This window comes from Thamnophis sirtalis, unplaced genomic scaffold, assembly GCF_051295495.1.
Source record: "Thamnophis sirtalis isolate CommonGarterSnake01/CBP01778 unplaced genomic scaffold, rThaSir2_p1.2 scaffold_6, whole genome shotgun sequence".
NCBI lineage: Eukaryota > Metazoa > Chordata > Lepidosauria > Squamata > Natricidae > Thamnophis > Thamnophis sirtalis.
The window spans coordinates 102286149-102357833 of NW_028261386.1; the positions used below are offsets into that span (position 1 = coordinate 102286149).

At 42.3% G+C, this 71685-nt stretch overlaps 4 protein-coding genes across 4 annotated transcripts in view; all 4 read left to right on the forward strand.

Moving 5' to 3' along the window:
* The first annotated feature begins 7586 nt into the window (after positions 1 to 7586).
* On the forward strand, positions 7587 to 16090 carry LOC106540393 (amine sulfotransferase-like). The gene is made up of 6 exons (XM_087718597.1): positions 7587 to 7826; positions 8347 to 8555; positions 11453 to 11579; positions 13510 to 13604; positions 14305 to 14485; positions 15793 to 16090. The coding sequence occupies exons 1-6, from the start codon at positions 7697 to 7699 to the stop codon at positions 15951 to 15953; spliced, it is 903 nt and encodes a 300-aa protein (XP_087574723.1). The 5' UTR covers positions 7587 to 7696; the 3' UTR covers positions 15954 to 16090.
* A 7162-nt stretch (positions 16091 to 23252) lies between these two features.
* On the forward strand, positions 23253 to 32356 carry LOC148045138 (amine sulfotransferase-like). The gene is made up of 6 exons (XM_087718605.1): positions 23253 to 23412; positions 23937 to 24145; positions 25095 to 25221; positions 29434 to 29528; positions 30281 to 30461; positions 32067 to 32356. The coding sequence occupies exons 1-6, from the start codon at positions 23271 to 23273 to the stop codon at positions 32225 to 32227; spliced, it is 915 nt and encodes a 304-aa protein (XP_087574731.1). The 5' UTR covers positions 23253 to 23270; the 3' UTR covers positions 32228 to 32356.
* Positions 32357 to 51218: 18862 nt separating this feature from the next.
* LOC148045139 (amine sulfotransferase-like) lies at positions 51219 to 57589 on the forward strand. Its single transcript, XM_087717699.1, has 4 exons — positions 51219 to 51240; positions 51398 to 51492; positions 55810 to 55990; positions 57339 to 57589. Exons 1-4 carry the CDS (start codon positions 51219 to 51221, stop codon positions 57497 to 57499), a joined length of 459 nt encoding a protein of 152 aa, XP_087573825.1. The 3' UTR covers positions 57500 to 57589.
* Positions 57590 to 70505: 12916 nt separating this feature from the next.
* Positions 70506 to 71685, forward strand: part of LOC148045140 (amine sulfotransferase-like) — a 7875-nt gene continuing 6695 nt past the window's right edge. The window contains exons 1-2 of the mRNA XM_087718604.1: positions 70506 to 70687; positions 71227 to 71435. Of these exons, the coding sequence (XP_087574730.1) occupies positions 70546 to 70687; positions 71227 to 71435 (351 nt within the window). The 5' untranslated portion in view covers positions 70506 to 70545. The remainder of the gene's footprint in view (positions 70688 to 71226; positions 71436 to 71685) is intronic.

Genomic DNA, 71685 nt, shown 5'->3' on the forward strand with positions numbered 1-71685 from the left:
GGCCAGGAGAATGGCCTGCCGTGCCAGAGGGACAGTGTCACAGCAGAGCTTCTTGGAAAGTAGCCAAAAATTACCAGTAGCTGGAGGCTTCCCACAAAAGGTGGCCAAGCCTTGCCATGCTCCCACCACCACCATGGTGACCAGAATTTAAGGTAGGTGAGAGAGGTGGAGGGAGAGCAGCCAGTGAGTGGATGGCCACTCTGCGGCAAGGCCAGAGCCGGGGAATGGCGTATAATCCGACCCAGCCAATGGCAATGTGCATAGCTGGGACACGTGGTGAAGCAAAGGCAATATATATAGGGCTTGGGTGGGTGAGGCAAGCATCGGGCAGTTGGGGGTGGCGAGCGAGCCTTGGGCAGGTGGGCGGGGCTAGCAAGCGGCAAGCAGGTACACGGGGTGAGCAAGTGGCAGGGAGAGCAAACAGCGACCAGGTGACCGTTTCAGGGGCATGACCCACCAGCAGCCGCTACTAGTTCTTGTCATATTTCCAGTACCAGTTCAAATGAACCGGTGCGAACCAGCTGAATACCATCTCTGTACCTGACTTTGGGTATTATACATGAAATAAAGACCCACAAAAACAACATAGCAAATAAAAAAGATGACAAAAAACCCCCAAAACCTGTAAAACATATTCACAACAGCTAGACCCATTTATTATATTTTCTGCTTCCCTGAAGATATATATTGTTAAATATTAGTTAATATTCAAGATGCCAGTAACACACTCTGGGCTCTCTGATTGGCTGAGAGCCTCAGAGGGTGTTGCCGGCCGAACGTTACTGTTGATTGGCCGAGGGACTGTTGTCAGCGGTTGCTGTCCCGTCCCCGGCCGGTGATTGGTTTAAATTTAGTATAAGTACCTTGGCGCGAGTTTTGTTGTTTGAATCGCTGTCATCCAGAATAAACCGAGTTGTTAGTTGAAACCTGGCTGCGCGTCGTCCCTCCGTCAAAACATAAAACTGGCGACGAAGGTGGGATCTGGCGATTCCACGCAAGCCTAGGTTAGAGAGAGAGAGGTTCTATCAGCTAGCTGCCACAAGTCGCTACTCGCGCCGGCACCGCACGCTGAGGAAAAAATTTTCCTGTCACGACCTCCTCCCCTCAGCTCCTCACTCATCAGCCTGCCGAACTCTTAATCAACATGAATTCCTTACCGCCATTCGCTCCTTTTGGCTCCGCCGGCGAATCCTGGGAAGGATTCATGGAGCGGTTTGAAACTTATCTAATTGCTACCAAAAATCAGGCTCAAACAGATGAGGAGAAGTGCAGCTTCTTTTTATCATGCTGCGAACCCTCTATGTTCGCCTCAGCCAGAGCTATGGCTGCCCCCAGACCGGCATATAAGTTAGGCTGGGACAACTTAATGGCGAAATTGAAGGGGCACTATGCCCCGACGCCCTCCAAAATTGCCCGCAGTTTCGCGTTCCGGAGAAGAGTTCAAAAGCCGGGAGAGTCGATTAGTCAGTTTTTAGAAGCCCTGCGCACTGTGGCATCCCAGTGCGATTTCTCAAACCTCGAAGAAAATTTAGTCGAGCAGTTTGTGTGCGGAGTGCGGGATGTACATTTAAGAAGCCGCATGTTCCGTCATCACGATATAACACTACTTCAGGCAGTGGAGATAGCCAGAGCAGCCGAGCTCTCTGAGCAATCCACCGCAGATTTGGAGCGGCTGCAATTGTCATCCCAAAATCCAGGGCACGTTCCGTTCACTCCACCGGCCTCACAAGTACATGACATTGACTATGATGACCTTACACCATCTGAGGACCTGGAGCCCGACAACGTCGGCCAAGTCCGTGCCCAGCCTCGGCGAAGACAACCGGCTCCTGCAGCGGCCGCACCGCAAAACCCCAAGGCGCCTTGCCTTAGTTGCGGAGGCCGCCACGACCGCCAGACCTGTCAATTCAAAAACGCAATCTGCCGCCGTTGTCAGAGGCAGGGGCACATTGCCCAAGTCTGCCGTGCATCGTTGCCGGCCCCTGCCTTCTTCCAAGCAAATGAGAGACCCAGGTCGCAGCCGCGCCGCCAGCCACCGAGACCAACTCGCAGAGGAGACGACTGCCACAATGTGTCTGAACCGCAGGAAGTGGAGAGTTCCATTAACCAGGCCTCTTCAGGATCCCGCAAAGTTACAGCCAATGTCCACCTGGCAGGTCAGCCATGCCAAATGGAGGTGGACTCTGGCTCCTCCCGTTCGTTGTTGTCCTGGGACATGTTCTCCCGCCTCTGCCCTGCGGTTTCCCAAACAAAGTTAGCCCCATCCCGCGTGCTTCTAAGGGACTACCAGGGAAAGTTAATTCCTGTCCTGGGGTCTTTTCCTATTCCTGTCAAGTATGGCAAGTTTACTGGGGAGCTGCCAATAATCATTGTGAAGAATGCCCTGCCGGCCCTTCTTGGCCTTGACTGGTTTCCAGCACTGGGGTTGTCCATTGGGGGGGTGCACCGGGTAAATTCCCCTTCTATTGAGGACGTCCTACAGGAGTTCTCTGATGTGTTTGATGGTCAGCTCGGGTGCTATAAGGGAACCCCCATCTCCCTTAGCTTGGATCCTCAGATTGCTCCCATTAGGCTGAAAGCCCGCAGGGTGCCTTTTGCCTTGAGGGCCAAGGTTGACGCCGAACTTGACAAACTGTTGGCGCAGGGTGTCATCGAGCCAGTTGATCATGCTCCATGGGAGACACCCATAGTCCTCCCAGTCAAGCCGGATGGCTCGGTGAGAATCTGCGCCGACTACAAGTCGACGATCAACTTGGCCCTTCAGGCAAACCCCTATCCAGTCCCTGTTGTGCAACACCTGCTCCACTCCTTGGGGCAGGGTTGCATATTTGCCAAACTGGATATGGCGCAGGCCTATCAACAGCTCCCGGTGGATGACGATGCGGCGGCTGCCCAGACCATCGTCACCCATCGTGGGGCTTTCCGTTGTCGCCGCCTACAATTCGGTGTGTCCGTGGCCCCGGGGATCTTCCAGAGCCTCATGGAGCGTCTGCTCCATGGGCTACCGGGGGTGGTTCCATATTTCGATGATGTTCTGATCGCTGCCACAAGCCGCTCAGAACTCATCGAAATATTACGGAAGGTCCTCTGTCGTTTCAGGGGCGCGGGATTGAAATTGAAAAGCAGCAAATGCTCATTTGCTGTCCCTAGGGTAGAATTCTTGGGCTTCTTAATAGACGCCCAAGGCATTCACCCTACACCATCTAAAATTGCAGCCATTAAGAACGCCCCTGCTCCCGCCTCCAGGGCAGAGTTACAGGCGTTCCTAGGGCTGCTCAATTTCTACGCCCCCTTTATTCCTCACAAGGCGTCACTAGCCGAGCCGCTGCATCGGTTGCTCGACCGATCCGCGGCCTGGCGCTGGGGGAGCCGCGAAGCGCATGCGTTCGCGGCTGTCAAAGAGACACTGACGTCATCGGCAGTCCTCATTCAGTATCATGATGGGATGCCTTTGACGTTGGCGTGTGACGCCTCCCCGTTTGGTGTAGGGGCGGTCCTGAGCCATGTCCTCCCGAATGGCTCAGAAGCCCCTGTGGCCTTTTATTCCCGGACACTCTCCTCGGCGGAGCGCAACTACAGTCAGATCGACAAGGAGGCTCTGGCTGCAGTGTCCGGGATTAAGAGGTTCCACGATTACCTCTACGGTCGGCACTTTACTCTTGTCACCGACCATAAGCCACTCCTTGGGCTTTTGGCGGGTGACAAGCCGACCCCCGCCATCCTGTCCCCCCGCATGACTCGCTGGACGGAGTTCCTCGCAGCGTATTCTTATACGTTGCTCTACCGTCCGGGCAAACAGCTGGGGCATGCCGATGCCCTCAGCCGTTGCCCCCTACCGGAGACGGACACCGCCCCCGTCCCAGCCCTCTCTGTCCTCTCCATTGCCGCCTCCGGTTTTCCACTCTCCGCCGCAGACGTGGCGGCCCACACTAAGGCCGATCCGATCCTCTCCCAGGTCTCTTCCTGGGTTCTGAGGGGATGGCCAACAGACAAAGTGGCAGAGGGCTTCCAGCCCTTTAAAAATCGCCAGGCAGAGATCTCTCTCCACGGGGGTTGTCTCATCTGGGGGGATCGGGTGCTGATCCCCACCGCGCTTCGGCCACTAGTTCTGGATCTGCTCCACAAGGACCACCCGGGCATAGCACGGATGAAGGCATTGGCCCGTAGCTATGTCTGGTGGCCCTTGCTGGACACAGAGATAGCGGCCCATGTAGGCCGCTGCACCACTTGTCAATTATCCAGGCCCAACCCCCCTGCCGGGCCTGCTCGTGAGTGGGAGGCTCCGAGAGGCCTATGGTCGCGCCTCCACATCGATTTCGCTGGTCCTTTCCACGGCCAGAACTTCCTGGTTGTGGTGGATGCCTACTCCCGGTGGGTGGAGCTAGTCCTCATGGGCTCTACCACAGCCGAGAGTACGGTTAGGGCTTTACGGAAACTGTTCGCAACCCATGGGTTGCCGGACATAATGGTATCGGACAATGGGCCCCAGTTCACATCCACCATTTTCCAGGAGTTCTTGGCCGAGCAAGGGATCCGGCATGCGCCCATAGCCCCGTACCACCCGGCCAGCAATGGCCGGGCAGAACGGGCGGTCCGCTCAGCGAAGGAGGTGCTGGGCCGCATGGACCGGGGCGACTGGCAGGCGAGGGTGGCGGCTTACCTGCTAAGCCAACATTCCACCCCCTGCCCAACTACCAACAAAAGCCCCGCGGAGTTCTTGATGGGCCGGCGCCTGCGGACTCCCCTGGATAGGCTTCACCCGCTCTATTCAGGGGATCAGCCGAGCAATCTGGGGGTTCTTCCTCCCCGTTCCTTTAAGTTAGGGGATTCCGTGTGGGCCCGGTCCTTTGCGGGGGAGCCTAGATGGGTGCCAGGTTCTATCATTGACCTGACCGGCCCATGTTCTTTTAGGATCCAATTGGCTGATGGATCCCAATGGAGACGCCACCTGGATCAGCTAAGGAGGCGTCTCCCGTCGCAGGCTGGTGGCCGCGAACCCCCGAGTGACAACACCGCAGTACCGGGGTTGCAATGTGAAGCCTTCGCCACACCAGGCCTCAACCTGCGCCAACCACAAAGTTCTCAAGCCGAGAGACCGCAAACAAGGGCCTTCGCCACACCAGGCCCCCACCTGTGCCAATCACAAGGTTCCCAAGCCGAGATACCGCAAACAAGGGCCTTCGCCACACCAGGCCCTGCCTACCCAAGCGCCAACTACAAGGGCGCTGCACTTACAGCTCAATCCGAGGACACGATCCAGAGGGTCCCTCCTACGGTCAGTGACGCGCCCCCACGGCCAAACCTACCTTTGCAGTTGAGCCCGCCTTCTGGGCCTTCCCAAAATGGCGTGCCTCGGAGCTGCACTCCCTTCGGGGAGGAGCTACCACGAGGAGGTCCTCCTCCGCCGACGACTTCCCCTGCAATAAGAAGATCTGGGCGGGTCCGGCGCCGCCCAGCATACCTTAAGGACTACGCATGCTCCGTTTCGGGCATGCGCAGAACTGGGGGAAAGGGGTGTTAAATATTAGTTAATATTCAAGATGCCAGTAACACACTCTGGGCTCTCTGATTGGCTGAGAGCCTCAGAGGGTGTTGCCGGCCGAACGTTACTGTTGATTGGCCGAGGGACTGTTGTCAGCGGTTGCTGTCCCGTCCCCGGCCGGTGATTGGTTTAAATTTAGTATAAGTACCTTGGCGCGAGTTTTGTTGTTTGAATCGCTGTCATCCAGAATAAACCGAGTTGTTAGTTGAAACCTGGCTGCGCGTCGTCCCTCCGTCAAAACATAAAATATATTGCTTGATGTATCATCTTAGCCCAACTCCTAATGGGAAAATCAAGTTTGTAACTGGTTTTTTTTTTTATGAAGGCTGACGTACTCAGGTTACTACAAATATTGGCACCCAATGGATGGGGTGGAGAAGAGATTGAAAAAAGGCATATAACCTACATCTCATCTGATTATATTATTTATTATTTAAACACCTTTATATGGCCACCATTAATGTCTTCCAACATTAAAACTGTGTAAAACCCATATTTCCTCCACCCACCCCAGTGATAATTTAACTGTTGACAGTTCGCAGAATTAGCTTGCAATACCACATTCTAACCACTGAACCATCCTGAATCTTAATGCTTGGAAAAGCATAATAAGACAACCAGTGGATTTTATGAGAGCTTATGATCAAACCTCTGATACTGAAAACACATAGACCAAACCACTCAAACCACCTCCACATTCACAATGATGTAGACCAGGCATGAAATACTCTTACCTTCACTACCACTTTGGAACCGGGATTGCATGCACGCTTGTCTGCCCCTGATGACATCTGGTGGGTGGAGCCTCCTGCTGCCGGTATCGGTTCATCTAAACCCGGGCGAAAGGGCGAAATACCACCTCTGGTGTAGATCCAATCAAGTTTCTCCATGAAAATATCCAGGAAGCTGACAATAATATAGAAATTATTTATCATGGCCTTCTGATCCCTTATTGATTATGTTGGCCAGAATGTTTCTGCAACCATTGTATCTGAACTGATAAAGTTTAAAGTGCCAGCTAAAAGTTGGCACTATTGGAATAAATGAGAAGCTACACAAAATTAGGATAGACAACATCATTACAACTATTAACAATTAAATGTATTGAACTTGGCTGCATTTGCTGAAAACAAGCTGTCATCAGTGTCCACACAAATCAAGGTCATGTAGTTCAATTAAAGATTGCAAGATTGTTGCATAAACCCCAAATCCTATAAAACATATTCACAACAGCTAGACCCATTTATTATATTTTCTGCTTTCCTGAAGATATATATTACTTGATATATTATCTTAGCTCAATTCCTAATGGGAAAATCAAGTTTGTAAAGGTTTTTTTTGGAAAGGCAATAAAATAATTCCTTACATAGCCTGAAACATATTTCATGCAGGGATTTTCCCCATAAAGAGGTACTTTTCCCTTTAGAGACAATAATATAACAACTCTTATGTAAATTTATATATGGAAACTGGGATTCAGGTATGAAAATAACAATGCAATAACATCGTTGTGGCTGCATCTCCTATTGGTAAATCCATAATTCTTCATATAATGATACATTACAAATAATTGGCATGTAAATAAGAAGTGCTTTTGTATTTTTAAAACATACTGATTTTTACAGCAACACTTTTCCAAATTAGGTTATTACTCAATGATGTTTGATGTCCCCTCTTGCTCATTTTTGAAATACAGAAGTTCTGCTGACACAATGATTGACTAAAGATCAGCCTTCTTAAATATTTGCGCACTCTACTGGAGTATAAGAACATTGACAAACCATTGCAAATAAGCTGGCTTAAGGACATGACATGAGTGGCTGTCAGAGTCTATATAGATAAGGTAAGGTAAGAAAAGAATTGCAACTAGTATGTTTTTAACATTGTAATTAAAACTTTCTCTTCTACACAGAATTTTTAGATTCCAATAAGAACAGCAAATTTACTCTTTGCAATGGAAACATTTATCAATGAAAATTGAGTTCATTGAACTAATGAATTAATTAAGGAAACTAATCTAATAACACACAAACATATAATTTTCCTTTATGTTAGCAGGATTCATGGTTTTTAAAGAACTGAATTAATACAATATTGACCATAAATGTAGGAAGTATTGATAATTGCTCTATTATTACAACAACAGTTGAAGCAATGGACTTTCTATATAAATACAAAGGACTCTATTTCATAACTGGCATGTCCTCACCTGAAGATTTAGATTCACTGGACAGTTTTGAAATCCGAGATGATGATATATTCGTAATCACATATCCTAAATCTGGTAAGTTCAAAGATGTCTTCCAAGAAAGAGTTAAACTTGTGTCCAATATCGTTATTCAGTTCCTCAGTGTTTTGGTTGCTGTGACGCTGTTGCTCTATAACCAGATTTTAACATTTAGCATTTTATAAGAAGCTGGAAATGTAGGGAAAATAAGTTGCTAAACCTTGACATCATCCTTTATATTTTACTCCACATTGCTGGATGGGTAGTCACTCTCCCTCAGCCCAATCTACCTCACAGGGCTGTTGTGAGGAAAATAGGAGGAGGAAGAAGTACTAGGTATGTTTGCCATCTTGAGTTAGTTCTAAAACTAAAAAAGGCAGGATAGAAATAACTGTTTAAATTAATAGCTATTCTTTGAACATCCATCCATCAATCAGCTTAATCTATCATATTTAGTAGAGTTAATTGTCTTTAGGTATCATTTGTTATTCTCCCTTATTGGAAGGTTGGCTTTGCATAAGTTCAACTTTCTCCAAATAATAATGGGCAAATTAATTTAATTATTCTTTATTTGCAGGCACTGTGTGGACTCAGAATATTGTCAGCTTGATTACTTATGAAGGTCACCGAGATGGAACTGAAAATATTACCCTAATTGACCGAGCACCATGGCTAGAGTATAATATATTCCATGTAGATTTACCTAATCGCCCATCACCTCGTGTCATTTGTTCCCATCTGCCCTACTATTTGGTACCCAAAGGATTACGAAAAAGAAGAGCAAAAGTAGGACATGTTTTGTTAACTTGTGAGCTAGCGTGTGGAGCTGCCTGCATTCATTTTGTTTAGCTTTGCATCTGAATGTTTTATTAGCAAATAGGCAAGGGTACACAAACAAATATTATATTGTTCCAATATTTTGGAATAGCAAATTCTGAAGTGTGAGGGGGGGGGAATACAAACAAAACAGTGTTAATATCACAAGGTCATGCCCAGCAGAAACAGCTAACAACCAAACTGAATATCAAACCCCTTAAACTTCTTTTTCCCAAGGTGACACACCCAGGTAGATCGTAACACTTGGTGTTGTATGTCAAGTTGCGATCTTAACATATCTGGAGGATGTCAAGTTGAGGGATACTATTTTTATCCCTCAAATCCCTTTGCACAATTTCTACTCTCAGTCACTCATGTCCTAATGAGTGGAAGCTTCACTGGTGCAAAATGCAGATACAATGTGCATTGGTCTATTCTCTAGAACTGCATTCATTACACCTCTGCTTTGGAAACTGCATTGCTAACCAGTCTGCTTCTACATTCAATTCATGGTGATGGTTTTGATGTTTAAATTGTTCAGGATAACCCGTTCCCTCCTAAATAGGAGGGATACGAGCAATCCTTTGCAGGGCAGAGCTGAGGACTACGTCCAATTCCTCGCAGATAAAGTTGCTCGGTTTCGGGCGGACCTGGACTCCAAACCCGCAGAACCAGCTGAGGCACCAAGGGATAATCTGGTAGGACATCACTGGATTGATTTTCAAGCTGTTACCCCTGATGACGTGGACAAGGCCATGAGAGCTGTAAGTGCCTCCACATGTGTACTGGACCCGTGCCCCTCCTGGCTGGTTGTTAACAGCAGGGAGGTGACATGGGGCTGGATCCAGGCGGTTGTTGCCACCTCCCTTCGGGAGGGGGTCTTTCCCCCCGCATTAAAGGCGGCGGTGGTGAGACCCCTCCTGAAGAAACCATCTTTGGATCCAACCGTCCTAAACAACTATCATCCAGTCTCCAACCTCCCCTTTGTGGGGAAGGTTGTTGAGAAGGTGGTGGCCTTTCAGCTCCAGCGGTCCTTGGAGGAAACCAGTTATCTAGATCCCTTCCAGTCGGGTTTCAGGCCTGGCTACAGCACGGAAACCGCTTTGGCCGCATTGATCGATGATCTCTGGAGAGCCAGGGATGGAGGTCATGCCTCCATCCTAGTACTCCTTGACCTCTCTGCGGCTTTCGATACCATCAACCATGGTATCCTTCTGCGACGACTGCGGGAGGTGGGGGTGGGTGGCACTGTCTTACGGTGGTTCTCCTCTTACCTCTCGGACAGGTCGCAGTCGGTGTTAGTCGGAGGGAAGAGATCGACCCCTAGGCCCCTAACGTATGGGGTGCCGCAGGGTTCGGTCCTGTCCCCCCTACTCTTTAATATCTACATGAAACCGCTGGGTGAGATCATTCGACGGCACGGGATAAAATACCACCAGTATGTGGACGATACACAGCTGTATCTGTCCGCCCCGTGCCAACTCAATGAAGCGATGGACGTGATGAGCCAGGGCCTCGAGGCTGTTAGGGACTGGATGGGGGTTAACAAGCTTGTACTCAATCCAGATAAGACCGAGTGGCTGCTGTGCTTCCCTCCTACTAATTGGCCAAGTGTTCCACCTCTCAGGCTGGGGGGTCAAATAGTACGCCCCTCAGATAGGGTCCGCAACTTGGGAGTCCTCCTTGATCCACAGCTGACATTTGACCACCATTTGTCAGCTGTGACCAGGGGGGCATTTGCCCAGGTTTGCCTGGTGCACCAGTTGCATCCCTACCTGAACTGGGAGGCTCTCACAACAGTCACTCGTGCCCTTGTGACCTCTAGACTGGAGTACTGCAACGTGCTCTACATGGGGCTGCCCTTGAAGAGTATTCAGCGACTTCAGCTTGTCCAGAATGCAGCCGCGCGAGCAATCGTGGGTGCGCCTCGATTCACCCACGTAACACCTATCCTCCGCGAGCTGCACTTGCTGCCTGTTGATCTCCGGGTACGATTCAAGGTGCTAGTTGTCACCTACAAAGCCCTTTATGGTATTGGGTCTGGGTACTTGAGAGACCGCCTACTGCCAATTACCTCCACTAGGCCAATAAGATCCCACAGACTAGGCCTCCTCCGAATTCCATCAGCCGGCCAGTGTCGACTGGCAACCACGCGGAGGAGAGCCTTCTCTGTGGCTGCTCTGACCCTCTGGAACGAACTCCCCGTGGAGATTCGTACCCTCACCATCCTCCAGGCCTTCCGCATAGCCCTTAAAACATGGCTGTTCCGACAGGCCTGGGGCTAAAGACTCCTAGCCCCACTTCGAACGGTATGATTGTTGTGCTTTTTAACTGTGTATGGTCTTATGTTTTTGTAACTTTGTCTGTTTTTCCCCTCCCTTTGAGTTGTGAGCCGCCCTGAGTCCCTTCAGGGAAAAGGGCAGCATACAAATAAATTAAAATGAAAAAAATGAAAATGAAATGAATAAATTCCTTCATCAGTTGGGAACATATTATTTGAAGACTCTTCTCTCCCCAGTTGCAGCTATGCATTGCATCAAGTCCAGCAGGAAAAGCATGTCGGGGTCCCATCAGCTAGGGAGATTTGTCAGGCAGGATCCATGAGGAAAACCTTTTCTTTTGTGTTGTCTGCCATATGGAAAATCATTCCTCCAAGTCAAGGTTGGCCCCAATCCTGGTGGTCTGCTGGAAGGCTCTCAAACATGGTTTTGCTAATGAGCTTTGAGATCCCCTGATAGAATGGAACCTGTTAGATGAATGTATGAGAGTTACTTGATGAACTCTCTGTACGCTTTGCTGTCAATCTGTCTTTTTTCTCCTTTTTCTCTTGTTTTTTTTGACTAGGTATTATCATCTCTCTCTTACAGATTATTTATGTGTTTAGAAATCCAAAGGATGTCTTGGTTTCTAGCTACCATTTTCACAAAATATCAGACAAAATGGAAACCCCAAAAGACTTTGATACATTTTTTGAGAAGTTTTTGGCTGGCAAAGGTAAGAAGAATTTGATCGTGACAATGTTTTGTCCATTTTTGTTTTGGATAAAAGGTTATAAATATATGTCAATCAAGAGCAAACAATTCACTCTCTCTCCTTACATAACGAATGATTCTCTATACTCGTCCAGTAATTTGTCCAAACTCTACACAAATATTTTATAGTAGGAAGTGTGCAGTCTTGGGATTCAAAATGTTTTTAACTGCCAGTACTGTGGGATTGGCTTGGTGGGCGTCGCATGGTGTGGTAGGCATGGCAGATGAAGTATACTGTAAAATCTCCATTCCCTCACCACTCCAGGGGAAGGTTATGGCAAAATCCCTGTTAGGAATATAATTCTAATGGTTGAGTTGGCAATATATAAATCATGTAGCAATGCTGTAACTGTATCTTTAAAGCATTCTGTAAAATGTGATTGGGTGCTGTTTTCATCAATTGGCCATAAGAGGGAGCCAGAATGTCTGTTAGCTCTCCTTCTCTCTCTGTTTGTTAGATGCTGGGCTGATTTAGAAAGTGCCGTGAGCGATTGTAAGTTTTGCAACTGTTAGCAAACTTTGTGTACCGGACTGATTGTATGATACTAGACTATGTTATTTGGATTATCCCTTAACTGAAAGACATTGATAACTGACTGTATTATCCGTGTATGACTTGGAGTGTTTGATGGACTCTGATACCTCTATTTCCATGAAAGTAAAAGCTTATTTAAACTGCAGTGTCTCTGTAATGCTGGTTTGTGTGTTCTCCAACACAACTCTAACAATGCTTCTCTGAACATACGTGCTCTCCCAATGGGGAGCTTACTTAACAATCCCCATTCCCTCTCGATCAGCTGGGACTCAGGAGGTGGAGAATAGATGGGGCAGAGCCAGTTAGAGGTGGTATTTTTACTGATTCTCCCAACTACCGTAATTTTCAGAGTATAAGACACACCTTTTTCCCTCAAAAAAGAGGCTGAAAATCTGGGTGTGTCTTATATACTGAATATAGCATTTTTTCCCTCCTGCAAACCTGCCCCCTTCACCAAAGTGGACGTGTATCGACTTTAGGAGGCGTACAGAGTGCTGCTGGGGGCTGAGGAGGGAAGAAATAAGCAAAAACCAGGCGATATTTTGCTCAATTTTTCCCTTCGCAGTCCCCAGGAGCACTCTGTAAGCCTCCTAAAGGGTAAGAGAAAAGAGATAACCAGAGTTAGTTCTTTGAATATTTAAAGAAGTATAAAAAAATTAAACCAGATTGCCCCAAAGTTCCAAATAAGAAAAAGCAAAGAAATGAAACAATATAGCAGCATCTTGACAAAAATCCCCCCATAACAAGTTGGAGTATGCAACCACATTAATTACAACTCTCATTTTTTTCTCTGTCCTCTCCACATTCAGTGATGTTAGGGAAGCCCCTCAGTTGTGCTCTCATGCTTTGATTTTTAGGCCCACCAGGATCACAATGGAGGAAACTCAAGCATGAATAATGTAGAAAGAGCTGAGGAGGCACAGTGGTTACAATGCAGTACTGCAGGTTACTTCTGTATACAGTTTGGCAGATTGAATTTCACCAGGTTGAAGGTTGACCCAGCCTTCCATCTTTCCGAGGTGGATTAAATGAGGACCCAGATTGTTGGGGGGCAATATGCTGACTGTGTGAACTGCTTATAGAGGACTGTAAAAGCACTATGAAGCTGTACATAAGTCTAAGTGCTATTGTTATTATTATCCCTGACACAGATAGTCAGCTGGATCATTGCATGACCGAGATGAACCTATCAGTGTTTTACATTCCGTGTTTTGTATTTTGTGACTAGACTATGTAAATATTAGTGTAGCCTCTTCTTAAACTATCATGCTTTGATCTTTAGACCCACCAGGATCATAAAGTTGTGGGGGAAATTCAAGCAATAATCTTTATATGTAACTCATTTCTCTCCTATCAGTGGTTTGTAGTTCATGGCTAGACCATGTAGAAGGCTGGTATGCTCATAAGGGTGATTTCAATATTCTCTTCCTGTCTTATGAAGAAATGAAAAAGGTAAGATGTGTTTGTGTTGTGTATTGCAATATGAACAATCATTATGCACAGAAAGCTTTGGAAATGATGGGATGTGAAAATAACTTTTTCCAATAGGGAGTAGCAGAGGCGACCACAGAGCCAATCTTGATTATTTCTGTGATCTTCTAGAGAACTGCTTAACAAGTTCAGCAAAAAAAAGCTGATCTGATTTTTGATAGACTTACTTAATATATAAGGAAAATCCAATTAGCACAATTTACCTGCAATCAGAAAAATCTTAGCCTATTATATTTTATTGCATTGTATTGCATTATAAGTATAAATGTAAATATATATGAATATGAATATATTTTCCATAATATTTGGATCAGAAGAGATTGACTCAACTCAATGGCATTTTTAAGAGAGGCATTTTTTAAAACTTGCTTGGGAACTGGCCACCCTCTGATACAGCCAAGAAAACATGAAAACGTTCACCAGAAGTCCCAAAGCAGCATTTCTTTTTTTAACTTATTGATATTGCTTCTATGTACAGTTTTCATTTTAAAAATTACTTTATCTCAAGGTAATTTTTTCAGTAGGAAAATAATTAAAGTTTAATATGCAAGATACTGTATAACAAAGAAATTATCTTGAGAATTTCCCAAAGATATAAAAAAAAATTCCATTTTTTTCTTCATTGTTATAGATGAACTAAAATAAAGCTCTCAAATTACAGGATTTGAGAAGTTCTGTACTGAAAATATGCAACTTCCTAGGAAGAGAAATAACTGAAAAGGAGGTGGATGAGGTGGTGTATCAAGCGACATTTGATAACATGAAGGTGGATTCTAGAGTAAACTACACGTTAATGCCTCCTGAGATTGTAGATTTCAGCAAAGGAAGCTTTCTTCGCAAAGGTAGATTAGTAATAATTCATACTCTGGGGCTTTTGGAATGTTCCAGGCTTCATCTGAAACCAGGGTTGTCATCTTCACTTCAAAGGTGCTTTCTAAAGTGGTATGGATATGTCCCAACAGCCTCTCTTTCTGCTGTCTCTCCATGATGTTGTGTTTGCCTCATCAGCAGCCTACATTTGAGGCAGCCATAAGCTTTTCTTACTTGTGCCAATGTTGGTGTTCTCCTGTTCACCCAAGCAAATTTCTGGTGTAGATATAATCTGACCTGTTTCAATGATCATTCTGTTGGTTGCACAATCTAATGATTCTTCAGGAATAGCATGGCATAGTTTTACCTCATACTGACCACTTTAAGATGGTGGAGACACAACCTCTTCACTCTCTACCTTTGGTACTCTCCCCCACCAGGAGTGTGGTGGGTCACATGGTTAGGACATTGGGTTGAAAGTTAGCAAGCCCATGTTTGAAATCCAAGTGCTGCTGCATGGTGGGGTAAGCTCCTGTCATTCACTCTAGCACCTTGTTGGGAACTTGAAAGGAGCACCTCTCCCGGGGCATCTCCCTGGAAACAGTGATGTCACTGACTAATCTTTTCAACCTGGAAAGGATAATCTACTTATCAACCTGAAAACAAAAAACCCTAACTTTGCAATCACTGAGTTGACCATCAACTCCACTAAATACCAAAGTATTCCAGAGTCACATGTGAAGCCAGCGGTCTGACAGTTAAAGATTGGCCATCATTGGGTCATGCAACAGGACAATGACCCTAAGCACACCAGCAAAAATACCACAGAATGGCTGAAAAGGAAAAAAATTAAGGTATTGTAATGGCCCAGTCAAAGTCCTATCCTCAACCTGATTGAAATGCTACAGTGAAACCTCAAGTCAAACAAGTAAATAAAAATGCTCACAAACTTCATTTAACGGAAGCCATGTTGTAAAGAATAGTGGGCCAAAATTCTTCCAAAATTATGGAATCTTAGGTTTTACATACACAGCTTCTCCATTTTGGTTTCCTTTTTTAAAAACAAATCATGACATGGTATAATGTCATGATGTTCATCTGAGGTTGTATTTACTTACTTTTAAGAACTGCTAAGGAGCAGATTTTTTTATGTTCTCAGACAAAAAACCATGGAACAGAAGCAGGGTATATGTCCTGTTTACATGACTGTATATATATTCAAACACAAACTTAGTCACAGAAAAATGCGTAAGAATGACCATTTTGGTGACAGGATGACATAAATAGCCTCTAGATAAAATGAATACAAAAACTGTTATTTTTAATCATTGTTTCCCAGGCACTATTGGGGACTGGAAGAACCACATGACTGTTGCCCAGAGTGAAAGGTTTGACTGTGTCTTTAAGGAGAGGATGGAAAAGATGCCCTTCAAGTTCTGCTGGGATATTCAGGAGGATCCAGAGCCTATTTCCAGCTCAGTGGATGAAAATAATGTGTGATATAAACTTTCAAATAACTTGAATCAGAGATGACCTTCCAAGAATGGCCTTTATGTAATTGTAATTTTCAATTCTGAACTCTGCAGGGACCATAGGACAGAGTAACATTAAATTCTTCATTATTTTTAAACATTGTACAGCATTTGTTTATTGATTTAAATTTCCATAGCTACCTGAGCAGTGTTGGGTTTCATTTTTTTTCCTTACCAGTTCAGTTTGTGTGACTTGGTGGAGGGCTTCATGTGACTGAGTGGAAGTACGGCAAGGTAGCTCGACACGACTCCACCAAGCCACACCCACCCAAATCATGGCCACTGAATCCACAGAAAAGTTTGGCCAAGTCTTCTAGTGTTCACCCTTTCTGCTTCTTGCCTCCTTCTCAGAGCATGTTTGCTCTGTTTGCGTGAGCCCAAGAAGGAGAAAAGCAGCCATGTTGAATGCCGTGGCAGAAAGAAGCCAAATTTTTCTGCCTCCCTTTGCAGTGGAGGTGCTCGGAAGGCCCATTATGGTCCCCCTTTCCTCTGTGTTGAAGTACCTTAAAGACTGAAGCTGGTGGCTGCCTTTTGAGCAGCTCCGCTGGAATGCTGTTCCTCTGGCATAACAGGCCATTCCCCTGACCAGGTTCGGTGGGCAGCTGCGAGCAGCACTGGCAGGCAATGGGGCACATGGCCAGTGCAAACAGAGCAGCGATGGTGGTGATGGTCACAGGCAACACATTGCATACCAGTTCTACTTGTGCCAGGCCATCAGACATGGCCAGGGAAAAGCTAGCAGTGATTGAGTGGCCAACAGGCAGGCAGGGTTGGGCAAGTGAGCAGCAGACGGGCGGGTGAGGCAAGCAGCCACTAAGAAAAAATATGACAACAACAAATCCAAAATCAACATATTCGCAACAGCTAGACCTATTTATTGTATTTACCGCTTCCCTGAAAATATATATTGGTTGATATATCATCTTAGCCCAACTCCTAAAGGGAAAATCAAGTTTTTAAAGTTTTTTTTGTAATTCTTTGGTATAATGATACATTACAAATACTTCATCAGATGTGAATTGCTCCTGGTATTCACTGGTACCGGCACACGGGTAGCGGAAATCAGCCATAGTTTTGCATACGGGAGCACCGGCAGGCTGGACACTCCCCCATACCATTACGGTTACTGGTTGCCTCCGAGGCTGGAACGGGCTTCAATGCTGCTCTGGTGGGTGAGGCTGCAGGGCGAACCTGGCTGGAAGTTGTTTGTAAATCTCCCCAAAAGAGGGAGAGGAGGAAGTTCTGCTGCTGTCCAGGTTGATTTTATAATAAGAGAAGACCTGGGTATGTTTTTATTAGACAGCCTTTCCTAACAAGACTGATTTTTGCTTACATCATTGTTGGTCTCAAAGTCATTGCTTAATTTGTTTGTTAAATTCCCATAATTCATAATTATGTTTATGAGTTGCTAATATCACCATCCTGAGTAATTCCCTCTGGAGCACTTTCCATTTTGACAATTTAGGAAAGAAGTGTTGTCTTTTGGGCTTACCTGAATGAAATTTAGGTGTAGGCATCAGGGGAGGGTTAATTTGAAAATGAGCAATGAAAGAGAAGCACATCTCTGTACATAACAGAAAGGAAAGGAAAACATTGAAAAGTGTTGAGGAGCTGAGGGTGTGTGAGTCAGGGAATTCCAGACCAGAAAGATTGTTTTGTATTCCAGTTGAATTAGGACTGGTTCTTTGTGAAGGATCTGTGAGAATTTTGAAATATTGCAATAAGGAATAATAAATAAAACAGAAAGATTTAATTAAAGGAGATGAGAAAGAATGGCAAAACATCCATTAACTGCTTTGAAAATGCCTTTGTAACTGTTTTCAATTGTAGGAATGGAAATATTTGATTAACTGTATGCTTTAATGTTCAAAAAGAATAATTTTTATCAGGATAAGCAGAGCAGTTTGCAAAAATCATTGTAGTAAACTGAATACCACTGTAGAACATAATTTCTCACCAAAAATGCAATTGAAGTGAGAGTAAAGTAAAATTTTACACAGGCAAGAAAAAATGTGTAGCATAGGTGGTGCCTGGCTCAACTGGAAGTAACTGTGAAATGGATCTGTGAGATGGAAACCTATCAAACAGATCCAACCTAGAAATGAGAAATTTCTTGACAGAATAAGTAGAGAAATGGGATGCCTTCAGAAATTGTGGGTATATAATCACTGGAGGTTATGAAGAAGAAATTTTTCCATAATAGTATAAGGTCTCATCTCATGCTTCATCAACCTTCAAGGTCCCTTCCAACTCTGTTATTCTTTATAAATCTCTCAACTCACCGTTACCAAGAGAATAGTGATAAACAATATTTGGAAATGTATGATATGCAACTTCCTAGGAAGATAACTAACTGAAAAGGAGGTGGATGATGTGGTCTATAAAGCGACATTTGATAACATGAAGGTGGATTCTAGAGCAAACTACACGTTATTGCCTCATGAGATTCTAGATTTCACCAAAGGAGACTTTCTTCACAAAGGTAGATCAGCAATAATTCATACTCTGGGGTTTTTGGAATGTGCCAGGCTTCATCTGAAACCAGGGCTGTCACCTTCATCTGAAAGGCGCTTTCTAAAGTTGTATGGATATGTCCCAACAGCCTCTCTTTCTGCTGTCTCTCCATGATGTTGTGCTTGCCTCATCAGCAGCCTACATTTGAGGCAGCCATAAGCTTTTCTTAGTTGTGCCAATGTTGGTGTTCTCCTGTTGACCCAAACAAATTTCAGGTGTGGATATAATCCAACCTGTTTCAATGATCATTCTATTGGTTGCACAATCTGATCCTTTCATTTCTCTTAAGCATTGGCCGACTGGGTGAACTCAAAATCATTTAGAACCTCACTGGGAGACCATTGATTCCATGATTACAGTGATGAAGAGGCCTCTTCTCTCTAAAAACAGTGTTGCAGCACAGCTTTGGTTTCCAAAGTTGCAGCTGAACAAATCACAAGACTTCTGGAACACTGTCCTTTGGACAAACGAGACCAAAGTTGAGACGTTTGGCCACAATACAAAATGCCACATTTGACAAAAACCAAACATGGGTATCAGCACAAACATCTTATAATAACCATCAAGTATGGTAGTGGAGCGGGGGTGATTTGGGCTTGATTTGTAGTCAAGGGGCCAAACACCTTGCAGTCACTGAGTTGACCATCAACTCCACTAAACATCAAAGTCTTCTAGAGTCACATGTGAAGCCAGCGGACTGACAGCTATAGATTGCCCAAGATTGGGACATGCAACAGGACAATGACCGTAAGCACACCAGCAAGAATACCACATAATTGCTGAAAAGGAAAAGAATGTTGCAATGGCCCAGTCAAAGTCCAGACCTCAACCCAATTGAAATGCTACGGTGGAACCTCAAGTGAACTGTACATAAACAAATGCTCACAAACTTCAATTATGTAATGTTGTAAAGTAATGTTGTAAAAATAGTGGGTCAAATTCTTCCAAAATTGAATGAAAATTCTTCCAAAACTATTGAATCTTAAGTTTTACACACAACTTCTCCATTTTGGTTTCTTTTTATAAAATAAATCATGACATGGTGTAATGTCATATTGTTCATCTCAGGTTGTATTTACTTATTTTTAAAAACTGCTAAGGAGCATATTTTTACTATGTTCTCATATATAAAACCATGGAACTCAACCAGGGTATACGTCCTGTTTACATGACTGTATATGCATTCATACACAAACTTAGTCACAGAAAAATGTGTAAGAATGACCATTTTGGTGACAGGACAACATAAATAGCCTCTAGTTTAATTGAATACAAAAACTGTTAAGATATTTTTAACCATTGCTTCCCAGGCACTGTTGGGGACTGGAAGAATCTTATGACTGTTGCCCAGAGTGAAAGGTTTGACCATGTCTTTAAGGAGAGGATGGAAAAGCTGCCCTTCAAATTCTGCTTGGATATTGAAGGAGATCCAGAGCCTATTTCCAGCTCACTGGGGGAAAATAATTTCCTCTTGTAAAATACACACCTTCAAATGGCTTGAATCAGAGATGACCTTTCAAGAATGGTCTTTATGTAATCTTGTAATTTTTAATTCTCAACTCTGCAGGAACTATAGGACAGAGCAATATTAAATTCTTCATTATTTTTTAAAATTGCACAGCATTTGTTCATTGATTTAGATTTCTATAGCTACCTGATCAGTGTTGTTTTCAAACTTTTTTCCCTACCGGTTCGGTGTCATGGCTTGGTGAGAAGGTTCATGTGATTAAGTGGGCATGGCAAACTCAACGTCCCTGACGGCAAGGTGGGGCAACACCAAGCCACCACCATGGCTTTCCACCAAGCCATACCCAACCAAACCACGCCCACAGAACCCACAGAAAAGTTTGACCAAGTCTTCTAGTGTTCAACCTGGCTGCTTCTCATCTCCTTCTCAAGTTTCCTCTGTGCATGATCCCGAGAATGAGAAAAGCAGCCACGTTGAATGTCAAAGCCAAAGTTTTCTGCCTCCCTTCGCAGCGGAACTGCTCAGAAGGCAGTTCCTGTGGCTTCCTATCCCTTTATGGTCCCTCCTCCGTCCTGCACCGAATTACCTTTAAGACTGGGGCTGCCTTCCGAATAGGTGCAGTGGGCACCATTTCTCTGGCACAACAGGCTGTTCTCCTGGCTGGGTCCAGCGACCAGCCACAAGTGTGTCGCATGGGCAGCACAAACAAGGCGGCGATGGTGGTGATTGTCATAGAACTTGTCCTTTGACCGTTGCCTCCATCCTGTTCTTAGGCAACACATTGCATGTCGGTGCCGCTTGCGCCAGGCCACCAGACCTGGCCAGGGGAACAGCCTGCTGTACTGGATGGGTGACGTTGTAGCAGAGCTGCTTGGAAGGCAACCCAAAACGACCGGCAGCTGGAGGTTTCCTGTGAAAGGTGGCCAAGCCTCACCATGCCCCCCACAAGATGACCAGAATAGAAGGTAGATGAGCGAGGCAGTGGGCAAGTTGTCAGAGAGTGGGTGGCAGCTCTGGAGCAAGTCCGGAGCTGGAGAATGGCTCATTCCCCATCCTGCTGAGGGGGGCAGAGAGCAGACAGTGGATCTGGGCCAAGGCCGGAGCTGTGGAATGGAACCACAACCTGGCTGAAGTGGGTGGTGCATCCCTGGGGCCCCAGCCCCTGACCTAAGGTGAAGGGTGAGAGGACAACATGCTTACTTAATTTGGTGAGATGAGGAGAGTGGGCAAAGTGCAGAGGTGACTGGAGATGTGTGTAGATGGACCACGTGGTAAAGCAAAGGCAACATATATAGGACTGGGATGGCGGGGTGAGAGTTGGGTGGGTGGGAAGGGGAAACAAGCATTGATTGGGCATCCAGCGGGTGGGTGGGGCGGGGTGAGCAAATGGTGGGTGGGTGGGGTGAAAAAGCGACAAGAAAATATATTACAAGAACAAATCCAAAATCAACATATTCGCAACAGCTAGAACCATTTATTATATTTTCCACTTACCTAAAGATATATATTGCTTGATATATCATCTTAGCCCAACTCCTAAAGGGAAAATCAAGTTTGTAAAGGTTTTTTTTTTGGAAGGCTGACATGTTCAGGATACTACAAATCTTGGCACCTCATGGTTGGGGTGGGGTTGACATTGGGGAAAAAAAAGGGGGGGAAACCCTGCGTCTCATCAGATTATATTATTTATTATTTAAACAAGTTCATATAGCCACCCAGCTCATATAGGGTGCCTCCAGGTGTCTTCCAACATTAAAACAGTGTAAAACCCATATTTCCTCCACCCACCGCAGTGACAATTAAATTGCTGGCAGTTGGCAGAATTAGCTTGCAATACCACATTCTAACCACTGAACCATCCTGAATTTTTATGCTTGGAAAAGCATAATAAGACAACCCCTGGATTTTATGAGAGCTTTTGATCAAACCTCTGATACTGAAAACACATATACCAAACCACCCAAACCACCTCCACCGTCACAATGATGTAGACCAGGCATGAAATCCTCTTACCTTCACTACCGCTTTGGAAGCGGGAGCGCATGCGCGCTTGCCTGTCCCTAATGACGTCTGGGTGGGTGGGCTGAGCCTCCTGCTGCCACTACCGGTTCATCTGAACCTGGGCGAAAGGGTGAAACACCACCTCTGGTGTAGATCCCATCAATTTTCTATATGAAAATATCCAGGAAGCTGACAATAATATAGAAATTATTTATCATGGCCTTCTGATCCCTTATTGATTATGTTGGTCAGATTGTTTCTGCAACCATTGTATCTGAACTGATAAAGTTTAAAGTGCCAGCCAAAAGTTTGCCAGCATCTATTGGAATAAATGAGAAGCTACACAAAATTAGGATAGACAACATCATTACAACTATTAACAATTAAATGTATTGACCATGGCTGCATTTGCAGAAAACAAGCTGTCATCAGTGTCCACACAAATCGAGGTCATGAAGTTCAATTAAAGATTGCAACATTGCGCAATAAAATAATTCCTTACATAGCCTAAAACATATTTCATGCAGGGGTTTTCCCCATAATGAGGTACTCTTCCCTTTGGAGGGGGACAATAATATAACAACTCTTATGTAAATTTATATATGGAAATTGGGATTCAGATATGAAAATAACAATGCAATAACATCGTTGTGGCTGCATCTCCTATTGGTAAATCTATAATTCTTCATATAATGATACATTACAAATAATTGGCATGTAAATCAGAAGTGCTTTTGTATTTTTAAAACATGCTGATTTTTACTGCAACACTTTTCCAAATTAGGTTATTACTCAATCGTGTTTGATGTCCTCCCTTGCTCATTTTTGAAATACAGAAGTTCTGCTGACACAATGATTGACTAAAGATCAGCCTTCTTAAATATTTGCGCACTCTACTGGAGTATAAGAACATTGACAAACCATTGCAAATAAGCTGGCTTAAGGACATGACATGAGTGACTGTCAGAGTCTATGTAGATAAGGTAAGGTAAGAAAAGAAGTGCAATTTGTATGTTTTTAACATTGTAATTAAAACTTTCTCTTCTACACAGAATTTTTAGATTCCAATAAGAACAGCAAATTTACTCTTTGCAATGGAAACATTTATCAATGAAAATTGAGTTCATGGAACTAATGAATTAATTAAGGAAACTAATCTAATAACACACACACATACACATATATAATTTTCCTTTCTGTTAGCAGGATTCATGATTTTTAAGGAACTGAATTAATACAATATGGACCATAAATGTAGGCAGTATTGATAATTGCTCTATTATTACATCAATAGTTGACGACATGGAGCCAGTGGATGAGTCCCTATATAAATACAAAGGAGTCTATTTTGCAATTAGTTCGTCCCCGCCTGAAAATTTAGATTCACTGGACAGTTTTGAAATCCGAGATGACGATATATTCGTAATCACTTATCCTAAATCTGGTAAGTTCAAATATGTCTTCCAAGAAAAGTTAAATTTGTTATTCAGTTCCTCGGTGATTTGGTTGCTGTGACGCTGTTGCTCTATAACCAGATTTTAACATTTAGCTTTTTATAAGAAGCTGGAAATGTAGGGAAAATAAGATGGTAAACCTCTACTTTCATTGTTTATATTTTACTCCACATTGGCTACATTGGTAACCTTGGCTAGTCACTCTCATTCAGCCCAATCTTCCTCACAGGGCTGTTGTGAGGAAAACAGGAGGAGGAAGAAACATTAGGTATTTTTGCCACCTTGAGTTAGTTCTAAAACTAAAAAAGGCACTTTAGAAATAAATGTGCAAATAAATAGCTATTTTTTTTCTCATGCATCCATCAGCTTAGTCTGTGAATTTTAGTACAGTTAATTGTCTTTATGCATATCTGAAACATTTGCTATTCTCCCTGATAGGAAGGTTGGATTTGCATAAGTTCAACTTTCTCCAAATAATAATGGGTGAATTAATTTAATTATTCCTTATTTGCAGGAACAATATGGACTCAGAATATTGTCAGCTTGATTGTTTATAAAGGTCACCGAGATGGAACTGAAAATATAACCCTCTTTGACCGAGCACCATTTCTGGACTATAATATATTCCATATAGATTTACCTAGTCGCCCATCACCTCGTGTCATTTGTTCCCATCTGCCCTACTATTTGGTACCCAAAGGATTACGAAAAAGAAGAGCAAAAGTAGGACATGTTTTGTTAACTTGTGAGCTAGTGTGGGGATCTGCCTGGATTCATTTCGTTTAGCTCTGTGTCTGAACGTTTTATTAACAAATTGGCAAGAGTGCACAAACAAATATTATATTGTTCCAGTATGTTGGAATAGCAAATTCTGAAGTGTGAGGGGGGGGAAACACAAACAAACAGTGTTAATATCACAAGGTCATGCCCAGCAGAAACAGCTAACAACCAAACTGAATATCAAACCCCTTAAACTTATTTTTCCCAAGGTGACACACCCAGGTAGATCATAACACTTGGTGTTGCATGTCCAGTTGCAATCTTAACATATCTGGAGGACGTCAAGTTGAGGGGTGCTATTTTTGTCCCTCAAATCCCTTTGCACAATTTCTACTCTCAGTCACTCATGTCCTAGTCAGTGGAAGTTTCACTGATGCAAAATGCAGACACAACGGGCATTGGTCTATTCTCTAGAACTGCATTCCTTACACCTCTGCTTTGGAAACTGCATTGCTAACCTGTATGCTTCTATGGTGAAGGTTTTGATGTTTAAATTCCTTCATCAGTTGGGAACATGTTATTTGAAGAATCTCCTCTCCCCAATTACAGTTATGCATTGCATCAAGTCCAGCAGGAAAAGCATGTCGGGGTCCCATCAGCTAGGGAGATTTGTCAGGCAGGATCCATGAGGAAAACCTTTTCTTCTGTGTTGTCTGCCATATGGAAAACCATTCCTCCACGTCAAGGTTGGCCCCAATCCTGGTGGACTGCTGGAAGGCTCTCAAACAGGGTTTTGCTAATGAGCTTTGAGATCCCGTGATAGAATGGAGCCTGTTAGATGAATGTATGAACATTACATGATGAACTCTCTGTACGCTTTGCTGTCAATCTGTCTTTTTTCTTCTATTTCTCTTGGTTTTTTTGACTAGGTATTATCATCTCTCTCTTACAGATTATTTATGTGCTTAGAAATCCAAAGGATATCTTGGTTTCTAGCTACCATTTTCAAAAATTAATAGTCAAAACAGAAACCCCAAAAGACTTCGATATACTTTTTGAGAAGTTTTTGGCTGGCAAAGGTAAGAAGAATTTGATCATGACAATATTTTGTCCATTTTTGTTTTGGATAAAGACTATAAATATATTTCAATCCGTTTCCCACCAAGAGCAAACAATCCACTCTTTCTCCTTACATAACGAATAATGATTCTCTATACTCGTCCAGTAATTTGTCCAAACTGTACACAAATATTTTACAGTAGGAAGTGTGCAGTTGTAGGATTCATTTTTGGGGGGAAGAAATTTTTTTATTGTTTTAGTTAAACAAAAAAAAAATAAGAAAAAAGAATAATCTTTCGTTACATCTTGTTGAAAGCGTATCAATTGGTTACAAATATATTCTGTGCGTTTCTTCCACAGTTCTTACATATACTTCATTCAAATCATGTTATAATTTTAAGTCAAGAAAGAAAAGTTATGTATTTTACTATCCCTACTATTCCATAATTCTCATTTGCTTGCCATTGTTTAAACATGTTTTTAACTAGAATCATTTATATTAGAAGACACAACCACCTACTGGCGTTCATTTGCAATTTCAATAGATCTCCAATATCATTGCACCTTTATGACATGTTCTAAAATTAATTCAGTTAAGTAATATATCTAAGCTAAGGTGACCAGACGTCCCGCATTCAGCGGGACAGGCACGCTTTATCATAATTTTTCCCGCATCCCGGGCCATTCCCAAAAGATCCCGCTTAATTTTGGCGCCTTCTTCTATCACTTGCTCCCCGACCCATCCTCTGCTGCTCACATGGGCGGGGTAGCGTAGCGAGTGAGCGGGCAGATGGGCGGGGGAGATGGGCGGGGGAGTGAGCTCGCTTTTCCAGCCCCACTTCCGGACAAGCCGTGGGAAAGCCTCCGCCTCTCTGAAAAGAGCCACCTGTGTGTGTGGCCCTCGGCGGGGTCTGGAAGCAGCACCTTTCCGCATCCCTCGCGCACTTCGGGGGCCGGCGGGCGAGGCAAGCGCAGCGGCCAGAGACTCCTCCGCAGGACCCCTTCCGGCTCCGTCTGCTTCCCAGCCTGTCCCAGGTCTCCTGACTCCCGGGGCCGCCGCTTCTCCGAACTCACCCAGAGTAAGTGACAGTTGGGGTAGCATAGTGAGTGAGCGGGCGGATGGCGGTGGGATCGCTGCCTGGGAGCCGCCAGAAGCCTTCCTGCCCACCACCGGCTGCACTGCAGCTGACTCGCCCCGGGCGGACTGGGAGGCTTTGGGTGTCCGGGCAGGAAGAGCTGCGAGTGGATGGTGGTGGGATCGCCACCCGGGAGCTGCCAGAAGCTGCTCCCAGCCGCGGAGCCCTGCCCTGCCACGTCCAGTACGTCTTCAACAGCAAGCTGGTTGCCCTGCCCCTCCCTCGCCGGGTCATCCCAAATGTGCATGACCCAGAGCTCCCTGCGCCTAGCTGCGTGGCACACACGCACGGGCATTCAAGGAATCCGGCCGGATTCCTTGAATGCCCGCACGTGTGCGCAACACAGCTAGGCGGGGGGAGCTCCGCTTGGGATGACCCGGCTATGGAGGGGCATCCCAAGCGGAGCTCCCCCCGCCTAGCTGCGTTGCCTAGCTGCGTTGCGCACACGTGTGGGTATTCAAGGAATCCAGGTTTTTTTTTTAAAAAAAAAAATCCTGGCCATCTCCAATGCAAGGGCAGCGAAGAGCAGACAACAAGTGGCGTAGGAGCTAGGAGCAGCCGAAGCCCCAGCAGCCGCCCCGCTTCTAATCTCCATCTGCCCAATGGAGGCTGCCCGGCTGCTGGCACTTCTGCGCCTCTGCTCCACTGCTGAAGATGTCACCACCACCCCCTCGCAGATGCCTGCCACCTAAATCCTTCCTGCCCACCACTAGCTGCACCACGGCCAACTCACCCGGGCAAGTTGGAAGTTTTACAGAACCCCGGATCGGGTGGCATGGAACGAGACGGTATTTCACAGCCAACAGTGGGTGGGTGGGAGGGCAACGCACAGGACAATCAGCATTGGATGCCCTCTCCCCATATCCAGAAACACAATCCAGACAGATGTTTCCTTGATGAATCCAGAACCGGGCGAAGAGTCCTGGAGCAAAAAATCCTTTTTAAGAAGGTGTTTGGTGGGGGGGGGGGACAGACAGGCGGGCAAGAAAGACGGCCGCACTTTTGAAAAACCAAATGCCCATAGTCACACGGGTTTCCCTTGAACAGCGCAATTTCCAAAAGTGCAAATTATTCTGGCTCAGGCTGTGCACGAAGACCTCCCGCCACCACCCCCTCCCCACAATCAAAGACATCCCCCCCCCAGAGCCTCGTCCTTGTTGGCTGCCCTTCGCTGCCCTTGCATTGAAGACGGCCGGGATGCAGTAGGGTGTTTGCAGAGGATCTGGAACCTTTTAAAAAAATGCAGGATTCCTTGAATGCCCACGCGTGTGCGCAACGCAGCTAGGCGCGGGGAGCTCCGGGTCATACGCGCTTGGGATGACCCGGCCATGAAGCGCAAGAGTACTCGAGAAGGACTAGGGTCTTGCAAAGTCCTCTAAGGAAAACGGAACCGAACAGTGGAAGCCTCTAAATTACTCGGCTAACTATAATCCTGCTTTTTTTTGTTGGGGGGAAGCGGTGGTTATGTGTGTGAGTTTGCAATGCCAAGATCAGACTGGCTTTTCGTTCCGATTCCTGAGCCCCCAGCTGTTAGTGATGGAGGAGGAAGGAAGGGGTTGCATTTTGTCTGGCTTGACAGCTCATTCCTAGATTGGGATCCCCCGTCTCCCCCACCCCTTATGCACAAGATATCAGCGGGCTGCGAGCTCCTCCCACTACGAACAACTTTCGCTTTATATTTAATAAATATAAATGTAAATAAACGTATTATATATGTAAATTGTAGTTATGTTGAAATAAAAAAAAATATTACAATACTATTTTTGCGTTGTATGAAAATTTTTGTTGCTCCGTATAAAATTTTTTAATCAAGCCCCCCCCCCGGTCAAAGGTATCCCTTTTTACCAATCTGAAAATCTGGTCACCTTAATCTAAGCATTTCCCCTCCCCCCTGTAACACACCTGTATGTATCATTAAATATTGTCCATTAACATTTATTGTTACTATTGTAGCTAACTAAAGGTTATTTACTAATTATCTCACCTCTCCTATCCAGGCCCACACAATATTATAACTTTATAACCGTCTTTAAAAAATGATTTATTAATAAGATTTATAAGACTTTTCCCTCAATCCCAAATTAGTTAATTACGTGCTAAGAAAATAAACATTAGACATCTAAGACAATCTAAGAGATATTAACATTTTCACTTGACAATCACCCAGAATGTACATTAGCATTTCTATGGCCTGGTTATTTATCCTAACTAGAGTTATTATTTCTCTATTAGTATCATAGTAAATTTATGTTAATGGATAAATATTCAATGGTAATCTAAAACAATCTATAAGGTAATAAAATCTATACTTAATAATCATCAAAAATTAACTACTTTTTTCCATCATTTGGCATTATTAACCAGTATCTTTCCAGTAACAAAATAGTCTTTCATCTCCCACCAGTTGTTGTGTCAATTCTGTATCCAGAACCTGTCCAGGGTTTAAGACTTCTCTCCACACTTTGAAGCTTAAATGATCTCTCATGTGGTTTTGTTGCCCTTGAGTTGTGATTAATGTAAGCTTAACTTTGGTTGTGAGGTTTGTTTTTGAATAGATTTGTCTTATTACCTCCATCTTTTTCACTCCTTTTTCTCCTACATCTTGGAGTTTGGGGTGGAACACCAAATTATCAAAGTCACTTTTCCAACTTCCCTTCTTTCCACTTTCACTCACATTTACTCCATTTATAAGTTCATCTGAGTTCTTATCTTTGTTTTCTGTATTTTCATTCACTTCTTTAATTTCTGGGGCTGTAACCCCATCATCTTTTTTTGTGATACCCCATAGTCTGTCCCATTTCTTGTCAAATCTCCCAAGTCCTTTTGAGATGTTTTGAAGTCCAGCCAAAATGTTTTGAATTAACAAGTTTTCTTCATCTGAGTATTGCTCCATTTTTTTAGAGTAAGGAAAAATATAAAGAAAAAGCAAGTGTTTTACAGTTCGTGTTTTGTATTTCTATGTAAATTACTGTTTAAATATTAAGGTAGCCTCTTCTTAAACTATCATACTTTGATCTTTAGACCCACCAGGATCGTAAAGTTGTGGGGGAAATTCAAGCACTAATCTTTATATGTAACTCATTTCTCTCCTATCAGTGGTTTGTAGTTCATGGCTAGACCATGTAGAAGGCTGGTGTGCTCATAAGGGTGATTTCAATATTCTCTTCCTGTCTTATGAAGAAATGAAAAAGGTAAGATGTGTTTGTGTTGTGTTATGTATTGCAATATGATCAATCATTTAGCACAGAAAGCTTTGGAAATGATGGGATGTGTAAATAATTTATTCCAATAGGGAATAGCAGAGGTGAACACAGAGCCAATCTTGGTTATTTTTGTGATCTCCTAGAGAACTGCTAAATGAGTTCAGCAAAAGAAAGCCGATCCAATTTTTGATAGACTTATTTAATAGGTAAGGAAAATCCAATTAGCACAATGTACCTGCAATCAGAAAAATCTTAGCCAGAGCCTATTATATTATGTTGTATTGTATTGTATTGCATTGCATTGTATTATAACTATAAGTATAAATGTAAATATATATATGAATATGAATATCAATATCAATATAAATATCATATTTTCCATAATATTTGGATCAGAAGAGATTAACTCAACTCAAGGGCATATGTAAGAGAGGAAGTTTTAAAACTTGCTTGGGAATTGGCCAGCCTCTGATGCAGCCAAGAAAACATGAAAACATTCACCAGAAGTCCCAAAGAAGCATTTCTTTTTTTAATTCATTCATATTGCTTCTATGTACAGTTTTCATTTTAAAAATTACTTTATCCCAAAGTAATTTTTTCAGTAGGGAAATAATTAAAGTTTAATATGCAAGATACTGTATAACGAAGAAATTGAGAATTTGCCGAAGATATAAACAAAAAATTACAATTTTTTCTCCATTGTTATAGATGAACTAATATAAAGCTCTATCAAATTACAGGATTTAAGAAGTTCTGTACTGAAAATATGCAACTTCCTAGGAAGAGAACTAACTGAAAAGGAGGTGGATGAGGTGGTGTATAAAGCGACATTTGATAACATGAAGGTGGATTCTAGAGCAAACTACACGTTATTGCCTCCTGGGATTCTAGATTTCAGCAAAGGAAACTTTCTTCGCAAAGGTAGATTAGTAATAATTCATACTCTGGGACTTTTGGAATGTGCCAGGCTTCATCTGAAACCAGGGTTGTCACCTTCACTTCAAAGGTGCTTTATAAAGTGGTATGGATATGTGCCAACAGTCTCACTTTCTGGGGTCTCTCCATGATGTTGTGTTTCCTTCATCAGCAGCCTACATTTGAGGCAGCCGTAAGCTTTTCTTAGTTGTGCCAATATTGGTGTTCTCCTGTTCACCCTACCAAATTTCTGGTGTGGATATAATCTGACCTGTTTCAATGATCATTCTGTTGGTTGCACAATGTAATGATTCTTCGGGAATGGAATTGTTTTATCTCATACAGACCACTTTAGAACGGTGGAGACACAACCTCTTCACTCTCTACCTTGGGTAATCTCGCCCACCAGGAGTGTGGGGAGTCACATGGTTAGGACGTTGGGTTGAAAGTTAGCAAGCCCATGTTTGAAATCCAAGTGCTGCTGCGTGGTGGGGTGAGCTCCTGTCATTCACTCTAGAACCTTGTTGGGAACTTGAAAGGAGCACCTCTCCCGGGGCATCTCCCTGGAAACAGTGATGTCACTGACTAATCCTTTCAACCTGGAAAGGATAATCTCTTAAGCATTGAACCAACTGGGTGAACTCAACATCATTTAGAACCTCACTGGGAGATCATTAATTCCATGACTAAAGTAATGAAGAGGCCTCTAAAAACAACATGGCAGCACAGCTTTGGTTTCCAAAGTTGCAGCTGAACAAATCACAAGACTTCTGGAACACTGTCCTTTGGACGAATGAGACCAAAGTGGAGACGTTTGGCCACAATTCAAAGGTCCATGTTTGACAAAAACCAAACACTGGATATCAGCACAAACATCTTAAACTAACCATCAAGCATGGTGATGGAGGGGGGATGATTTGGGCTTGATTTGTGTCACAGGGCCTGGACACCATGCACTCACTGAATTGTCCGGCAACTCCACTAAATACCAAAGTATTCCAGAGTCACATGTGAAGCCAGCGGTCTGACAGCTAAAGATTGGCCAACATTGGGTCATGCAACAGGACAATGACCCTAAGCACACCAGCAAAAATACCACGGAATGCCTGAAAAGGAAAAGAATTAAGGTATTGCAATGGCCTGTCAAAGTCCAGTCGTCAACCTGATTGAAATGTTACAGTGAGACCTCAAGTGAAACAAGTAAACAGATGCTCAGAAACCTCAATTAACCAAAGCCATGTTGTAAAGAATAGTGGGCCAAAATTCTTCCAAAATTATGGAATCTTAAGTTTTACATACACAGCTTCTCCATTTTGGTTTTCTTTTTCAAAAATAAATCACGACATGGTGTACTGTCATTTTGCTCATCTGAGGTTGTATTTACTTTTAAGAACTGCTAAGGAGCAGATTTTTACTATGTTCTCAGACAAAAAACCATGGAACAGAAGCAGGGTATACTTCCTGTTTACATGACTGCATATACATTCAAACACAAACTTGGTCACAGAAAAATGCGTAAGAATGACCATTTTGGTGACAGGATGACATAAATAGCCTCTAGATAAAATGAATATGAAAACTGTTAAGATATTTTTAACCATTGTTTCCCAGGCACTGTTGGGGACTGGAAGAATCTCATGACTGTTGCCCAGAGTGAAAGATTTGACTGTGTCTTTAAGGAGAGGATGGAAAAGCTGCCCTTCAAGTTCTGCTGGGATATTCAGGAGGATCCAGAACCTATTTCCAGCTCAGTGGATGAAAATAATGTGTGATATAAACTTTCAAATGGCTTGAATCAGAGATGACCTTCCAAGAATGGTCTTTTTGTAATTTTCAATTCTCAACTCTGCAGGGACCATAGGACAGAGTAACATTAAATTCTTCATTATTTTTAAACATTGTACAGCATTTGTTTATTGATTTAGATTTCTATAGCTACCTGAGCAGTGTTGGGTTTCATTTTTTTCCCTACCGGTTCAGTGGGTGTGGCTTGGTGGAGGGCTTCATGTGACTGAGTGGGAGTACGGCAAGTTGGGGTGACACCATTCCACCAAGCCACACCCACCCAAACCATGCCCACAGAACCCACAGAAAAGTTTGGCCAAGTCTTCTAGTATTCAACCTGGCTTCTTCTCACCTCCTTCTCATGTTTGCTCTGTGTGCCTGAGCCCAAGAAGGAGAAAAGCAGCCATGTTGAATGCTGCAGCAGAGAGAAGCCAAAGTTTTCTGCCTACTCTTTGCAGCGGAGGTGCTCGGAAGGCCCTTTCCTCTGTGTTGAAGTACCTTAAAAACTGAATCTGGTGGCTTCCTTCTGAGCAGCTCCGCTGGGACACTGTCCCACTGGTATAACATTGCTTTTTGCCAGTTAGACGGTTCTATAGCTGGGGGGAGCCGTGCCCATTTTGTGACTGAACCAATAGACATGTTGATGGGAAATCACCAGGAGACAATAAGTTTTATTGTCCTACCAGGAATGGACCGGCCTTTCATACTGGGCTTACCCTCGTTATGTAAATGGAATCCACACATCAATTGGAAGAAAGGGTGGCTGCACATCCGATCTGCTACACCCCCTGAGGGAGAAGGGAGGGCTCCCAGTATTGCCAACACTGAATCTAGCCGCAGTGCAGGAAAAAATTGAGGGGGAGGAGAAAAATAAATAAAGCAGAAAGATTTAATTAAAGGAGAAGAGTAAGAATGGCAAAACATCCACTAACTGCTTTGAAAATGCTGTGTTTTCAATTGTAGGATTGAAAATATTTGATTGACTATAAGCTTTAATGTTAAAAAAGAATATTTTTATCAGTATAAGCAGGGGTGTATTCTTCAAGCTATAATGCAGTTTGCAAAAACCATTGTAGTAAACTGAATACCACTGTAGAACATAATTTCTCACCAAAATGCAATTGAATTGAGAGTAAAGTAAAATTTTACACAGGCAAGAAAAAATGTATAGAATAGGTGGTGCCTGGCTCAACTGGAAGTAACTGTGAAACTGATCTGTGAGATGTAAACCTATCAAACAGATCCAACCTAGAAATGAGAAAGTTCTTGACAGAACAATTAAATAAATAGGATGCCTTCAGAAATTGTGGGTATATCAGCACTGGAGGTTTTAAGAAGAAATGTGTCCATAATAGTATAGGGTCTCATCTCATGCTTCAGCAGGGGTTGGACTAGAAAACCTCCATGGTCACTTCCAACTCTGTTATTCTTTTAAACCTCTCCACTCACTGTTACCAAGAAAATAATGATAAATAATATTTGGAAATGTACATCAGGCGGTCTTCTGAAAGCAAAATCTCATCTTATTGGCTAGTATCAAGGGGGAGATGACTTTGAAAATGCTTCCTCCCCCACCATAACATGCAAAACGAGGCGAGGACTAGCTGGGAGGGGAGGGGCAATGAGAAGCCAGGCAAGGTGCTCCTCCATGTGAGTGACATCGAGTTGGCCATGCCCACCCAATCACATGGCCACACCCACCTAGTCATGCCCACAAGTCACATGACTGCCAAGCCACTCTCACCCGGTCACATGACTGCCAAGTCACTCATACAAAATAGGCCACACCCACAGAATAGATACTAAAAATAATTGTAACACACTGTCCGCCTCTGCTTCGCTACTTGCTTTCGGCTATTATTGAAATGGGGAGGGGGAGGCATGGTATTTGGGAGGGGAAGTCTTAAGTACAGGAGTGATTGTTAAAAGGGAGTTTTGTTCTCATCATCTACTGCACATGCTAGAGATAGTGAATGTGCCCACCAAGGCCAACTGTCCGGTATACCCACTTGATGATGCTTTTTGAAGGTGGAACCCACATGACACCTGAGGGTTGTGCGGATTGGACTATGGAATGGGGTTACCAGGGGGAGGGAGTTGGGTCATATATTGATATCTATGATTATGCACGTTTTTGCCTCAGATCTTGCTTTGCTTAGCTGCTATCTACTCATAACCAGTAAAAGTACTCTTTTTTAAAAGTTTTTATTTTACACACATAAACACATCGATTTATGTTTTCTTGGGGATGGTATTTCCACAATCCCATATAATTTCATATCATTTCTTTTTTTTTTTTGCCCCTTTCATTCAGTCTATATGCCAGCATTCAGTCCATTCAAATTTATCGAGATAATTGTTGTTTCTTGATCATCATTATGTTCTGATGTTTCTTCCTCTTGACCTTCACGTTCTAGTTCCTCTCCAATTCTTAACAAACCAGTCAAATAAAAACAGAATAATGTACAGATGGTTGGTACCAGAAGGGGTTCTATTATCTTGGCAAGGAAAAAGATATAAGATAGAAAATACAGAAGATGCACAGAAATTCTATGAAGTATTCCGCAAGAGAGAAATAGAAAAAGGAAGCAAGGAGAAACTGGAAAGTGGAAGTCAAGAGGAAGAAACTGCAAAACATAACGAAAGAAACAGAAGAGAAGAACAGAGGCATGAAAGAGAGAGAGCAGAGAAGGAACGCACGAGAGGGAAAAGTCAGATACAAACCTGAAGCAAAAAACCCCAACCCTAGTTAAAGATGATCAAGAAACAACAATTATCTCGATAAATTTGAATGGACTGAATGCTGGCATATAGACTATAGAATGAAAGAGAGAGAAAAAAGAAATGATATGAAATTATATGGGATTGTGGAAATACCATCTCCAAGAAAACATAAATTGAGATTTGAAAGAAACACCTATAACAATAGAAAAAGAAAGGGAGGGAAGAAGGAAGGAGAGGAGCAAGGAAGTAGTGAAAAGAGGGAAGAAAGAAGGGAAAGGAGAGGAGGATGGAAGGGAGAGAAAGAGAAGGAGAGATAGTAGGGAAGGAAGAGGAAGAGTGGAGGAGAGGTAAGGGAAGAAGAAAGAGATAAGGAAAGGTGGGTAGAAGGGAGAGTAAGAGAAGGAGAGGAGGGAGGAAGGGAGAAAAAAGAGAAGGAGAGAGAGTAGGAGGGGGAAGAGAGAGGGTAAGAGTAGGAGAGAGGTAAGGGAAGGAAGAAGGGGAAGGAGAGGAGGTAGGAAGGAAATAGAGAAGGGAGAGAAAAGAAAAGAAAGAGAAAATAAGGTGGTGTCATAATAGATGCTTGGGATGGTAAACAATACAACCCAAACTGTACTCTATAATCTCTTAAATGGAATGACAATAGTATAAGATTGGCAAAGAAAAAGAATAACCATGTGAATGTTTACCTGGAATTGTATGTATATATAGCACATTAAAGATAAACAATATTTGGTTATAAATAGCTAATTATAGAAAGGGAAAACACTAACTGCAAAGAAACCGATACGGAACTGCTGTATGATATATGATGGAACTTCTTGTTCCTATCTTGTCTTAAGTTATGTGTTTGTTTTTGTTGATGTGTTTATGTGTGTAAAATAAAAACTTTTAAAAAAAGAAAGAATTGGCTGTCCCTGCCCTTCCCACTCCATCCCTCCAAGGAGTTTCGACATGGCCTGTTTTGGATGCCAGGTAAGTGCAGGTCCTGCGCAGAGGCTATGGGAGGGCAAAAACCAGGCCTCCCAGACGTTGCAGAAGTCCAGAAACAGATCTGTTTCTGGTCTCTGGAGGATCTCCAGAGCCCATGGGAGGCCATTTTCGCCCTCCTGGAGGCTCAAGGAAACCCTTTGAAGCCTATGGAGGGCAAAAACACGCCCCTCCTTTGTGCAGGATGCCGAGTAGGCCATGCACCCCATGGCCATGCCCCTCAAGGACCTAGCCAGAGAACCAGTTGCTAAAGTTTTTCACTTCACTAGGCCTCCCAAAACTTTACAGCTTTCATTTTCTATGCATATATAATATTCTCCTTTCTACTTTGGCCAAATCCTTTGTTTCAGTTAACTTCCATTAGCTCCATGGGAGATGAGCTCTAAACCTGTTACCACATTTTTCAGTGATTGCTCAGAAACCACAGTATGCAATGAAACTCTTGTTCATACGGCCGACAGTTGATCCAGTGTGAAATTCTAATTATGTATTCTCACCGCATTCAATGTATTTTCATGAAACAGATTTAGGTGACTTTTCAGCTAAGATTTTTCTGGTATGATTGTACTATTCATCAGAGGTCTTAGATAGAGCATGTAGGAGTTTCCCCCATAATGCGGTACTGTTCCCTTTGGAGGGGGACAATAATATAACAATGCTTATGTAAATTTAAATATGGAAATTGGGATTGGGATTTAGGTATGAAAATAACAATGCAATAACATTGTTCTGGCTTCATCTACTGGTAAATCCATAATTCTTCTTACAATGATACATTACAAATACCTGGCATGTAAATCAGAAGTGCTTTTGTATTTTTAAAACATAGTGATTTTTACAGCAACACTTCAATAAATTTATGGATACAGTGAGACAAGAGTGATACAAGTCTACATCAGCTAAGTAAGTTACCCCTGACCCATTTTACATTCCAAATTAGTTTATTACTCAATCGTGTTCGATGTCCTCTCTTGCTCATTTTTGGAATACAGAAGTTCTGCTGACACAATGATTGACTAAAGATCAGCCTTCTTAAATATTTGAGCACTTTACTGGAGTATAAGAACATTGACAAACCATTGCAAATAAGCTGGCTTAAGGACATGACATGAGTGGCTGTCAGAGTCTATATAGATAAGGTAAGGTAAGAAAAGAATTGGAATTTGTATGTTTTTAACATTGTAATTAAAACTTTCTCTTCTACATAGAATTTTTAGATTCCAATAAGAACAGCAAATTTACTCTTTGCAATGGAAACATTTATCAATGAAAATTGAGTTCATGGAACTAATGAATTAATGAGGAAACTAATCTAATAACACACACACATGTAATTTTCCTTTATGTTAGCAGGATTCATGATTTTTAAAGAACTGAATTAATACAATATTGACCATAAATGTAGAAAGTATTGATAATTGTTCTATTATTACATCAATAGTTGAAGAAATGGAGCCAGTGGATGAGTCCCTATATAAATACAAAGGATTCTATTTCGTAACTGCCGTGTCCTCACCTGAAAATTTAGATTCACTGGACAATTTTGAAATCCGAGATGATGATATATTCGTAATCACATATCCTAAATCTGGTAAGTTCAAAGATGTCTTCCAAGAAAGAGTTAAACTTGTGTCCAATTTCGTTATTCAGTTCCTCAGTGTTTTGGTTGCTGTGACGCTGTTGCTCTATAAACAGATTTTAACATTTCACATTTTATAAGAAGCTGGAAATGTAGGGAAAATAAGCTGCTAAACCTCTACTTTCATCCTTTATATTTTACTCCACATTGGCTACATTGATAACCATGGCTAGTTGCTCTCTCTCAGCCAATTTACCTCACAGGGCTGTTGTGAGGAAAAGAGGAGGAGGAAGAAGTACCAGGTATGTTTGCCACCTTGAGTTAGTTTTAAAACTAAAAAAGGCAGGATAGAAATAAATGTTTAAATTAATAGCTATTCTTTTCTCATCCATCCATCCGTCAGCTTCATCTATCATATTTAGTAGTTAATTGTCTTTATGCATCTTTATGCTATTGCTATTGCTTTTTTTTTTAAATATATATATTTTATTATGTTTTCATTCTATACAATCACATATTTACTGTGCTTAATCAGGGCATATAACATTGAGTAATAAACACGGCCCTCACTTATATAGAAAATGCCCTCTACAATACAAACCCAATATACCACCTTGGCCCACCATACACCCTCTTTCAACCCCCTCCAACTTTCATTCTTCCTTCTCACACACCCCTCTACGCCTACTTCCCCTCCCCTTCTTTCTAACCCTAACCCTATCACTCCCTCTAATCCATTCCCTCCCTCCCTTCTCCTCCTCCTCTCTCTCACCCTCTCCACCCTCCTTCTTCTTTCACTCGACTCTATCCTTCGGTATATTTCTATTACCTTCCAGTATATTCGGTTTGTTCTATTTTCGCACTAACATTGAAAAGCCACAGTATACAAATGCAATCATGGAATTTAACACATATTGTATTTCCCCCCTCCCCCCTCCCCCTAAATCCCCACCTCCCTTCCCTCCCCCCGACTTCCCAAAGACCATACGTGGTATAACTTTTGGACAATCACAGTCTAAAATATCTCTACATTGAACTCAGCTTCTTACTGTTACCCAAATTTTAAACAATTTAAATTGTTACTGATACTAAGCATAAGCTATCTGGAGTTTCTTAGTCCCATATTTACTTTTTATGTAATCAATCCATTTTTTCCAGTCTCGTTTATATCTCTCGTTTGAATGTTCTTTGAGATATGCTGAAATTTTGGCCATTTCGGCTAAGTTCATAACTTTCAAAGTCCATTCTTGAATTGTAGGTAAATCTTTCTTCTTCCAATACTGCGCCACCAAGAGTCTTGCTGCCGTTATTAAGTACAGAACCAAATTAGTCTCTGCTGCTGTAAAGTCAATACATATACCCAGTAAAAACAACTGGGGGGTGAATTTTATCCTTCTTTTGAAAATGTTTTGCAGGATCCACCATATTTTTATCCAAAATGCCTTGACATTACGACATGTCCACCATATATGAAAATATGTAGCATCACAAGAACCACATCTCCAACATTTAGGTTGAACATTTGGATACATAGAGGCAAGCTTTTTAGGATCTAGGTGCCATCTATAAAACATCTTATAAAAATTTTCTCTCAAGTTTTGTGCTTGTGTAAATTTCACATTTCTTACCCAGATTCTTTCCCATGTTTCAAGCATTATTGGTTCCTCGATATTCTGAGCCCATTTTATCATACAATCCTTAATCAGTTCCGTTTCAGAATCCATCTGTATTAGTACATTATATATCCTCTTTATGTGCATTGAGCTTTGATCTCTTATTTGTTTAAACAAATTATCCTCAACTTTTACAAAGCCAATTTTTTGATCTGTTTTCCACCTAGCCTGTAGTTGACCATACTGAAACCACGTTTGAACTACCTTCTCTTCTTTAAGTACCTCTAAAGATTTTAGTTGCATCACCCCTCTTTCTGAGATAAGAAGTTGTCTATAGGTGGTTCTATCGTGTTTTTGTTCTACATTCATATTTTCAATTGCATGTCTAGGAATTGCCCACATGGGCACTTTATCATTTAATTTATGTTGATATTTTTTCCAAACCCGCAATAAAGCATTTCTTAAGATATGATTTTTAAATTTCTTATCCATTTTTTTGTTAAATAACAGGTAAGCATGCCAACCATATAACAAGTCATATCCCTCGATATTCAAAATTCTGTCATTAGTTAGATGAATCCAGTCACTAATTGCAGATAATGCCACTGCGTCGTAGTATAATTTTAAGTTAGGTAATTTCAATCCTCCTCTTTCACGTGCATCTTGCATTATTTTCATCTTTACCCTCGGCTTCTTTCCTGCCCATACAAATTTGTTAATACCCTTCTGCCATTCTGAAAGATTCGCATCTCTTTTAAGTATTGGTAACATTTGAAAAAGAAATAAAAATTTTGGTAAAATGTTCATTTTTACTGCCGCTATTCTACCCAGCAAGGACAAATGCAATTTTTCCCACCTTTTCAACTCCAACTGTATACTATGCCAAAGTGGTTCATAATTATGCTTATATAATTTCCCATTTGAGATTAAAATATTAACTCCAAGATATTTAACTTTTTTAACTACCTCACATCTTAGCATCGCCCCCAGTTCTTCCTTCTGTTTGATAGTCATATTTACAGCTAATATTTTGGTTTTTCCTAGATTTATTTTAAATCCCGAGACTTGACCATATAGATTGATCGTGTTCAATAATACCCTACTAGATTCCTGCGGTTGTTCCAATATTATGACCAGATCATCCGCAAATGCACGGACTTTATATTCTTGCTGTCTAATTTTAATCCCTTTTAGACCGCCCAAGCCCCGTATCTTATTCAACAGTATTTCCAAAGTTATAATAAACAATAATGGGGACAGAGGACAGCCCTGTCTTGTACCTTTTTCAATTTGAAAGGAGTCTGTCAGACTTCCATTGACAATGATCTGGGCTGTTTGCTGCTGATATATTGCACCAATTGACCGTAAAAAGCCATCTCCTATCTGCATTTTTTGCAATGTCTTCAGCAGGAATTGCCAATTAACTCGATCAAAGGCTTTCTCCGCATCCAAAAATATGAATGCGGCCGGGATTTGATTGTTCTTTCCCAGGTATTCTAAAGCGTTAATAATTAATCTAACGTTGTTCTTCATCTGTCTGCCCTGTATAAAACCAGTTTGATCGGTATGTATCAATTGTTGAATTACCACCATTAGCCTATTTGCTAATATTTTAGTAAAAATTTTATAATCTACATTGAGTAATGAAATAGGTCTATAATTTTTTGGTTGGGTAAGGTCTTGGTCTTCTTTGGGTATCAACGATATGAACGCAGTCTTCCACGAAGGGGGCACTTTCCCTCCCGATTGAATTTTATTGAATAGTTCTCTGAGGGGTTCTACCATTTCTAACTGTAAATTTTTATAATAAACAGCTGTTAAACCATCTGTGCCTGGTGCTTTCCCTAACTTTAATTGTTTAATTGCCTGCAAAATTTCCCCAGAGGTTATAGGTTGATTCAGCTTATGCCTATGTTCTTCTCTAATAGGGGAATTTTCTCTTTATCTAGGTATTTGTCTATATCTACGTCCTTAATTTTGTCCCTTTTATACAACTCTGTAAAAAATTCCCGAAATACCTTTTGAATCTCTTCCTGTTGAAACACTTCCTTCCCTCTGTAACACAATTTGGATACATTTCGAGCTTTCCTTTTTTTTCTAATCTGATAAGCCAGCCACCTACCAGGTTTATTTGCATTGCAGAAAGTATTATGTTTAGCATATAATAAACTGGTGGCTACCTGGTCAGAGATCAGCATATCAAACTGAGATTTTAATATAGCAATTGTTTCCCTAATCTTTGTATCTCCTGGATTCAATATTAATTCTGACTCTTTCCCTTTAATTTCCTCTTCCAATTCTTTTCGTTTTTGCCCTTGTTTGTGTCTATGTATTTTGTTTATATTCATTAATACTCCTCTCATATACGCTTTGCTTGCATCCCATACATATTCCATAGATGTACCCTTATTCATATTGAGAACAAAATATTCCGATAGCAATTTTTTACAATCATTAACATACTTTCCATATCTAAATAAGTTTTCATTCAACCTCCAGGACCTTCTTGCCTGGGCTACCCTTCCCAATTCCATCCAGACTGGATTATGATCTGAAAGAACTCTCGCCATAATCTTTGTCTTCTTCACCCTGCAAAGTAAATCATTTGTAATTAGTATAAAATCAATCCTTGAAAGAGATTGATGTCTGTTGGAAAAAAAGGTAAAGTCATATTCTTCTGCATGCCTCTCGCGCCAAGCGTCTCGCAATTCAAAGTCGTCCAGCATGTCAAAAAAGGGTTTGGGTAACTTAGCTCGGAATTTGGTGTTCGGGCGAGATGTCTTCTTATCTCTTTTGGTGTCGATCACGCCATTCCAGTCACCCATTAATATACAAGACTCAAAGTCCCACTGTACTAATTTAGCATGGAGATTTCTATAAAATCCATCTTGTTGTTGGTTAGGAGCATAAATTCCCAAAAGTAACGTCTTTTTCCCTTCTAAGATTAAATCTAATGCAATATATCTTCCAAAGGGATCTGCTTCAATTAGCTCAGCTTTAATGTCTTTTCTTAAGTATACTACTATGCCGTTTTTCTTTTCCATGGCTGAGGTTGCAAAATGTTGGCCCAGTTTGGGGTTAAACAAATATTTTTGATCGGTTGATTTGATATGAGTTTCTTGCAAACAAATTATGTCATTCTTAAACTGTTTGAGATAATGAAATATTTTCTTTCTTTTCTGTGGGGAGTTCAGTCCGTTAACATTCCATGTCAAAATCTTAGTTGTCATTTTTGGTTGCCTGAAGCTTTTTTAGAGCCTCCCGCAAGGCCTGTCTCACCTTTGGTTTGGCTCCTCCCACAGCTTCTGAGCTTGTTGCAGTAGCTCCTTGATCAGTGGCCAACGATTGTTGAGATTGTTGCATGGTAGTTTGTTTATCCGTTTGTCTGGTGGTCATACGGTTGGATCTTTTTTCCTTGACTCCTTGCCCTTCCGGGAGAGGGAGATGATACATTTTATCTGATGGTTGTGTGGTTTGCTGTTTATCTTGTTCGTCTCGTGGTTTTTCACCATATCCCGAAGATTCAGGGTATCCCATCTTCAGAATCTTATGATAGAAATCACGAGCTTTCCATACAGAACTGAGACGATATCTTTGTTTGTCCATTGTAACTATAATACCGAATGGGGCATCCCATCTGTACTGTATCTGACGCTTTCTGAGCTCTTCCACCAGAAAAGCATAATCTCTTCTGGCTCTTAGCATTTGAGGTGGTATTTCTTTCAAAACAATCAGATCCTGTCCACCAATTTGAAGCTTAGTATTATAAGACTCTTGTAATATCATATTTCTAGATTCTCTTGTAACAAAGTATATTACCACATCTCGGGGAAGTTGCCTTTGTTTTGCCGCCCACGAGTTAACACGAAAAGTCTTGTCAATCTGCCAATCAAAATTGGATCCCGGTTTTCCCACCAGATGGTCAAAAGCTTCAGAAAACATTTGCTTTAAGTTCTCCTGCTTTTCTTCACGCAGCCCCCTCACTCTTAATGCAAGTTCCATCTGCTTATACTGTATCATAATAATTTGTTTTTCAGCATTATCAATTTTTTGTTCCACCACTTCAGTTTTGGATATCAGGTTAGTTTTAGCTTCATTGAGAATTTCTAAATTATCTTCCATTCCAGAAATATATTCTGTTATCACATTTACAATTCCCATCATATTATCATTCATTTTAGTGACCCTAGTATCGAATTTGTCATATAGAACTTCCATCTCATTCCTTATTTCATCTTTGAACTCTCTAAGCATTTCTAGATTCTGTTCTCTGGATTCTCTAAACATTTCTAAGTTCTGTTCTCTGGATTCTTTGAACATTTCCAAGAAAAATTCTTTTGTTAGTACGTCTCCACTAGGGGGCATAGATGGTGGGGGCTGCAACTTTGTGCCAGGTATGGGAGACGTTTTTGGAGGTAATTTCACAGAGGTTGATTTGGATGCCATTATATTTTGGTTTTAATTATTTATTCTAAATTGCTAATCCACTGTGCTGTTTGGAGAAAAAGAAATTCCTCCCCCCCCCTTTTTTTTTTTTACAAAGGGTTTTACGGAGGGTTTCAAAAGAGAAAGTCCGTTTGGAATGTTTGGAATGTCTCTGTATCAACAACAAAGAGTCTTTGAAGGCTTTAAGGGAGTAGGTCTAATTAGATTATAAGAAGTTATTCTTTTGATTCTGTACCAGGAAGCCGGAGATAACAAATGCAGAAGCTGTAAACGCCATTTTGAAGACAATTAAACAAAAGAGATTTTTATAACATTGAAGCTGGTATTTCAGATAGAGAAAAATTTTAAAGTTCACAAGTTTGGTCTTTGCTTGTATTGATTTTCAATAGTCTGTTTTCTAAAGATTGTCCTAAGGGGGAGGGGTTCCTGTCTTGTGCTGTGAATAACAGCTAAGAAGTTCAGGTCGGAGTTGAATGACTCAGCTTTGGGTTGATCCTCCCGCTCCGTCCACAGCCCAAAAAGAAACAAACTGTGAACTTCAAAGAAGATTCTTACCAGCTGAGATTCCTCACTGCTTTTTTCTTGTCTGAAAAAAGAGTTATCTTCTTGATATTGAGTAGATAACGAACCAGAACTCTGGGGGCAGCTCTGTTAAGCTACCGACGGCGCCAGACCCCTCCCCGGACGTCCTATGCTATTGCTATTGCTATCTCTGAAACATTTGCTCTTCTCCCTGATAGGAAGGTTGGCTTTGCATAAGTTCAACTTTCTCCAAATAATGATGGGTGAATTAATTTAATTATTCCTTATTTGCAGGCACAATATGGACTCAGAATATTGTCAGCTTGATTACTTATGAAGGTCACCGAGATGGAACTGAAAATATTACCCTATTTGACCGAGCACCATTTCTGGAGTATAATATATTCCATGTAGATTTACCTAGTCGCCCATCACCTCGTGTCATTTGTTCCCATCTGCCCTACTATTTGGTACCCAAAGGATTACGAAAAAGAAGAGCAAAAGTAGGACATGTTTTGTTAACTTGTGAGCTAGTGTGGGTAGCTGCCTGCATTCATTTCGTTTAGCTCTGTGTCTGAATGTTTTATTAACAAATAGGCAAGGGTGCACAAACAAATATTACATTGTTCCAATATGTTGGAATAGCAAATTCTGAAGTGTGAGGTCGGGGGGGAAATACAAACAAAACAGTGTTAATATCACAAGGTCATGCCCAGCAGAAACAGCTAACAACCAAACTGAATATCAAACCCCTTAAACTTATTTTTCCCAAGGTGACACACCCAGGTAGATCGTAACACTTGGTGTTGCAAGTCAAGTTGCGATCTTAACATATCTGGAGGATGTCAAGTTGAGGGATGCTATTTTTGTCCCTCAAATCCCTTTGCACAATTTCTACTCTCAGTCACTCATGTCCTAGTCACTGGAAGCTTCACTGGTGCAAAATGCAGATACAATGGGCATTGGTCTATTCTCTAGAACTGCATTCCTTACACCTCTGCTTTGGAAACTGCATTGCTAACCTGTCTGCTTCTACATTCAATTCATGGTTCTTTTTTTGACATTTAAACCCCTTCCTTAGTTGGGAACATGTTATTTGAAGAATCTCCTCTCCCCAGTGACAGCTATGCATTTCATCAAGTCCAGCAGGAAAGGCATGTCGGGGTCCCATCAGCTAGGGATATTTGTCAGGCAGGATCCATGAGGAAAACCTTTTCTTCTGTGTTGTCTGCCATATGGAAAATCATTCCTCCAAGTCAAGTTTGGCCCCAATCCTTGTGATCTGCTGAAAGGCTCTCAAATATGGTTTTGCTAATGAGCTTTGAGATCCCCTGATAGAATGGAACCTGTTAGATGAATGTATGAAAGTTACTTGATGAACTCTCTGTACGCTTTGCTGTCAATTTGTCTTTTCTTCTTCTTTTTGTCTTGGTTTTTTTTTTGACTAGGTATTATCATCTTTCTCTTACAGATTATTTATGTGCTTAGAAATCCAAAGGATATCTTGGTTTCTAGCTACCATTTTCACAAAGTATCAGTCAAAATAGAAACCCCAAAAGACTTCGATATATTTTTTGAGAAGTTTTTGGCTGGCAAAGGTAAGAAGAATTTGATCGTGACAATGTTTTGTCCATTTTTGTTTTGGATGAAAGACTATAAATATATTTCAATCCATTTCCCACCAAGAGCAACAATTCACTCTCTCTCCTTACATAATGAATAATGATTCTCTATACTCGTCCAGTAATTTGTCCAAACTCTACACAAATATTTTATAGTAGGAAGTTTGCAGTCGTGGGATTCAAAAAATTTTTAACTGTCAGTACTGTGGGCTTGGCTTGGTGGGCATGGGATGGTGTGGTAGGCATGGCAGGTGAAGTATACTGTAAAATCTCCATTCCCTCACCACTCCAGGGGAAGGTTATGGCAAAATCCCTGTTAGGAATATAATTCTAACAGTTGAGTTGGCAATATATAAATCATGTAGCAATGCTGTAACTATTTCTTTAAAGCATTCTATAAAATGTGATTGGGTGCTGTTTTCCTCAATCGGCCATAAGAGGGAGTCAGAATGTCTGTTAGCTCTCTCTCTGTGTTTGTTCGATGTTGGGCTGATTTAGAAAGTGCCGTGAGCGATTGTAAGTTTTGCAACTATTAGCAAACTTTGTGTACCGGACTGATTGTATGATACTAGACTATGTTATTTGGATTATCCCTTAACTGAAAGACATTGATGACCGACTGTATTATCCATATATGACTTGGACTGTTTGATGGACTCTGATACCTCTATATCCATGAAAGTAAAAGCCTATTTAAACTGCAGTGTCTCTGTAATGCTGGTTTATGTGTTCTCCAACACAACTCTAACAATGCTTCTCTGAACATACTCGCTCTCCCAATGGGGAGTTTACCTAACAATCCCCATTCTCTCTCGATCAGCTGGGACTCAGGAAGCAGAGAATAGATGGAGGCAGAGCCAGTTAGAGGTGGTATTTTTACTGATTCTCCCAACTACCGTAATTTTCAGAGTATAAGACACATCTTTTCCCCTCAAAAAAGAAAAGAAAACTGGTGCTTTCTCCCCCTCTGCCTTGAGCAGCTGGGGCCAGCTTCAGACTTTGGCCCACTGGACTATGGACCTTATATAACCTCAGGAAAGAGACTGTCTTTTACGTGGTCTGCTGACCTCCGCTGGGACCTTAAGAGGAACAAGACTGGACAGGCCCTGTTTACAAACATCAGGCATTTTTGCCTTGCCCCCCCCCCCATGCGACTGCCGTGTATATCATTGACTTCTGACCTTCCAGCTGTGGACTTTCCTTTGGGACATAGAAGAGGGAGAAGAACGGAGCAGCTCCCTCCTCATTTTTTACATCACCGCCTGATAGCGCACTGTTGCAGTGCTCCGTAATTTTTAACTTTTAATTTTAATTTTTCACTGGTATGGTGAGTGCATGGGATTGCTAGTGATAGAATGAATGATCCCACTTTTATTATTCCATTTTGCTGTATTTTTGTGTTTTAATTACCACGTGGGGACTGACTGAGTGAGTACATGAGTGTGACTGATTCGGAGGGCCTGCTGGGGAATGCGGGAGCCATAGGGGTGGCTGAGGGAACCACGGCCACGGGAGTGGGTCGGAACATTACGGTCATAACAGGGAGGGGCAGATATGGCGGGGACTTTAGGACTGGCCATTACCGGGGAAGGAGGGTTCGCTACATCACAGAGATCCCTCCTTCCGGCCCTATGAGTCCCACTCCGAGGCCAGATGGCGTGGGTAATCAGGACCCTGGTCTCAGGCTGTTGTCGCTAAATGCCAGGTCTGTTGTTCACAAGGCTCCTCTCGTCCGGGACTTAATTTTAGACGAGAGGGCAGACCTGGCATGTATTACTGAAACCTGGCTGGGCACAGAAGGAGGAGTCCCCCTTGTAGAGATGTGCCCAGAAGGATTTCAGGTGCTTCATCAGCCGAGAGCCCAGGGAAGGGGTGGCGGTGTGGCTGTTGTTATCCGGGAGTCTTTAGTACCTCGTAGGGTCCCTGCTCCGGAGCTTGTCGGGTGTGAGACTCTGCTGGTGAAGTTGGACCTCAAGGGTCAAGTGGGACTGCTGCTAACGTACCTGCCTCCCAACTGCGTTGCAGCAGCCCTCCCCTCGCTCCTCGAGTCAGTAGCCGAGCTGGCAATTGAGTTCCCCAGGCTTATGGTTCTGGGGGACTTCAATTTGCCATCGCTCGGTGAACACTCTGATGGGGTGCAGGAGTTCATGGCTTCCATGACAGCCATGGGCTTAACCCAGGTAATTCGGGGCCCAACCCACTCAGCGGGTCACATGCTCGACCTCGTATTTCTCTCGGAGCAGTGGATGTGTGATCTTGGTCTGAGGGGTAATGAGACCATACCCCTGTCGTGGTCAGACCACTGCCTACTGAGGCTTGACTTCCGGAGGCCAAACCCCCACCGTAGGGAGGAGGAACCGACCAGGTGGTTCCACCCCAGGCGACTGATGGACCCTTTGAGGTTCCAGACGGAGCTTGGGGTTATTCCTGATACTCTCGCCCACAGTTCGGCGGAGACTCTGGCTGCTGCCTGATACTCGGCGACATCGGAGTCTCTCGACCGGATTGTGCCACTACGGCCCCTCCGGGTCAGCGGATCCCGGAGGCCTCCTTGGTTCACCGAGGAGCTCCGGGAGAAGAAGCGCCGGAGGAGACGCCTAGAGCACTTGTGGAGGTCCGAAAAGTCCGAGTCGAACCGAGCACTCCTAACAACTTGCACCAAGGATTACATCAGGGCACTTAGGGCAGCAAAAAGATCTCATATTGCCACCTTGGTTGCATCCGCTGAGTCCCGCCCAGCCACCCTGTTTAGGATAACCCGTTCCCTCCTAAATAGGAGGGATACGGGGGAACCCTTGCAGGGTAGAGCTGAGGATTATGCCAAATTCTTAGCGGACAAAGTTGCTCGGTTTCGGTCGGACTTGGACTCCACCGCTGCAGATCCAGCCAGGACACAAGAGGATCACTTGGCAAACCATCTCTGGGTTGAGTTTCAGGATGTTGCCTCTGGGGATGTGGACAAGGCCATTCGAGCTGTGAGTGCCTCCACCTGTATTCTGGACCCGTGTCCCTCCTGGCTGGTTGCCAACAGCAGTGAGGTGACACGTGGCTGCATCCAGGCGGTCGTAACCGCCTCCCTTCGGGAGGGGCACTTCCCCGCCGCACTTAAAATGGCGGTGGTGAGACCCCTCCTGAAGAAACCATCCTTGGATCCAGCCATTTTAAATAACTACCGTCCTGTCTCTAACCTTCCCTTTGTTGGGAAGGTTGTTGAGAAGGTGGTGGCCTTCCAGCTGCAACGGGCCTTGGAGGAAGCTAGCTACCTTGACCCCTTCCAGTCCGGCTTCAGACCCGGTTACAGCACAGAAACCGCTTTGGTCGCATTGACCGATGATCTCTGGAGGGCCAGAGATGGAGGCCATGCGTCCATCCTGGTTCTCCTTGACCTCTCGGCGGCTTTCGATACCATCGACCATGGTATCCTTCTGCGACGACTGCGGGAGGTGGGGGTGGGAGGCACTGTTTTGCAGTGGTTCTCCTCCTACCTCTCGGACAGGTCGCAGTCGGTGTTGGTCGGGGGACAGAGATCATCCCTGAGGCCCCTAAAATATGGGGTGCCGCAGGGTTCGGTCTTATCCCCCCTACTATTTAACATATACATGAAACCGCTGGGTGAGATCATTCGGAGGCACGGAATAAAATACCATCAATACGCGGACGATACGCAACTGTATCTGTCCGCCCCGTGCCAACTCAATGAAGCGGTGGACGTGATGAGCCAGGGTCTTGAGGCCGTTAAGAACTGGATGAGCGCTAACAAACTGGTACTCAACCTGGACAAGACCGAGTGGCTGTTGTGTTTCCCTCCCAACAATTTGGCTAATGTTCCATCTATCAGGCTTGGGGGTCAAATTTTATACCCCTCATATAGGGTTCGTAACTTAGGAGTCCTCCTGGATCCACAGCTGACTCTCGACCATCATCTGTCGGCTGTGACCAGGGGGGCATTTGCCCAGGTTCGCCTGGTCCGCCAGTTACGACCCTACCTGAATCGGGAGGCTCTCACAACAGTCACTCGAGCCCTTGTGATCTCTAGGCTGGAATACTGCAATGTGCTCTACATGGGGCTGCCCTTGAAGTGCATCCGGCGGCTGCAGTTAGTTCAGAATGCGGTCGCGCGAGTGATAGTGGGCGCACCGCGGTTCGCCCACATAACACCCATCCTCCGCGAGCTGCACTGGCTACCTGTTGATCTCCGGGTGCGCTTCAGGGTCCTGTTGACCATCTTTAAAGCCCTTCATGGTAGTGGATCTGAGTACTTGAGAGACCGCCTTCTGCCGATTACCTCCCTCCGACCGATAAGATCGCACAGACTGGGCCTCCTCCGAATCCCATCCGCCAGTCAATGTCGACTGGCGACCACACGGAGGAGAGCCTTTTCTGTTGCAGCTCCGACCCTGTGGAACGATCTCCCCGTCGAGATACGCACCCTCACCACCATCCAGGCCTTCCGCGCAGCCCTTAAGACCTGGCTATCCCAACAGGCCTGGGGATAAGTCTCTAATTTGCCCCACCCGAGTGTTGAATGTTGAATGCAAGTTGTGTTTTTATTACTTTATTTATTTTGTTCACATATTGTTTGTTTTGAATTGCACCCCCTCCCTAATGATTGTAAGCCGCCCTGAGTCCCCTCAGGGAAAAGGGCGGCCTATAAATCCAAATAAACTAAACTAAACTAAACTAAAAAAGAGGCTGAAAATCAGGGTGAATCTAATACACTGAATACAGCATTTTTTGTCTCCAGAAAGCCTGCCTCCTTCACCAAAGTGGCCGTGTATCGCCTTTAGGAGGCATACAGAGTGCTGCTGGGGGCTGGGGAGGGCAGAAATAAGCAAAAACCAGGCGATATTTTGCTCACTTTTTCCCCCTGCAGTCCCCAGGAGCACTCTGTAACCCTCCTAAAGTGTAAGAGAAAAGAGATAACAAGAGTTAGTTAAAGAAGTATAAAAAAATTAAACCAGATTGCCCCAAAGTTCCAAATAAGAAAAAGCAAAGAAATGAAACAATATAACAGCATATTGGCAAAAATCCCCCATAACAAGTTGGAGTATGCAATCTCATTAGTTACAATTCTCATTTTTTCTCTGTCCTCTCCACTCAGTGATGTTAGGGTAGCCCCTCAGTTGTGCTCTCATGCTTTGATTTTTAGGCCCACCAGGATCACAATGGAGGAAACTCAAGCATGAATAATGTAGAAAGAGCTGAGGAGGCACAGTGGTTACAATGCAGTACTGCAGGTTACTTCTGTAGACTGCCAACTGCCAGCAGTTTGGCAGAACGAATTTTACCAGGCTGAAGGTTGACTCAGCCTTCTATCCTTTCGAGGTGGATTAAATGAGGACCCAGATTGTTGGGGGCAATATGCTGACTGTGTGAACTGCTTATAGAGGACTGTAAAAGCACTATGAAGCTGTACATAAGTCTAAGTGCTATTGTTATTATTATCCCTGACACAGATGGCCAGCTGCATCATTGCATGACCGAGATGAACCTATCAGTGTTTTACAGTTCGTGTTTTGTATTTCTATGTAAATTACTGTGTAAATATTAAGGTAGCCTCTTCTTAAACTATCATGCTTTGATCTTTAGACCCACCAGGATCATAAAGTTGTGGGGGAAATTCAAGCATTAATCTTTATATGTAACTCATTTTTCTCCTATCAGTGGTTTGTAGTTCATGGCTAGACCATATAGAAGGCTGGTCTGCTCATAAGGGTGATTTCAATATTCTCTTCCTGTCTTATGAAGAAATGAAAAAGGTAAGATGTGTTTCTGTTATGTTGTGTTGTGTTGTGCAATATGAACAATCATTAAGCACAGAAAGTTTTGGAAATGATGGGATGTGAAAATAACTTTTTCCAATAGGGAGTAGCCGAGGCGACCACAGAGCCAATCTTGATTATTTCTGTGATCTTCTAGAGAACTTCTTAACAAGTTCAGCAAAATAAAGCTGATCTAATTTTTGATAGACTTACTTAATATATAAGGAAAATCCAATTAGCACAATTTACCTGCAATCAGAAAAATCTTAGCCTATTATATTTTATTTTATTGTATTGTATTGCATTGAATTGCATTATAAATATAAATGTAAATACATATGTGCAATTTCTCCGCGGGTCGTTCATGAAGCCAATGTGGAAGAACTCGGACACGAATTTCCTTCAGGACGAACCGACCCAGAACAGAGTCTGGGGGTCCTTTTTTATTGAGCATACACAAGGGAGGGGTGGATTTACATAGCCAATGGGGACCAATCATGATTATGCAAGTTTACAGTATATGGTAACTCATTTACTTCCATGTAGACCTAAAGAATACTCATAGTCAATAAATCTTTTATCATCGTGTAAACTTCCAATCCTTAATTAATGTTTGAGAGTTAAACAGTTGTAACCCCTGATTTAATCAAGCTTGTAATTAAGAGTCTGTGATTACTGATCTGCTTAGTGTTAAGGTTCTGTAATTACTAATTTACTTAATGCCTAGAGTTAACCAGTTTGCTTTACTGATTCAATCATATGGTTAATCATTGCTTCTATTCTATAGTGTTTCAGCATAGCTATGCTATACTGCAACATCTCCTCCTTTTGTTTTAAATTTTGTGGAGTCGGAAGGGAGTATTGTCTTTCTCGAGGTCTTCATCAGAGAAGGCTGTTAGCAGGGCTTTGTGTTGCGAATCAAAGGTTGCTGTGTTAATGTTTTTGCCCTGTGTCATACTTTCTACTGTGGATTGAATGATGATTCGGATCACTGGGATTAAGCAGGGCAAAAGGAGAAACCCTACGAGCGCCATGCCTGCCATGAAGGCGGCTTGTTTCCAATTGTGGAAAATTCCTCCCAGGAAGCCTGCATCATCCATTAATCCTGTCCACTTTTGCACGGGTACGTGAACCAATTTCCGCAAGTCCGCGGTGAGATCGGCCACTACCTTGCCAGTTTCATCAATTTGGAGACAACAATTTGTAAGATTAAATTTCCCACATACTCCCCCTTCCTTAGCCAGTAAATAATCTAAAGCTAGGCGATTTTGATAAACTGCTGTACGTAACTTATCCTGTGCTGTAGCTATAGCAGTGAGTGCTCTATCAATGCGATTCCCGGCTAATTCTAAAACAGCTTGTAATCGTATAATCCTATTAAGCATATAAATGGGTGTTCGGTAACCCCACGACCCATCCTCTGCCCATGTTGTGGGGTCATAATAAGCAATAATGCGTTCAGGGGGCCACTCATTATCTTTCCAATTGCCGACCTGCATCCCTCCAAAGAATGACCCAGAGGGAAAAGGGGAGGGGGGATTCACGCAGGCAATCACAGGTCTTTGGATCTCTTCACTTATCACTTTCTGGGGCATTGGGGACATATACATTCATACTGCAATCATGCTTGCTCATGCTTGCTCATGCTAACCAATCATTATAACTATTTCAGGAAGCTTTTTCACAAGCCACCAAGCTTCATTTTATTTTATTAGAGAATCTCACCCTCCCTTCAGGTTTGGAAATGATAACACACAAGCATACACATACATACCATTAAACAACTTTGCAACTTACTGTTCCTTTATATGAAAGAAATTAAAGTACATTCATACCATCTTTTACCATTGACATACATTTGCACTGCAATCAGACTGCTTGTGTAAATTAACTTCACACACAAAAATATCCCATTTCATTCTTTCTTCATACAAAGCAATCATTACAATTATTTCAGGGAGCTGTACATAAGCCAATGAGCTCCATTTTCTGTTATTAAGGAATCTCAACTTCCCTCCAGGTCTGAAAATGATTACACACACACATGCACACATACCATGAAACAACACTTTCAGGCCTGGGGGAGGTTCTGTCACTTTAAATCTTCAAATTTCTTTCCTTGGAGAACTTGTGGCTCATTCTCCAAGCAGTGGGGAAACTCAGAGAGCAGTTTAAATCCTAACTACTCTTCCCTCCCCCACAGCTTCAAGCCCAAGCTTATTTATTTATTTAGCTAGTTGATCAAACATATCACCATCAATTCAATTCAATTCTACATGTTATTAGATGCACACCTAAGAATTTTTTTTTAACAGACATTACATCAAAGTAATCAAGTCCAATTACCTAGGTCTTCCCATTCAGTCAGGCTTTACCTCATTACCTGCTAAATTTCTTACTTTTGCTCGAAGTTATGCCCATTCTATCTCCTTAAGCACCAGATTGTTAATATCTGTCTCTCCCTGGGATGTTCCGTTTCTATCTTGATCTCCCAGCAGCGCTGGCATATTTTTAAAGGTCAAGATTTATAGAGACAATGTATAGAGATGTTTGTCCACATTGTTTGCATTGGCCAGGGTTCCAGGTTGGTCCTCCCAGCTGAGCCCTGGCATAGTTTTAAAGAGCAAGATATATAGATATTTTATTAACACATCATTTGCATCTGGGTGGGGCTTGAGCTCTACTTTTCTTTTAAAAGACAACTATTAACAGCTTTCTAACATATCCCTGTGGATTCCTTAGTCACTTCGAGGAAGAAACTCAGGTAGAACTTCTCTTCAGTTCATCTGATGGTGGCCAGAAAATCAGCAAACTTGTTACAAAATCTAAATGAAAACTGTCTTCTAGAGGCCAGGTTTCGAGTAGGTTGGCCAGATAATGTGCAGAGGGTTTTTACTCAGGGTGAAGGCTAACCTTTAGTAGGAATTTCCTTCATCTTATACATGCACACACAAGGCAACACTCTCCTCCTCCCCCAAAAGAAAAAAATCTTTACTCACCTGAAGAGTAAATCTTCCAGGCCTGAAAAACATGAAAACAAGGTTCCCTCCCCCACAGAAAAGGCATTGCTGGGGGATTAAGGGTAAGGGAGGGGCTTGGGGTTCCTCATGAAAGTAGGTGCCCAATTTTATCCATAAGGAGAGCTTTAAAGACCCCTTTTCCGGGTAGATTGGACAATGATTTTTGACATAAGTCAATAAGTCAATTAAATGCTTTCAAGGGGAAAACAGGAAGCGACTTGCCCATCGCTTGAATAATTACACCAGAAAATTTACAGATATCCCGAAGTTGCGTTCCTTCGAGAAACCCGACCTCATACTCACGAAATGGGAGGGTGCTCCGTTCACTGACGGCCGGCCCTGAGTGGGAGGCTTTTCCTAGCCTGAGGGTGATATGAGGTGGGCGACACGGATCATCACGTCGGGGTCACCAGATGCGATTTCTCCGCGGGTCGTTCATGAAGCCAATGTGGAAAAAGAACTCGGACACGAATTTCCTTCGGGACGAACCGACCCAGAACGGAGTCTGGGGGTCCTTTTTTATTGAACATACACAAGGGAGGGGTGGATTTACATAGCCAATGGGGACCAATCATGATTATGCAAGTTTACAGTATATGGTAACTCATTTACTTCCATGTGGACCTAAAGAATACTCATAGTCAATAAATCTTTTATCATCGTGTAAACTTCCAATCCTTAATTAATGTTTGAGAGTTAAACAGTTGTAACCCCTGATTTAATCAAGCTTGTAATCAGTCTGTGATTACTGATCTGCTTAGTGTTAAGGTTCTGTAATTACTAATTTACTTAATGCCTAGAGTTAACCAGTTTGCTTTACTGATTCAATCATATGGTTAATCATTGCTTCTATTCTATAGTGTTTCAGCATAGCTATGCTATACTGCAACACATATGAATATGAATATGAGTATAAATATGAATATATTTTCCATAATATTTGACTCAGAAGAGATTGACTCAACTCAATGCCATTTTTAAGAGAGGCATCTTTTAAAACTTGCTTGGGACCTGGCCACCCTCTGATGCAGCCAAGAAAACATATAAACATTCACCAGAAGTCCCAAAGCAGCATTTATTTTTTTAATTCAATCATATTGCTTCTATGTACAGTTTTCATTTTAAAAATTATCTCAAGGTAATTTTTTCAGTAGGAAAATAATTAAAGTTTAATATGCAAGATACTGTATAACGAAGAAATAATTTTGAGAATTTCCCAAAGATATAAACAAAAAATTACAATTTTTTCTCCATTGTTATAGATGAACTAATATAAAGCTCTATCAAATTACAGGATTTGAGAAGTTCTGTACTGAAAATATGCAACTTCCTAGGAAGAGAACTAACTGAAAAGGAGGTGGATGAGGTGGTGTATAAAGCGACATTTGATAACATGAAAGTGGATTCTAGAGCAAACTACACGTTAATGCCTCCTGAGATTCTAGATTTCAGCAAAGGAAGCTTTCTTCGCAAAGGTAGATTAGTAATAATTCATATTCTGGGGCTTTTGGAATGTGCCAGGCTTCATCTGAAACCAGGGTTGTCACCTTCACTTCAAAGGTGCTTTATAAAGTGATATGGCTATGTCCCAACAGCCTCTCTTTCTGCTGTCTCTCCATGATGTTGTGTTTGCCTCATCAGCAGCCTACATTTGAGGCAGCCGTAAGCTTCGGATGTGGATATAATCTGACCTGTTTCAATGATCATTCTGTTGGTTGCACAATGTAATGATTCTTCAGGAATGGAATTGTTTTACCTCATACAGACCACTTTAGGATGGTGGCGACAAAACCTCTTCACTCTTTACTTTGGGTAATCTCCCACACCAGGTGTGTGGTGAGTCACATGGTTAGGACATTGGGTTGAAAGTTAGCAAGCCCATGTTTGAAACCCGAGTGCTGCTGCATGGTGGCGTGAACTCCTGTCATACACTCTAGCACCTTGTTGGGAACTTGAAAGGAGCACCTCTCCCGGGGCATCTCCCTGGAAACAGTGATGTCACTGACTAATCATTTCAATCTGGAAAGGATAATCTACTTATCAACCTGAAAAAAAGTATCTCCGACATATGAATGCACTGTCCTCCAGTCTTAGAACTGTCTCCTCTAAATCTACAGGGACCTATCCAATGATCAAAAAGCCATCAATCATTTCTCTTAACCCTAAACTTGCAATCACTGAGTTGACCATCAACTCCACTAAATACCAAAGTGTTCCAGAGTCACAGCGGTCTGACAGCTAAAGATTGGCCAACATTGGGTCATGCAACAGGACAATGACCCTAAGCACACCAGCAAAAATACCACAGAATGGCTGAAAAGGAAAAAAATTAAGGTATTGTAATTGCCCAGTCAAAGTCCAGACCTCAACCTGATTGAAATGCTACAGTGAAACCTCAAGTGAAACAAGTAATAAAAATGCTCACAAACTTCATTTAACCAAAGCCATGTTGTAAAGAATAGTAGGTCAAAATTCTTCCAAAATTATTGAATCTTAAGTTTTACATACACAGCTTCTCCATTTTGGTTTTCTTTTTCAAAAACAAATCATGACATGGTGTAATGTCATGTTGTTCATCTGAGGTTGTATTTATTTACTTTAAAGAACTGCTAAGGAGCAGATTTTTACTATGTTCTCAGACAAAAAACCATGGAACAGGAGCAGGGTATACTTCCTGTTTACATGACTGTTTATACATTCAAACACAAACTTAGTCATAGAAAAATGCATAAGAATGATCATTTTGGTGATAGGATGACATAAATAGCTTCTAGATAAAATGAATAAAAAAACTGTTAAGATATTTTAACTATTGTTTCCCAGGCACTGTTGGGGACTGGAAGAACCACATGACTGTTGCCCAGAGTGAAAGGTTTGACTGTGTCTTTAAGGAGAGGATGGAGAAGCTGCCCTTTAAGTTCTGCTGGGATATTCAGGAGGATGCAGAGCCTATTTCCAGCTCAGTGGATGAAAATAATGTGTGATATAAACTTTCAAATAGCTTGAATCAGAGATGATCTTCCAAGAATGGCCTTTATGTAATTGTAATGTTCAATTCTGAACTCTGCAGGGACCATAGGACAGAGTAACATTAAATTCTTCATTATTTTTAAACATTGTACAGCATTTGTTTATTGATTTAAATTTCCATAGCTACCTGAGCAGTGTTGGGTTTCATTTTTTTTCCTTACCAGTTCAGTTTGTGTGACTTGGTTGAGAGCTTCATGTGACTGAGTGGGAGTACGGCAAGGTAGCTCGACACCACTCCACCAAGCCACACCCACCCAAATCATGGCCACTGAATCTACAGAAAAGTTTGGCCAAGTCTTCTAGTCTTCACCCTTTCTGCTTCTCATCTCCTTCTCAGAGCATGTTTGCTCTGTTTGCATGAGCCCAAGAAGGAGAAAAGCAGCCATGTTGAATGCCGCGGCAGAAAGAAGCCAAATTTTTCTGCCTCCCTTTGCAGTGGAGGTGCTCGGAAGGCCCATTATGGCCCCCCTTTCCTCTGTGTTGAAGTACCTTAAAGACTGAAGCTGGTGGCTGCCTTCTGAGCAACTCCGCTGGAATGCTGTTCCTCTGGCATAATAGGCCGTTCCCCTGACCGGGTCCGGTGTGCAGCTGTGAGCAGCACTGGCAGGCAATGGGGCACATGGCCAGTGCAAACAGGGCAACAATGGTGGCGATGGTCACAGGCAACACATTGCATACCAGTGCCACTTGTGCCAGGCCATCAGACATGGCCAGGGAAAAGCTAGCAGTGATTGAGTGGCGAACAGGCAGGCATGGTGGGGCAAGTGAGCAGCAGACGGGCAGGCGAGGCAAGCAACCACTAAGAAAAAATATGACAACAACAAATCCAAAATCAACATATTAGCAACAGCTAGACGTATTTATTGTATTTACTACTTCCCTGAAAATACATATTGCTTGATATTTCATCTTAGCCCAACACCTAAAGGGAATATCAAGATTTTTTTTTTAAAAAAAATTGTAATTCTTTGGTATTGGACTGGACACTCCTCCATACCAGTACGGTCCGGTTGCGTTCGAGGCTGGAAAGGGCTTCAATGCTGCTCTGGCCTCGTCTCCTCTAAAGAAGCCTCCCACAATTTCCTTCTCTTTGAGAAGAAGCTTTCAAAATGGGACTTTAAAAAAAACACCCCTTCCTCCCCCAGGGGGACCCTTTGGCTTATCAGGGAACTTCTCATGGAATTGTTTCACCAATTCATCTGCTTTTAAATCCCAACTTTTCACCCATGTAGCTTCAGACAAAGGATACCCTTCCAATGCACCAAATATTGTAAGCAACCTCTATACATCCTGGAATCCAAGATTTTTTTCACTTCATAATGTGTTTCCCCTTCTACCACTACAGGAGGAGGGGGAGATGGCCTTATGCTAGATCCCCTTACAGGTTTTAACAAGCTACAATGGAATACTGGGCAAATTTTCCCTAGGATTCTGGGTAGGCTGAGTCTAACTGTAACTGGGTTAATTATCTTTTCTATTGGGAAAAGTCCTAGGAATTTTGGATCCAGTTTCTTGCTAGGCATCCTCAATCTTATGTATTTGGTAGACTAAAAAAAACTTTGTCCCCCACACTGAAAGGGGGTTGAAGGGGACAATGTTTATCAGCTTGCTTCTTGTAGGCTTCTGCCACATCGGTTAGAGCCTTCTTTGTATTTTCCCATCCCTTCTTCAGTGTGTCCATCCATTCATTCAGAATGGAGGAGGGAGGTTCTTTGGCAGCTCAGGCATGGGAACGAACTCCATGCCACTGGTAATCTGGAATGGAGTTAAACCGGTACTGCTGTGGACTGCATTGTTGTATGCCACTTCAACAAAGGGTAGTAAGTCTGACCAGTTGTCTTGCTGATAGTCCACATAACACCAGAGGTATTTTTCCACCATCGGATTGGCCCTCTCTGCTGTGCCATTGGTGCTGGGATGAAATGCTGAGCTGAGCCCCTGCATGGACCCAATTGATTTGAGGAACTCTCTCCAGAACTTAGTGGTGAACTGAACTCCGCGATCTGAAATGACCCTTTTTGGCACCCCGTGCAAGCCATAAATGTGTTTCACAAACATTTTCAATAATTTCTTTGCAGATGGAAACCCCAAACAAGCGATGGAATGCACTTGCTTGGAAAACAAATCAATAACTGTCCAGATTACTCTATTACCGCCGCTGTTTGGAAGCTCGACAATGAAATCCATGGCGATCTCTTCCCACTGTCAGCTGGGGCTGGCCAATTGTTGTAGTAGTCCAGAGGGTTTTCCTGGCTGGGTTTTCATTGCGGCACAAGTAGCACAGCTTTTGACATAATCTTCAACTTCCGATTTCATCCTTGGCCACCAAAAGTGATGTCTGGTGAGGTGGAGTATTTTTAGGAATCCGAAGTGGCTTCCTAGTTTTGCATCATGACTCCATTGTAGCACTTGCAGCCTCATCTCTGCAGGAACGTATAGCTTGGACTCTTTCCAGGCTAAGCCCTCGTTCACCGTTAGGATGTCCTTGTTGTTGTTGAACCACGGGTCTGTCCGGAGAGCTGCCTTCAGCTCAGTCGTCAACTTATCTTGGCTCCGAGTGGTGACTAGAGCTGCTTTTTGGTGAGAGGGAGATATGATGGGGTGGACGACTTCTTCCTTCTTACTGTCGTATTGCGGTTTTCCCAACAGAACATCTGCTAACAAGTTCTTTCCTGCTGGGATGTGTTTAAGTATTGTGCCCAGCGTACCTGCTTAGGGGATAACCTCCGATGAGCTAAAAGTGCTTCAAGGTTTTTATGATCAGTCCAGACCTCGAATGGTATGTCCCCCCCTTCTAGGAGATGTCTCCAGGTGAGCATGCTCTACCTGATTGCAAATGCCTCTTTCTCCCAAATGGGCCACCTTCTTTCAGTAGGGGTGAGTTTCTTGGAGATATAAGTGCAAGGCAAGAGGTGGCCTTCTTTACTTTTTTGTAGTAGTACTGCAGCTATTGCTACGTCACTGGCATCTGTCTGGATTATAAATGGTTGTTCTGGGTCGGGATGCTGCAAGATGGTCTCTTGGGCAAAGAGCCGTTTTAATTTCTCAAAGGCTTTTTGACAGTCCATTGTCCACCTTAGTGGTTGGTTAGCTTTTGGCTTTATTGGGGAAGGACCCATCTTTAGTAGCTCAGTTAATGGTAGGGCAATTTCAGTGAAAGTTGGGATGAACTGCCTATAAAAATTTTCAAATCCAAGAAAGCTTTGTAGTTGTTTGCAAGTACTGGGAGGTTTCCAATCCAACACCGTTTTTACTTTTCCTGGATCCATTTCTATTCCTTCGTTGGAGATACAATACCCCAGGTAATCTAGTGAGGTCTTGTGGAACTCACACTTTGACAACTTGGCATGCAGCTTGGCATCTAGAAGTTTTTTCAGAACTTGACGCACCAGTTTTACATGTTCTTCTAAGGTCTCAGAGAAAATCAAGATGTCATAAAAAAATGAGTACTCCACGGTACAGGTGGTCATGTAACACCTCATTTATGTACTGCATGAAAACTGCGGGTGCTCCTTGTAGTCCAAAAGGCATGGCTTTGTACTGGAAGCTTCCCAGGGGAGTGTTAAATGCAGTTTTCGACTCATCCCCTTTTCGGATTCATATGCGGTAATATGCCTCTCTTAAGTCCAGCTTGGTGAAGATTTTGCCTTTAGTCAAGTGGTTCAACATATCCTTTATGAGTGGGAGGGGATAGGTGTTCTTTTCGCATACTGCATTCAAAGCTCGCAGATCTACACAGAGGCAAACTCCACTATCTTTCTTTTCTCTGAAGAGCACTGGGGCCACTACCTTCGATTTGGTTGGTTCAATAAAACCCCTTTTTAAATTGGTGTTGATGTACTTCAATTCAGTCATCTCCTTAGGAGTCATAGAGTACATTTTTGTTTTTGGTAAGGCTACCCCTGGTTTGAAGTCTATCGCACAGTCTGTGGGGCGGTGAGGTGGAAGGTAGTCTCCGTCTTCCTCACTGAATACACCCGCCAAGTCCCAGTAGGCCTTTCGCATTCGTTGGATCCCCGGAGGTTTGGTGTCTGCTGCGGGGGCTGCAGGTTCTGGACGGTTTGGGCTGTTGGTTCTAATTGTTCCTGGGTGGTCTTTAGGCCAAACGGGCCAAAATCAATGATCAATATTCTAACAACGTCCTCCCACTTGATAGTAGGTGCCCACCTGTCCAACCATGCAAGTCCCAAGATAATTGACTCCTGCATTTTGGGGGCTACAATGAATCTGATGAACTCATAGTGTCGGCCTATCTTCCACTTTACTAATTCAGTGATCTTTGTGGCCGGGGCGCCCCCAATTAGGGTTCCATCTACTTGCTCGAACCGAATAGGGTGGGTTAGGGGTCTTGTGCGTATACCTAGCTGCTCCACTATTGACATGCTGATTAAACATCTGGTGCAGCTGGTGTCTATGATTGCCCCAACTTCCCCTTCTACCCCTGTTCTGGGCACTTGTAGTTGGGATTTTATGGTAAAGGAGGGAATAGGGGCACTCACCTTTGGGTCATCTTTGGCATTTTCATCCTCCTCCTCCGAGGCCCCAGGGGCTTCTTCAATAGCAGGGTTCTCCACCTCCATTGGCTGCTGTAAATGGCTCCTTTTGGGTGGCTTTTTTGTTTTTTTTCTTCATCGCGCTGGCAGGTGGTTGGCGCTTTTGTGGAACAGGAGTTGGGGCCAGGCATTCTGTTGCTCTGTGCCCCATCTGACTGCATCTGTAGCACTTTATGAAGGCCCCACGGGGGGTTGGTAGAGGCCTCTCAGCTCGCTGCCTCTGCGTACGTTGGCCCAAAGGCTTTTTGGCAGGGGTTCCAGTACCAGGCTTTCGATAGGTGTTAATTTCATGGTCTAGTATGATTGCAGTGGTATACCAATCTTTTATTTTTGGTATAAAGTTTCTTTTATTTTCCAGTTTCATAACATATAATCACATTTATACTATTACATAGCCAATATTGTGTTGTATTATTAAATATTTACATCAATTCATCCTACCATCAGCTCCCAAAAAACAATTGTTGGCTCTTCTGCTCTTCATACACCATATTTGTGCCTTATCCAACACTTTCTTCTCCCTCTCTCCTCCCCCTCCCTACCTACTTTCTTCCCTCCATCATCCTTCTCTACTCTATTTCCCCTTTCTTTCTCCTTCTCCTCTCTCCCCTTTCCACTCCTCCTTATTTTCCTCATCTTCCCCCCCGCCCTCTCTCCTATCCTTCTCTTCCTACCTTCCTTCTCTCCTCTGCTTCCCACTCTTCCTCTCATTCACTTGGTGTATTTCAGCCTCTGAGCAAACTCCATTTTGTATTGATGGTATTTATAATTCCATTTCAATATACATAACATATCTTCCTCCTTCTTTATTTAAAAAATAAGACAAAACAGTATACATGCATAGTCATAGTGCTTTTAAACCCAACACTCCCCCAAGCCTAATTTTGTTACAAATATTTACTTCTCTATTTACTTTGTTGTATAGCAGGTAAGCATGCCAACCATATACCAAATCATGCCCTTCAATATTAAGTATTATATCATCTATTAAATTAGTCCAATCACTAATTACAGATAAAACTACTGCTTCATAATACAGTTTTAAATTAGGTAGTTTCAAACCTCCCCTCTCACGCACATCTTGCATTATTTTAAGTTTTACTCTCGGCTTCTTCCCTGCCCATACAAATTTATTAATGCCCTTCTGCCACTCTAGCAAACTCGCATCTTTTTTGACTATTGGTAACATTTGAAAAAGAAATAAAAATTTAGGTAGAATATTCATTTTCACTGCTGCTATTCTTCCCAGCAAAGATAACTGTAATTTCTCCCATTTTTTCATCTCTGTCTGTATACTAAGCCATAGTGGCTCATAATTATATTTATATAACTTCCCATTTGAGGTTGAGATATAAACTCCTGAATATTTGACCTTTTTAACTATTTCACATCCTGTCATTCCTTCTAGTTCTTCCCTTTGTTTAGTGTTCATATTTTTAGCTATTATCTTTGTTTTCCCTAAATTTATTTTAAATCCTGACACTTGACCATATTGATTAATCATGTTCATTAAAACCTTACTAGATTCCTGTGGTTGGGTTAATGTTATAACCAAATCATCTACAAAAGCACGTACTCTATATTCTTGCTGCCTAATCTTAATTCCCTGTAAATCCTCTGAACCCCGTATTTTATTCAACAATAGTTCCAAAGTTATGATAAACAATAATGGGGACAAGGGACAACCCTGCCTTGTACCTTTTTCAATTTGAAATGAGTCTGTTAAACTTCCATTAACTATAATTTGAGCTGTTTGTTGCTGATATATTGCTTTAATTGATTGTAAAAAGTGCTCTCCTATTTGCATTTTTTGCAATATTTTCAGCAGGAATTGCCAATTCACTCGATCAAAGGCTTTCTCAGCATCTAAAAATATAAGCGCAGTAGGGATTTGGTTATTCTTTCCCAAGTATTCTAATATATTAACAATTAGTCTTACATTACTTCTCATTTGTCTCCCTTGAATAAAACCTGTTTAATCATTATGAATCAATTGCTGGATAACCAACAGTAACCTATTTGCTAGTATTTTGGTAAAGATTTTATAATCTATATTGAGTAATGATATAGGTCTATAATTTTTTGGTTGACTAAGATATCGATCCTCTTTAGGTATCAGGGATATGAAAGCTGTCTTCCAAAATGGGGGTACCTTCCCTTCCACTTGAATCTTATTAAATAATACCTTAAGAGGTTCTACCATTTCTAATTGTAGATTTTTGTAATAAGCCGCTGTAAAGTCATCTGTACCCGGTGCTTTCCCTGCCTTTAACTGTTTAATTACCTGTAGAATTTCCCCCGAAGTTATTGGTTGGTTCAGTCTTTCCCTCTGCTCATCTTTAACTATGGGTATTTTTTCTTTGTCCAGATATCTATCTATATCTAGGCCTTGAATTTTATCACTCGTATACAATCCTATAAAGAATTCACGAAAGACCTTTTGAATCTCATCCTGTTGATACACTTCCTTCCCTTTATAATATAATTTTGATACATTACAAGATTTCTGTTTTTTCCTAATCAAATATGCTAACCATCTACCAGATTTATTTGCATTACAGAAAGTGTTATGTTTTGCATATAGCAGATTGGTAGCTACCTGGTCTGAAATCAGCATATTAAATTGGTCTCTTAATAAGGCAATTGCTTCTTTAATCTTTTTATCTCCTGGTTTAAACATTAACTCCTGCTCTTTCTTCCTAATTTCATCTTCAAGTTCGATTCTATTTTCCCCCTGTTTACGTCTATGTAATCTATTTAGAGTTATCAAAACTCTTCTCATATACGCTTTACTTGCGTCCCATACTATTTCCAGATGAACTCTGGAACATATCTTTGTCTTCTTTACCCTAGAAAGCAAATCATTGGTTGTTAGTATGAAGTCAATCCTGGAAAAGGATTGGTGTCTATCAGAAAAGAAAGTAAAGTTGTATTCTTCTGCATTCCTTTCTCACCAAATATCTCTCAGTTTGAAATCATCTATCATGTCGAAAAAGGACTTAGGTAGTTTCGCTCGCATTTGAATATTTTGCCGAAAAGCCTTCTTATCTTTCTTGGTATCCATAACGCTATTCCAGTCACCCAGTAATATGCAGGATCTATAATCCCAATGTACTATCTTAGCATGGAGCTTTTTATAAAATTTGTCTTGTTGTTGATTGGGAGCATATATTCCCAATAGCAGTATCCTTTTCCCTTCTAATACCAGATCTATTGCAATGTATCTTCCTCGGGAGTCTGCTTCAATTAATTCAGCTCTCATGTCCTTCCTTAAGTAGATAACTATATCATTTTTCTTCTTTGGAGCAGAAGCTATAAAGTGTTGTCCAAGTCTTGTATTAAGCAAGTATTTTTGATCAGTTGATCTAATATGAGTTTCTTGCAAGCAAATTATGTCATTCTTGAATTGTTTAAGACAGTGATTTATTTTCTTCCTTTTCTGTGGGGAATTTAAACCATTAACATTCCACATTAGGAACTTAGTTGTCATCTTTAGGTCCCTGAAGCTTTTTAAGAGCCATCTGGACATCCTGGAATTTACTCTTTGGCCTGGCTCTTCCCACTGCTTCTAGACTAAGACCTGTAGCTTCTTGACCGGTGGCAGGTGTTTGTTGTAATTGTTGCTTTTTTAATTCTTGGTCCATTCGCCTGGTAATCACACGGGTTTGTCTTTGTTCCTTGGCTCCTTGTACCTCTGAGAGAGGAAGTTGATCCAACCTTGTTGATACTTGTGTGTTTGCTATCTATCCTATCCTTCTTGTTCTCTTTCTCTAGGTCCAGGTGGGGGGGATGTCCAGCCTTCAATATATTATTGTAGAAATCTCGAGCCTTCCATACTGAATTAAGAGGGTATCTTTGCCCCTGATAGATAAGTGCTAGTCCGCCTGGTGCATCCCATCTGAACTGTAACTGATGATTTTTAAGCTCTTCAACTAAAAAAACATAGTCTTTCCTTGATCTCAACATTTTAGGTGGTATCTCCTTCAAAACAGTCACCTCCTGACCCCCAATTTGAAGCTTAGTTTTGTAAGACTCTTGCAATATCATATTCCTCATGTCTCTTGTAGCAAAGTACACCACAATGTCTCTTGGTAATTGCTTTTGTCTGGCAAGCCAGGAGTTAACATGATAAACCTTTTCAATTTGCCATTCATAATTCCCACCTGGCCTTCCCATCAATTGATCAAAGGCTTCTGAGAAAATCTGCTTCAAATTTTCTTGATTATTCTCGCATAGGCCTCTTATTCTTAAAGAAAATTCCATTTGTCTATACATAATAACATAATAATTTCATTTTCAGCATCTCCAACTTTTTGTTGAACCACATCCATTTTCGTTGCCAGGTTGATATTAGAATCACTAAGATCTTCTAATCTGCCTTCAATTCCAGAGACGTATCCTGAGAGGCAATTAAAAGCCACCAAAATATCATCCCTAATCCCCTAGTTCCGAGTCACAAGCTCTTCAGACAGTTCTTTATAAGTAGCAGATATCTCCTCCTTAATTTTAACTTCCATTGCAGCTGCATGATTTTTTAAGGCTTCAACCAATTCTTTCTGCAAAATTTATCTGGTCAGGGACTCCCCTGCAGAAGTAGGGGGGGAGAAGTGACTGTAATTTAGTACGGGAGCACTTTTGGATGTGTTGGGGGAGCGTGGAAGAAACTTTTGCTTAGAAGCCATTCCAAGTTTAATCTTCTTCAGCCAATTAGTAAGTCTATGCAAGCCGATTATACAGCAATTGCTGTTTAGTTTGATGATAAATCACTTCCTTTTCTTTAAATGTTCTGAGCTCCATAAAAATATTTTCAAAGCCCGACCCCTGCTACGAAGCTGCTCAGCGTCATTTTGTGTGTCTCTTTAGCAAATAAATTATCAGAAGGAATTCTTTAAAAATGAAGCTAAGGATTTATACATACAATTAGGAGTTCACAAGTAAAAGTTCTGCCCATTCTGGAATCAGCAATAAATCAAACTTTGTGCTGAGGATGGGCAGATGCCTTTGTTCTGCAGATAAAAGCAGAAGAAATTCTTGACGCAGAGAATACTATGCTATCGAGTGCCCCCCCTCCATCCCAGATTTATAGTCTGGGAAGGTTAGTCGGAGCAGTGCCCAAGCATAATTAACTCGCCTTCTTCTTCTAAGCCTGAAGAAGAGGTAATAAAACTGCCAAACAGCTGATGAATTGCTGTTTAGACAGTTTAACGCAGCCAAGATTGCAGAGCTGTTAAGAACAACAAGCTCCTTCAGCCCCCCACCCCTCACTGAAGTCCAGTGGTATACCAATCTTGGAGATGTTCCAGGATCCCCCTTACGGCACAAGCTTCTTTCAGTTTGGGATCTAAGGCTTTTTTGAATGTGTAGACCAAGGGTCTGGCCAATAGCATAATCTCCCAGCTATTCTCTGGAATTCCCAAACTAATTCCTTCACGGGATGACTGGTCTGTCGCAATTCATGGATCTGATCTTCAGTATCCACATTTTGGGCCACATAGCAAAACCTGGCGCGCATCATTTGGAGCATCTAGAGCTCAGGAGCCGCTTCCTAATGGAGCTCCGCTATCCACTGCGCAGCCCCCTTTCCTTCACCCCCTCTGCTATCTCTTGGATTAACTCTCGATCAGATGGGTTTTGAGGCCCCACTTGATCAACGTATGCCCATACTTGATTCAGGAAATAAGCCACCTTATCTGGGGACCCATCAAATGTTGCACGGAACCGTGGGGGTGTGGGAGAAAGGGCCGCTGGTGGTTGAAGGGGCAGCTTGTTGGTTTGCTGCTGGGGGTGGTAAGCCCCTCCGTTGACCCACACCCATCAGTTGGGCAAAAGTCGGAATGATGTCAGCTTTCCAAATACCAAGTAAAATTAAATCAGAGTCAAAGCTTAAAGTTCCAATTTAATAAAGCAGGCATGTTGGCATAGTGCTATGGGATTCCGACTCTGAAAGTTACATCAGAATCCCACCCAGTTAAAAGTTCATGATCTTGCCCCCACACCCACAGTCCATCACATGGTCCAATCTTCTTCTTCCACGCTGGCATCTACGCGCAACTGGTTCCGGTCAGGTGTAAAGGTTTGGGAGACAAAAGATGACCTTGAGCTTCTAGGAAGGAATTTTTTATTTTGAAAACAACACATTCTACCCTTTGCTAAATCCCCCCCTTAATAAGAGTGTGGCAGGCCAAAGATTCTTAAAGGAACCGCTGCAAGCCTGACACCCAAATCACCTCCACATTCACAATGATGTAGATCAGGCAGGAAACCCTTCACTACCGCTTTGGAACCGGGAGCGCATGCTCACTTGCCTGTCCCTAATGATGTCTGGGTGGGTGGGCAGAGCCTCCTGCTGCCACTACCAGTTCATCTGAACCCGGGCGAAAGGGCAGAATACCACCTCTGGTATAGATCCCATCAAGTTTCTCCATGAAAATATCCATGAAGCTGACAATAATATAGAAATTATTTATCATGGCCCTCTGATCCCTTATTGATTATGTTGGTCAGAATGTTTGTGCAACCATTGTATCTGAACTGATAAAGTTTAAAGTGCCAGCTAAAAGTTTGCCAGCATCTATTTGAATAAATCAGCAGTTACACAAAATTAGGAAAGACAACAATGTGACAATTATTAACCCAATGTATTGAACTTGGCTGCATTTGCAGAAAAAAAGCTGTCATCTGTGTCCACACAAATCAAGGTCATGTAGTTCAATTAAACATTGCAACATTGCACAATAAAATTTTTCCTTGCATAGCCTGAAACATATATTTCCCAGTACCGATTACACAATAACCACACTAGGCCTGAATCCCACTAGGGGTGGGATTCAGCCGATTCGGATGGGTTTGACAACCTGGATGTTAATTTTACATCTGGTTTGCAGAAACGATAATTGAAAGAATTGGCTGGCCCTGCCCATCCCACTCCACCCCTCCCATGGGTCTCGACACGGCCTGTTTTGGATGCCAGGTAAGTGCAAATCCTGCACAGAGGCTTTGGGAGAGCAAAAACGAGGCCTCCCAGATGTTCCAGAAGTCTAGAAACAGACCTGTTTCTGGTCTCTGGAGGGTCTCCAGAGCCCACAGGAGGCCATTTTCACCCTCCTGGAGGCTCAAGGAAAGCTTCTGAAGCCTATGGAAGGCGAAAACACCCCACCCCCCTTGGTGTAGGATGCCGAGTATGCCATGTTCCCCATGACCATGCCCCCCAAGCACCCAAACAGAGAACCGGTTGCTGAAGTTTTTCTATCCCGCACCTGACTAGGCCACCCAAAACTTTACAGCTTTCATTTTCTATGCATATATAATATTCTCCTTTCTTCTTTCGCTTAATTCTTTGTTTCAGTTAACTTCCAGTAGCTCTCTGGGAGCTGACCTCTAAACCTTTTAGCACATTTTTCAGTGACTACTCAGAAGCCACAGTATGCAATGCAACTCTTGTTCATACGGCTGACAGTCGATTTGGTGTGAAATTCTAATTATATATTCTCACTGCATTCAATGGATTTTCATGAAACAGATTTAGGTGACTTTTCAGCTAAGATTTTTCTGGTATGATTGTACTATTCATCAGGGATCTTAGACAGAGCATGTAGGAGTTTCCCCCATAATGAGGTAATGTTCCCTTTGGAGAGGGAAAATAATATAACAACTCTTATGTAAATTTAAATATGGAAATTGGGATTGGGATTTAGCTATGAAAATAACAATGTAATAACATTGTTCTGGCTTCATCTACTGGTAAATCCATAATTTTTCATACAATGATACATTACAAATACTGGCATGTAAATCAGAAGTGCTTTTGTATTTTTAAAACATACTGATTTTTACAGCAACACTTCAATAAATTTATGGATACAGTGAGACAAGAGTGATACAAGTCTACATCAACTAAGAAAGTTCCCCTTGACCCATTTTACATTTCCAAATTAGGTTATTATTCAATCGTGTTCGATGTCCTCTCTTGCTCATTTTTGCAATACAGAAGTTCTGCTGACACAATGATTGACTAAAGATCAGCCTTCTTAAATATTTAAACACTCTACTGGAGTATAAGAATATTGACAAATCATTGCAAATAAGCGGGCTTACGGACATGACATGAGTGACTGTCAGAGTCTATATAGATAAGGTAAGGTAAGAAAAGAATTGCAATTAGTATGTTTTTAACATTGTAATTAAAACTTTCTCTTCTACACAGAATTTTTAGATTCCAATAAGAACAGCAAATTTACTCTTTGCAATGGAAACATTTATCAATGAAAATTGAGTTCATGGAACTAATGAATGAATTAAGGAAACTAATCTAATAACACACAAACATATATAATTTTCCTTTATGTTAGCAGGATTCATGATTTTTAAAGAATTGTATTAATACAATATTGACCATAAATGTAGGAAGTATTGATAATTGCTCTATTATTACATCAACAGTTGAAGAAATGGAGCCAGAGGATGAGTTCCTGTATAAATACAAAGGACTCTATTTTGTAACTGGTTCGTCCTCACCTGAAACTTTAGATTCCCTGGACAGTTTTGAAATCCGAGATGATGATATATTCGTAATCACATATCCTAAATCTGGTAAGTTCAAAGATGTCTTCCAAGAAAGAGTTAAACTTGTGTCCAATGTTGTTATTCAGTTCCTAAGTGTTTTGGTTGCTGTGACGCTGTTGCTCTAAAAAAAGATTTTAACATTTCACATTTTATAAGAAGCTGGAAATGTAGGGAAAATAAGCTGCTAAAACCCTACTTTCATCCTTTATATTTTACTCCACATTGGCTACATTGGTAAACTTGGCTAGTCACTCTCTCTCAGCCCAATCTACCTCACAGGGCTGAAGTGAGGGAAATGGAGGAGGAAGAAGTACTAGGAATGTTTGCCATCTTGAGTTAGTTCTAAAACTAAAAAAGGCAGGATACAAATAAATGTTTAAATTAATAGCTACTCTCTTCTCATCCATCCATCCGTCAGCTTCATCTATCAATTTTAGTAGAGTTGATTGTCCTTATGCATCTCTGAAACATTTGTTCTTCTCCCTGATAGGAAGGTTGGCTTTGCATAAGTTCAACTTTCTCCAAAAAATGATGGGTGAATTAATTTAATTATTCCTTATTTGCAGGCACAATATGGACTCAGAATATTGTCAGCTTGATTGTTTATGAAGGTCAACGAGATGGAACTGAAAATATAACATTATTTGACCGAGCACCAGGTCTGGAGTATAATGTATTCCATGTAGATTTATCTAGTCGCCCATCACCTCGTGTCATTTGTTCCCATCTGCCCTACTATTTGGTACCCAAAGGATTACGAAAAAGAAGAGCAAAAGTAGGACATGTTTTGTTAACTTGTGAGCTAGTGTGGGTAGCTGCCTGCATTCACTTCGTTTAGCTCTGTGTCTGAATGTTTTATTAACAAATAGGCAAGAGTACACAACAAATATTACATTGTTCCGATATGTTGGAATAGCAAATTCTGAAGTGTGAGGGGGGGGGACACAAACAAAACAATGTTAATATTAGAAGGTCATGCCCAGCAGAAACAGCTAACAATCAAATTGAATATCAAACCCCATAAA

Coding starts and splice junctions, on each gene's coding strand:
- LOC106540393 (XM_087718597.1), top strand. CDS start 7,697: ATGGACTTTCTATATAAATACAAAGGACTCTATTTCATAACTGGCATG. Junction 7,827..8,346: donor AATCACATATCCTAAATCTG/GTAAGTTCAAAG, acceptor CTTTATTTGCAG/GCACTGTGTGGACTCAGAAT. Junction 11,580..13,509: donor GAAGTTTTTGGCTGGCAAAG/GTAAGAAGAATT, acceptor CTCTCCTATCAG/TGGTTTGTAGTTCATGGCTA.
- LOC148045138 (XM_087718605.1), top strand. CDS start 23,271: ATGGAGCCAGTGGATGAGTCCCTATATAAATACAAAGGAGTCTATTTT. Junction 23,413..23,936: donor AATCACTTATCCTAAATCTG/GTAAGTTCAAAT, acceptor CCTTATTTGCAG/GAACAATATGGACTCAGAAT. Junction 25,222..29,433: donor GAAGTTTTTGGCTGGCAAAG/GTAAGAAGAATT, acceptor CTCTCCTATCAG/TGGTTTGTAGTTCATGGCTA.
- LOC148045139 (XM_087717699.1), top strand. CDS start 51,219: ATGAACCTATCAGTGTTTTACA. Junction 51,241..51,397: donor GAACCTATCAGTGTTTTACA/GTTCGTGTTTTG, acceptor TTCTCCTATCAG/TGGTTTGTAGTTCATGGCTA. Junction 51,493..55,809: donor CTTATGAAGAAATGAAAAAG/GTAAGATGTGTT, acceptor ATCAAATTACAG/GATTTGAGAAGTTCTGTACT.